Here is a 72089-nt window from a genome sequence, read left to right on the forward strand (position 1 = left end):
AGAAATCTGGAATTGATGGTTGGCTATAAGGCTGGATTGATTCTTTTGGAAAGTATCCTTTGGATGTATCACTGTCGAGCTTCCAGAGCACCAGCACTGAGTTGCCGTTTCTGAACTATTTCCGCTGAGAGTCCTTCAACATCAAGGAAGAAGACGACACTGTTAAAGATTTATATGTTTCCTAAGTTAGGAAACCGAATTAAATCCGGGTTGAGTGCTTGCCGAGCAACCCAGACCCAGCGAGCCAGCGACCTAGACTCTTTCTATCCGCTCCGGTTAATGCAGCAGGTCGGACCAACTTGAACCGGGTCAACTCAGTGAATCAACTTAGACATGGCCCACTTATATTTCTACCTCAGTATACGTGTCCAGCTTTTATACATATTTCTACCACGACTCGGCTATATTGGTCTACTATTTGACTGGGTGCGACTCGGCCCAAACCCATTTCATCTATTGCTATGGTGTCTCTTTGGATGAGACATTATTATTGAAGAAGAGGTGGCCTCAGTATCTGTTACGGTCCCAGATCTGACACAAGGATTCTTTGGGAGGATCTGGGATCTGCCACGGGTTACGGGTCTTCCATGCATTACTATAGGGATAGTAGGAAGACATGGGGAAGGCGAAGATCAATGGAGGATGAGAGAATACGTGGGTTTTTGAGGAAAACCCTGACCTCGAGATCAAGAAGGTGATCTCAAGCCTCTTTACGCTAGATTTAACCTAATTTTTAATACTTCAATCTTTTTCTTTCTCATTACTCATACCCCTTAAATAGGGTTCCCCCTGTTAGGGTTTAAGACAAAATATTACAAAAATACCCCTATAAATAAAATATTCCAAAAATACCCATGTGGCCTAAAACAGAAATAAATAAAGTAAATTAAAGAAAACAACTAAAATAATAATGTTATTGTGTGCATAACATTACACCCCCTTGGAAGACGAGCTTGTCCTCAAGCTCAGAAGTAGTGTCTGTTTGCCGACGTGTCCATCGGTGCCAAAGTAGCATCCACAATAGCTATGACCCCCCCTCTAGATACCCAAATTTTTTGATTTTTTGATTTATTTTTTATTTTTATTTTTTTGGGTCGGTCTGAGTTAACCTGGGTTGACTCAGTTCAGGAACCCCGGTCCGGCACGTGACTCAACTTCGTGCGCTGATTAAATTTTTCTAACTTATGAAAATTTGAATCGGCACCATCTTCTTCCTTCGGTGAAAATTTTGCCTACGGTTCTTTGGAAATCGAAATCCTGCCGAATCCTCCTGCCGATCCCGAACATAGCGGCCGTCGATAAGTGCGGAAACCTTGTCGTTAGCTGCTCCTTCCCTCAGGGCATCGATGAAGACGGGCGACGGTCGTCTTCCGTCCACACGGCTTCAATCAGGGTGGAAATTTCGTCGACGGGTCTTCAAAAATCGGAACCCTACTGTATCCTCTTGCTGATCCCGAGCTTAGGGGCCGTCGGTAAGTGCGGGAACCTTGTTGACAGCTGCTCCTTCCCTCAGGCCACCGACGAAGGCGGGTGACAGTCATCTTCCGTCCACACGGCCCCGAACAAGGCTGGAATTTCGCCGAAGGGTCTTCGGAATTGAGGTCGCCCCCAAATCGTCCAGTGCCGACGATTTTGGAATTTCCCCTGTTCGGATTTGTATTACCTCCCCGCTATTTGGCTTTGGATTTCCCTGCGTCTTCAGTTTGGAAAGACGTATGGCGTCCCTTGGCAAAGGATTTGATGCCGAACCCCATTTTGGATTGTCCGACGAAGGGTGTGCTGATACCCTTCCATTTTCGGAATTTTTGAATCTCAAAATTCGGAGGTCACCGCAACCGGAGATACAAAGAGGTCTGTGATTGCTTGCTTGTCCTGCCTGTCCGAGCCAACGTTGATTGTGGCAGCCCTCTTAATTGTAGAAACTTCAATTGCAGCAATTTCAATGGGAATTGTAGAAACTTCAATTGCAGCAATTTCAATGGAAGATTCATACGATGCACGTTTTCTCCCATATATTTGCATAATTTTTTCATTAAATCATATACCTCGTCCAGAATAATCCATCCTTTTGGGGAAAATTAATAGCCCATTGTGTTCGTGCTCTGATAGCAGTTGTTACAGTCCCGGATCTGACACAAGGATTCTTTGGGAGGATCTGGGATCTGCCACGGGTTATGGGTCTTCCATGCGTCACTGTAGGGATAGTCGGAAGACATGGGGAAGGCGAAGATCAATGGAGGATGAGAGAATACGTGGGTTTTTTAGGAAAACCCTAACCTCGAGATCAAGAAGGTGATCTCAAGCCTCTTTACGCTAGATTTAACCTAATTCTTAATACTTCAATCCTTCCCTTTCTCATTACTCGTACCCCTTAAATAGGGTTCACCCTGTTAGGGTTTAAGACAAAATATTACAAAAATACCCCTATAAATAAAATATTCCAACAATACTCCTGGGGCCTAAAACTGAAATAAATAAAGTAAATTAAAGAAAACAACTAAAATAATAATGTTATTGCATGCATAACAGTATCAATGGACCCACTACCCCCATAAATTGAAATTTATTACTCCTACCACTTGAGGGTCGTTGTCCTATGGAGGGACACGGTGATGGAGGAGTTTTTTATTACACTTCCGAACACCGTATAGATGCACTACCTACATTAATAGGAGTGACACTACCTACAGAAGATAGGAGTGTGTCGAACATCCAACATGATTTATTTGACTGGAATAAAGTGCAATGTCATACTACATGAAGTGATTTTACTCTCACTTTTCTTATGCCAGTTGGGCCTCATGAACAAAAGCACCACCGTGAGGAGTGTTGGAAGATGTGCCACATTATACAAAAAAATATTTTATACATCATTTTCAGAAAACTAGGAGTTCATCTTGTTCTCTCACCCCCAGCTCGAGGGGGAGTATTGGAAGATAGGCCCCAAGCCCACACGACCATGGAAGGCCTAGATATCCAAGTGTGTTGGAAGATGGGCCCAATCTCATAAGAGCAAGGAAGACCCACACATCCAAGAGAGGTGGAAAATAGGCTCAAGGCCCATAGATCACGGAGAAGGCCCGCAGGCCCATACAATGATGGCAGGATGGTAAATAAAAGGTCATCTCATAGAGATGGCATTGATATAATTAGGTTAAAGTTCTAGGGTTAAAATCCTAAACCCTAAACCCTAAGTTCAGGGGTATTATTATACTACAGTAGTTTGATTAATCTATAAATTGAACTTCAGGGAAAGGTTAGGAGAACAATTCCATAACCTCTTCTTCCTCTGGTTTTCTCCCAATAGGTCTCTCTCGCTTTTTATCCATGACCTAAATTCCATGGAATCTTGAAAATCAACAAACACTTTCCAAGCTGAAAATTCTTGCGTTGAAAATTATTTGTTAACGCAATTTTTGTTGTAACAAGTTACTTTCTAAAACTATAAGGCCTTGTTAGTGCCTTTTTTTTTAGAAAACTTCAAAATACATTTCTAGTAAAAATACTTCTCAAGGGACCATTAGTACCTCATGTTTCCTGGAACCACTTTTTTCAGTGAAAATTCTTACCTGGAAAATTTTATGCTAAGGCAATTTTTCCTGAACAAATTACTTTCTATAACTTTAAGGCCATGTTTGTGCTTTTCTTTATGAAACGTTGGAAAAGTATTTCTAGTAAAAAAATATCTCCGAGGACCATTACAACCTCATGTTTCCTAGAAGAACTTTTCTAACTGAAAATTCTTTCCAAGAATTTTTTTTTTATGAGGCAATTTTTGCTGAACCAAAGTACTTTCCACAACTATCAGGCCTTGTTAGTGTAAATTTCAGAAAAGATCGAAAAAATATCTCTAGTAAAAATACGTTTCCAGGGACCCTTAGTGCCTCATGTTTCCTGGAATCACTTTTCTAGCTAAAACTTCTTACCAAGAAAATTTTGTGGTAAGGCAATTTTTGGTGAAACAAATTACTTACTACAACTATAAGGCCATTTAAATGTTTTTTTTAGGAAATGTTGGAAAATTATTTCTAGCCAAAATAAGTCTCGAGGGACCATTAGTGCCTCAAGTTTCCTAGAAGCACTTTACACGCTAAAAATTATTTCTAGTAAAATTTTGGGTTATGGTAATTTTTGTTGAAACAAATTACTTTCTACAACTATAAGGCCTTGTTAGAGCATTTTTTTAGGAAACGTTGGAAAATTAATTTTTATCAAAATATGTCTCCAGGGACCTTTAGTGCCTCTATTTCCTGCAAACATTTTTATTCAATTTATAGAAAAGAGAAATACTTCATTGACTTCATTAAGTTATTATAATCAGAGTACATGAACCTCTATTTATAACAAAGGAAGGTAGTAGAGTCCAATTACAATAAAATTACCTTTGTCCCATTTACACCCACACTCTAATACTTAAAGATAAGTCCTAACATAATTAAATAACTCAATATAGATAAAAGACGAACATAACTCAAACTAGAACTCTGCTAGGACGTGAACATATGATAAAGATGCCTTTGTGAGTCCTTGATTTTCCAACTTATGTGATAAGGATGCCAACTTATGGTAATCATGGTGGGTACTACTTCTTATGTTCTTGGGCTCATATTGTGGGCCTTCCTTTGTCATGTGGCCCATCTTATAATACTCTAAGATATGTGGGCCATCCTTGGTTGTGTGGGTTTGGGCCTATCTTCCAACAACTTTTCAAACTAAAAATTCTTACCATGAAAATTTTGTAGAAAAGCAATTTTTTTATAAACAAATTACTTTCCACAAATATGAGGCATTGTTAATGCATTTTTTCAGGAAACTTTGGAAAGTATTTCTAATAAAAATGTGTCTTTGAAGCCCGTTAGTGCCTCATGTTTCCTGGAAACACTTTTCTAGCTGAAAATTCTTACCAGGCAAATTTTGAGGTAAGGCAATGTTAATGTTTTTTTATGGAAATATTGAAGACGTTTATCTCGGAAAAATACGCCTCCAAGGACCGTTAGTGCCTTATGTTTCATGGAAACACTTTGCTAGCAGAAAATTCTAACCAATTTTTTTTTGGTAACACAATTATTGCTGAAACAAATAACTCTTTAAAACTATAAGGCCTTGTTAGCCCCTTTTTTCAAGAAACGTTGAAAAAATATTTCTTGTAAAAATACGTCTCCAGGAACCATTAGTGGCTCATGTTTCCTTAAAATACTTTTCTAGCTCAAAATTCTTACTAGGAAAATTTTGAGGACCGTTGATTTTTGCTGAAGCAAATTACATTCTACAAGTATAATGCCTATTAGTGCATTTTTTTTTTAAACATTGGAAAGGTATCTGTTGTAAAAATATGTCTACAAGGACCATTAGTGCCTCATGTTTCAGGGAAACACTTTTCTAGCTGAAAAATCTTACCAGGAAATTTTTGTGGTAAAGCAATTTTTACTTAAACAAATTACTTCATAAAATTATAAGGCAATGTTATTGCATTTTTTCAGGAAAATTTGGAAAACTATTTCTAGTAAAAATCTGCCTCTAGGGGCCATTAGTGCCTCATGTTTCCTAAAACCACTTTTTCTGTTGAAAATTCTTACTATAAAAATTTTGTGGCAAGGCAATTTTTCGTAAAACAAATTAATTTCTTCAACTTTAAGGCCGTGTTAGTGCCTTTCTTCAGGAAATGTAGTGAAATATTTTTCGTAAAAATGCGTCTCCAGGGACCATTAGTGCCTCATGTTTCTTGGAAATACTTTTCTTATAAAAAATACGTCTCCACGGACCATTAGTGCATTTTTTTTCAGGAAATGGTGGAAAAATATTTCTTGTAAAATACATCTTCGTGGACCATTAGTATCTCATGTTTCTTTGTAACACTTTTCTTTTTGAAAATTCTTACCCAAAAAATTTTGTGCTAACACAATTATTACTGAAACAAATTACTTTCCACATCTATATGGCCTTGTTAGTGCACTTTTTTCAAAAAACTTTGGAAAAAGTATCTTTAGTAAAAATATGTATCCATCGACCATTAGTTCCTCATGTTTCTTGGAAACACTTTTCTAGTTGAAAATTCTTTCTAGGAAAATTTTGTCGTAAGTCAATTTTTGGTAATACAAATTACTTTGTACAACTATAAGGCCATGTAAATGCATTTTTTTAGGAAATGTTAGAAAATTATTTCTAGTCAAAATAAGTTCGTAGGGGCCATTAGTGCCTCATGTTTCCTGGAAACACTTTTCTAGCTGAAAATTCTTAGCCGAATTTTTTTTTGTGAACGCAATTATTGATGAAACAAATTACTTTAAAAACCTAAAAAACCTTGTTATTTTCTTTTTTCAGAAAAAATGGAAATGTATTTCTATTAAAAATATGACCATTAGTGCCTCATGCTTCCTAGAACAACTTTTCTAAGAGAATTCATACCACAAAAATATTGTTCCTGAACCAAATTACTTTCTCCAATAATAAGGCCTTGTTAGTGCATTTTCTCAGAAAATGGTAATAAAAAAAATTGTTCTAAAAACGTGTCTTTGTTGACCATTAATACACCATGTTTGCTGGAAAACACTTTTGTAGATAAAAATTCTTACCAAGAAAATTTTGTGGCAATACAATTTTTACTAAAACAAATAACTTTCTACAACTATAAGCCTATGTTAGTGATTTTTTTAGGAAAGATTGGAATAGTATCTCTAGTAAAAAAGGTCTCCAGAGACCATTGGTGCCTCATATTTCCTGGAAACACTTTTCTATCTTTAAAATTCTTACCAAGAATATTTTGTGGTAAGGCAATTTTATGTGAAATAATTTATTTGTCAACAATAAGACCTTGTAAGTGCATCTTTTAGGAAACATTGGAAAACTATTTCTAATCAAAATAAGTCTCCCGGGACCATTAGTGCCTCACGTTTCCTACAAACACTTTTCACGCTGAAAGTTCTTTCCAAGAAAATTTTGAGGTAAGGTAATTTTTGTTGATACAAATTACATTCTAAAACTATAAGGCCTTGTTAGTACATCTTTTCTAGAAACGTTGGACAAGCATTTCTTGTAAAAATATGTCTCCGGGGACCTTTAGTGCCTCAAGTTTCTTGGAAACATTTGTTTAGCTAAAAATTCTTACTAGGAAAATTTTTTGGTAAGGCATTTTTTGCTAAAATAAATTACTTTCTACAATTATAAGGCTTTGTTAGTGCATTTTTTAAGGAAATGTTGGCAAAGTATTTCTACTAAAAATACATTCAGGGAACCATTAGTGCCACAAGTTTCCAAGAAATACTTTTCTAGCACAAAATTTTTACCAGGAAAATTTTCTCTGAAAGATATTTTTGTTGAATCAAATTACTTTCTACAACTATAAGACCTTGGTAGTGCATTTTTTTTCAGGAAATTTTGGAAAAACTTTCTAGTAAAAATACGTCTTTAGGGTTCATTAGTACCTCATGTTTCCTAGAAACACTTTTTTACCTGAAAATTGTTACTAGGTATATTTTATGGTAAAGCATTTTTTTTAGAAACAAATTATTGTCTACAACTATTAGACGCCTTGTTAGATCATTTTTCAGGAAATGTTGGAAATGTATTTCTCATAAAAATATGTCTCTAAGGTCAATTAGTACCTCTTGTTTCCAGGAAACACATTTCTAGCTAAAACTTCTTACTAGGAAATTTTTTTGGTAACGCAGGATTTGATGAAACAAAGTACTCTCTCCACCTATAAGGCATTGTTAGTGCATTTTTTATAGGAAACATTGAAAATCTATTTCTTGTAAAAATACATCTCTAGCTGAAAATTCTTAAAAGGGAAATTTTGTATTAAGACAACTTTTACTGAACAAATTACTTTATAAAACTATAAGTTCTAGTTAATGAATATTTTCAGAAAACGTTGGAAAATTAATTCTTTTAAAAAATACATCCCAAGAGACCATTAATGCTTTACCACATTTTCAAGCTAAAAATTCAAACGAAGAAAATTTTGAGCGAAGATATTTTTTTCTGAAACAAATTACTTTCTACATATTTCACTCCTCATTTGTTCTTTTTTCATGAATCGTTGGAAAAGTATTTCTAGTAAAAATACTACTCCACGAACCATTGTTGACCATGTTTCCTATAAGTACTCTTCTTACCGAAAATTCTTTCTAGGATAATTATGTGGTAAGGCAAATTTTGATTAAACATATTACTTTCTACAACTATAAGATCTAATTAGTGCATTTTTTCGGATATGGTAGAAAAATATTTCAAGTAAAAATATGTCCATGGACCATTTGTACCTCATTTTTCATGGAAAAACTTTTCTAGCTGAAAATTCTCTGCATGTATTTTTTTTTTTTTTTTTGGTAAAGCAAGTTTTCCTAAAACAAATTACATTCTACAACTATAAAACCTTGTTAGAGCATATTTTTTGGAAAACTATTCCTAGTAAAATTTAGTCTTCAGGTTCCATTAGTGCCTCAAGTTTCCTAGAAAAAAACTTTGTAGCAAAAAATTCTTAAAAGGAAAATTTTGTGGTCAGGAAATTTTAACTAAAACAATTTACTTTCTACAACTTAAATGCCTTGTCAGTACATTTTTTTATTGAAAATGTTTACAAAAATTTCTCATATAAATACGTCTCCGGGGACCATTAGTGCCACATGTTTCCTAGAAACACTTTTCTAGCTAAAAACTCTTACAAGGAAATTTTTTGGTAATGTAATTATTGTTGAAGCAAATTACTTTCAACAACTATAAGGCCTTGTTAGTGCCTTTTTTGAGGAAAAGTTGAAAATGTATTTCTTGTAAAAATACGTCTCTAGGGACCATTCAGCCTCATGTTTCTTGGAACCACTTTTCGAAGAGAAAATTCTTACCAGGAAAATTTTGTGTTAAGACAACTTTTCCTGAAATAAATTACTTCCTACAACTTTGAGGCCATGTTTTTTTTTTTTTAGGAAATGTTGGAAACGAAATTCTAGTAAAATTATGTCTCCAATGACCATTATTATCTCGTGTTTCTCAGATGTACTTTTCTAATTGAGTATTCTTTCTAAAAAATTTTCTTGCTAGGCATTTTTTGTTGAACCAAATTACTTTCTACAACTATAAGGCCTTGTTAGTGCATTTTCTCAAGAAACAGTGGAAAAAAAAATATCTTGTAAAAATATGTCTTTGTGGACCAATAGTACATCATGTTTTCTAGAAGCACTTTTCTAGATGAAAAGTCTTAACAACAAAATTTTGTGGTAACACAATTTTTACTCAAACAAATTACTTTCTACAACTATAAGCCATGTTAGTGCATTTTTCAAGAAATATTGGAAAGTAACTGCAGTAAAAATTCTTCTTCAAGGCCCATTAGTGCCTCATGTTTCCTGAAAAAAACTTTTCTAGTTAAAAATTCTTACCAAGAAAATTTTGTGGTAAGGCAATTTTTTGTAGAACAAATTACTTTCTACAACAATAAGGCATTGCAAATGCATTTTTTTAGCAAACAATAGGAAAGAATTTCTAATGTAAATAAGTCTCCAGGGACCATTAGTGCCTCACATTTCCTAGAAGCACTTTCACGTTGAAAATTCTTTCCTGGAAAATTTTGAGGTTAGGTAATTTTTGCTAAAACAAATCTCTATCTACAACTATAAGGCCTTGTTAGTGATTTTTTTTTGGAAACATTAAAAAGGAATTTTTTCTAAAAATATTTTTTCAGGGACCTTTAGTGCCTCATGTTTCCTGGAAATTCTTTTCTACTTGAAAATTCTTACTAGGTAATTTTATGGTAAAGAATTTTTTCAGAAACAAATTAATGTCTACAACTATTAGGTGCCTCATTATATCATTTTTTCAGGAAATGTTGGAAAAGTATTTCTACTAAAAATACATCTCTATGGACTATTAGTGCCACATGTTTCCATAAAATAATTTTCTAGCATAAAATTCTTACCGGGAAAATTTTCTTTTTAGGCATTTTTTGTTGAAACAAACTACTTACGACTATAGGACCTTGTTAGCGAATTTTTTCAGGCAATGTTGGAAAAGTATTTCTAGTAAAAATACGTCTCTAGGGTCCATAAGGGCCCCATGTTTCCTAGAAACACTTTTATACTTGAAAATTCTTTCCAGGAAAATTTTATGCTAAGACAATTTTTGCAAAAACAAAACTGTCAACAACTATTCGGTGCCTTGTTCGATCATTTTTTTTCAAGAAATGTTAGAAAAGTATTTCTTGTAAAAATACATCTCCGAGGATGATTAGTGCCTCTTGTTTCCAGGAAACACATTTCTAGCTAAAAATTCTTACTAAAAAAATTTTGTGCTAAGGCAATTTTTTATGAAAACATTACTCTCTCCACCTATAAGGCCTTGTTAGTGCTTTTTTGTAGGAAATGTTGGAAATGTATTTGAAGTAAAAATTCATCTCCAGGGACCAATAATGCCTCATTTTTCCAAGAAATACTTTTCTAGTTGTTACAATGTGGGACCCACCATGAGGACATGGGACACCCAAGCTAGCACGAGTTAAGGAGTTAAGAAGCACAAACTGAAATGAGTTATAAGACTTGAAGATCAAGTGGGGCCCACAAAGATACCATGAGCTGGCAACCTTATCAATATGAGCTGGAAGATCATGTGGGACCCAGAAGGATAAGGCCACGAGCCGGCCTTCTCCCTTATATTCACGTGATTGAAGAAAGAGTGCTAGTTCAACTCATATTAGTCTTCTAGTAGATTGGTTTGAATAGACTTATCTTAAAGAGTTAGAGTTGGAATGTAATTAGGAGATTGAAAGGCTAATTGTGTGAAGGACTCTATCTCTTCCTCTACTATAAATAGAGGTTTTTTAATTTGGAATTAATCAAGTTACACATCTCATTCTCGAGTTACTTTTTCCCTCTCTCTCTCTTTTCTTGGCGCTACCTCTCTTTTCTCTTTTATTTTTTCTTCTCTCTATCCGAGAGTTCTTCTTCCCTTTTCTTCTTTTTCTTTCTTCTTTATCTTGCTTGGAATTATGGAAAAGGGATCCTAATTTCAATATGGTATCACAGCATTATATTTAGGATCTCTCGTCAAAGAAATGCTCTAGAGAAGTGATGATCAACACCACTCAAAGAAGGCTCTTTTATGAAGGAAGAACACAATCCGAGAGATAAGTGTTCAAAATTATTTTTTGAACATCATGTTACTGGTTTCCGAATTTAGAAGATGATTCAAGGATGAATATGTGAATGCCTTGATCTTATTATATTATGGATATGCATGTCTCTCTATCTAGAAGGAGCTATCAAAACAGTTTTGTCGGTTTGGAAATTCTGTTTATCGAGACCAGTCCATGATCAGATTATTGGAATTTTTTTTTCGTCGGATAAGAGTTCCATGATAGAGAAGATTATTATTGAGTCTCTTATGAGAAGTATTAGAGGGAAAAAATCAGAATAATAATTTAGCATCAATGATAAAATTCCCCATACATCGAGTTGATTGAAGTACTACTTGGTGTTATTATTAGAAGTTTTTTTTTAAGAAGGGCCTATCATGGTTGAAGAAAATATGAATATCAAAGGTGATATACTGAGAATCACCACCATACCCTTATGTAGGGTATCAAATTTTATGAGTTGGTCCACATCGGTTTGGAGGTTCCTTATAACAAAAGATCTACTTGGTCACGTCACCACCCGAGGACCACCTATTGATGAAGATGATATTTTTTATATGAACTGGCTGAAAATTGATACTTTGGTAATTAGTTGGCTAATAAATAGCATGGAAGAACATGTCTCCAATAATTTTATTCATCTTGACACTGCTAAACAAATTTTGGAGACATGTGCTAAATTGTACTCATACCCGGATACTCTACATAGACCCTATGATATTCTCCAAAGAATGGTGAATACTAAAGAATGAGAAAATATCCATGACTACTTGGCCCGCTTTAGAGGCTTTCTTCAAGAGTGGAAGTTAGCTCAGCCTTAATTACTGCTATTTTTCTTGCAAATGTTAAACCTCATCTTGAGATTGCCAACAGTCAACTTTTGAGTGCTTCTGTTGTCCCAAAGTTTGATGATGTGTGTGCAACACTACTTCGTATTCCAGACACTTCTTCCTCCACAAATGACGTATCATCCACTATGTATTCCGATCATAGAGGATCATCATCTAACCGCGGCCGAGGCCGAGGTAGAGGTTATAGATGAGGCAGAGGAAGAGGTGGAAGGTCTGGTGTTGGTAGAACAGATGAGAAAGAATGTACTCATTGTAAAAATTTTGGACACACTATAGATCAGTGCCGCCACAGGGCATGCACTTACTATGGACAATATGGCCATTATAAAGAAATATGCTATAAAGCCAATGGACAGTCATAATCGACAAGGGCTAATCAAGCCTTTCTAAGTGATACAAAAAAAGAACATCCCACAAAATCAGCAACACATAAAAATATTACTAACGAAGAGTATGAGCTATTTTAGAAAATGAAGACAATGCTTGGTTCTTCTCCTAGTTCCTCCGCCACTACTGCTGCTACTACCGCTTCAGGTATGCTATCTGCCTCATCTTCATCCTGGATAATTGACTTAGGAGCCTCCGAGCATCTTACAGGTAACAAAAATTTATTACATTCTCTATCTCCTAGTCTTTCACACAAGTTTGTTACCATAGCTAACAGTTCTCAAACCAAAGTCCAAGGGAAGGGTTCCACTTTTGTCACCCCATCACTTCCGCTCATTGATATTCTTTATGTTCCTACTTTCCCTTTGAATCTATTATCTGTTAGTCCGCTGACAAAATATTTTAATTGCTCGGTTACCTTCTCACCCATTTCATGTGTCTTTTAGAATCTTATAACGAAGCAGGTGAATGGTGGAGGCCATGAACAAGGGGGGCTTTACTACTTGGACTTGCCGAAAATAAATATGGTTTCTACTACTAAAAATGAGACAAGGTTATGACACAATCGGTTGGGACATCCATCTACACAGTCATTGCATTATATGTTTCCATCTCTTTTCATTGTGAGGTTTGTCAATTGAGTAAACATCAAAGGAGTACATACTCTCCTCGTCCAGTGGTCAAAAGTGTCACTCCATTTTCGTTAATTCATACTGATGTTTGGGGGCCCTTTAGTGTTTCAATATTTCTCAAGCAAAATATTTTATACTTTTATTGATGATTTCACTCGCATAACTTGGTTGTTTATCATTATGGAGCATTCTGAGATACTATTCATTTTTAAGTCATTTCATGCTATGGTACTTACACAATTTGGTAAGAAAATAAAAATTCTCCAGTCTAATAATGCCAAAGAATATGTTTCCAAAGACCTTGACACATTTTGTCAAGAAAATGGCATTATCCATCAAACATCATGCGCCTACACTCCTCAACAAAATGGTGTAGTTGAAAGGAAAAATCATCATATTCTTGAGGTAGCTCGAGGTTTATTATATGCCATGAAAGTTTCATACTTTTATTGGCCTCATACCGTCCTTACGGTTGTTTTCTTATAAATCATCTACCATCTACAGTTCTTGGTAATAAATCTCCTTACTCAAGATTATTACCGAATGATGATCCATTTTCATTACATTTGAAAGTCTTTGGATGTCAATGTTTTGTTCATAATTCATTACCTAGACACAACAAACTTGATCCTACATCTATCAAGTGTATCTTTTTGGGATACTCTCGCACAGAAAGGGCTATGTTTGTTATAGTCCTACTCTTCAATGTTTATTTGTGTCCAGGGATGTAACACTTTTTGAAGACTCCTCATTTTATTCTGATAGAGCTCCTCCTGGTCTGTCCTCGGTACCAGGTTCCCCTCAACCGGTTGTGCCTCGTGATACAGAGATTATTCAACCCCCAGAGCAAGTGGCCGACACCACACCTGCTGAGTTAACAAATCCACCAGAGGTAAGTCCTTCATCACCAGTTATTTTTGGTCCTCAATTTGATACTCGTCCTATTTCTATATGGAAAAAACCTCGATCATGCACTAGACCTTCTACTTCTCATCCCATTTCAAATTTTGTGTCTCATCATCGCCTCCCACCTTTATTTTGTCAATTTCTTTCTTCTATTTCCTCCATATTCGTTCCACAGTTATATCAAGAGGCTCTACAACATCCAGGGTGGAAGGTAGCAATTGATGAAGAAATAAAGGCTCTTAATGACAATCATACATGGTCACTGGTTCCTCTTCCCACAGGTAAAAAACCCCGTTGGTTGCAAGTGGGTTTATACTATCAAACATAATCTGGATGGGTCAATTGCACAACTGAATGCTCAACTGGTTGCCAAAGGTTATACTCAGTTCTATGGAATTGATTATGAAGAAACCTTCTCTCCAGTGGCAAAAATGAACTCGATACGTATATTATTATCTCTGGAGGCCAATTCAATATGGCCAATATATCAACTTGATGTGAAAAATGCATTTTTTAATGGTGATATTAAAGAAGAAATTTACATGCAACAACCACCTGGGTATGTGGTTGTGGGGGAGTCTGTATGCCGCCTTAAAAAATCTCTATATGGTCAAAAGTAGTCCCCTTGGGCATGGTTTGAGAAATTTAGTCAAGCCATCATATGGGCGGCTTGCACAAATGCTCTATAGATCACTCAGTATTTATTGAAAATACACCGAGAGGTAAGGTTATTATGGATGTATATGTTGATGATATTATTTTAACTGGGAGTGATTCCAAGGGCGTTCAGAAAACAAAGGAGAAAATATGTGTTGAATTCAAGAAGAAGGATCTTGGAATACTCAAATATTTTTTGGGTATTGAAGTATTACAATCTAGACATGGGATTGTGCTATCCCAAAGGAACCTTGATCTACTAGAAGAGACATGAATGATGGGATGCAAACCAGCAGACACTCCAATGGATGCAAATACAAAATTATGTGGAGGCATTGGAGAAGATGTAGATATTGGGAAATATCAAAGACTAGTGGGACGACTTATTTACCTGTGTGTAACAAGGCCGGATATTTCATAGGCAGTAAGTGTGGTAAGTCAATACATGCACAAGCCACAACTTAGTCATTGGAAAGCACTTGAAAGAATACTACGATATCTGAAAGGAGCTCCAGGAAGGGCACTTCTCTATAAAAACCATGGTCACTTCAACATCGAAGGATTTCAAATGCAGATTGGTTGGATTCCTGAATGACAAAAAATCTACTTCGAGATTTTGCACTATGGTTGGAGGGAATTTGGTTACATGGAAAAGCAAAAAGAAAAATGTAGTAGCACAGTCGAGTGCAGAAGCTGAATACAGAGCCATGACACACACTATTAGCGAACTCATATGGATAAGATCTCTTCTCACTGAATTGGGATTCTACAAAGAAGCACCAATCGATCTATACTGTGACAATCAAGCAGCAATACACATTCCATCGAATCCAGTCTTCCATGAAAGGACAAAGTATATTGAAGTGGATTGCCATTTTATACGAGAAAAGTTCCAAGCTAGTTTCTTATCTATGAAGCATATATTATCACAAAGTCAAGTTGCAAATATTCTCACCAAGCCGGTTACTCACAAGATTATGTCTACCATATGCAGCAAGCTGGGCATTTATGATGTTTTCTCAACCCCAGCTTGAGGGGGAGTGTTCCAATGTGGGATCCACCATGGTGCACAAGCTGGTGGGACCCACCATGAGGACGTGGGACACCAAGAAGAGTCCTCACCCAAGCTAGCACGAGATAAGGAGTTAAGATGCACAAGCTGAAATGAGTTAGAAGACTTGAAGATCAAGTGGAACCCACAAAGATACCACGTACTGGCAACCTTATCAATATGAACATGAAGATCATGTGGGACCCACAAGGATAAGGCCACGAGTTGGCCTCCTCCCTTATATTCACGTGATTGAAGAAAGAGTTCTAGTTCAACTCATATTAGTCTTCTAGTAGATTGGTTTCAATAGACTTATCTTAGAGAGTTAGAGTTGGAATGTAATTAGGAGATTGAAAGGCTAATTGTATATGGACTCTATCTCTTCCTCTACTATAAATAGAGGTATTATAATTCAGAATTAATCAAGTTCACATCTCATTCTTGACTTACTTTCTCCCTCTCTCTCTCTTTGCTTGGCGCAACCTCTCTTTGTTCTTTTTTTTTTCTTCTCTCTATCCGAGAGCTCTTCTTCCCTTTTCTTCTTTTTCTTTCTTCTTTCTCTTGCTCAGAATTATTGAAAAGGAATCCTAAATTCAACACAAGCTGAAAATTCTTATCAGGTAAATTTTATTATAAGACAATTTTTGCTGAAGAAATTACTTTATAATGACAAACGGAGGCTGATGGAACAACCAAGACCAGAGCTTCTAGCTCTGGGTTTTTGTGGACAAAACCACCATAACTGAGGCTGACGCCACAACCTACACCAAGAGCTCCAAGCTTTGAGTTCGGTGGACAGAACCACCAATGCCAGAAGCCAACGGAACAGCCTGAGAGAAGAGCTTCAAGCTCTGGTTTCACCTTGAGGAAGAAGACACCAAGGAGGCTGGAAAAATGGGAGTGCTGCTCCCCTCCTCTCCTTTTCCATTTAAAGTTATGATTAGGTTAATTACATTACAGCCCATGGGCTCAATACAATGCAACCCAGCCCAACTAAACCCTTTCTAATTACCCTATGTACAAGACATAAATTCTACAAAAAATATTAACATAAAGCCTATCTAATATAAATTTCAACATATGGTAACATCCCCCCTCAGATTGATGTTGGGAAGCCAACCGGCTACAATTTGCCAACCAGAAAATTATGTCGGGGTTGAGACAATGCTTTGGTGAAGACATCAGCCAGTTGAAGATCTGAAGAGATGTACGGAAGAGATATTACCCGGCGCTCTAAAGTGTCGTGAATAGAGTGACAATCAACCTCAATGTGCTTGGTGCGCTAATGGAAAACAGGGTTGGCAGCAATCTGAATAGCACTTGTATTATCCGCATGGAGTGGTGCAGGGTAGTATGATGAAACTGGAGTTCAGCAAGAAGATCGCGTAGCCATATAACTTTAGAACACGCAGTCGACATGGCATGATACCCGGCCTCAGTAAAGGACTTGGACACCCAGTCTTGTTTTTTAAATTTCAAAGAAATCAATGCATCCCCTAAAAACATACACCAACCTGTAGTCGAGCGATGGGTATCGGGGCACCCAGCCCAATCAGCATCATTGTAGGCAACCAGTCCAATCACGGAGCCTATAGGAAAGAATATTCCACGAGTAGGAGAACCTCACTGATAGCGGATGATGCGCTGAAATGCTACAAGATGAAAGTGCCGATGAGAAGACCTAAACTGACTGACCTGATGAATGACATAGAAGATGTCTGGATGAGTAGTGGCCAAGTATATGAGACTTTCAACCAGGCATCGATAGATAGTAGGATCATGAAGAAGAGCCCCTTCATCTTTCCTATATTTGACATTGATCTCCATAGGAGTAGCAACAGAAGAAGTGTCCTCCAACCCAACTAGAGTAATAATATCTTGAATATACTTAAGCTGGTTTAAGAAAATATCATTCGGTCGATGATGTACTTCCATCCCTAAGATGTACATGAGCTGGCCAAGATCCTTCATATGAAAAGTTGCATGTAACACCTGTTGAAGCTTAGTAATCAGGCCAGAGTCAGTGCCAGTAATGATGATGTCATCCACATAAACCAAGAGAATGACCATGCCCGCAGTAGACTTCTGATAGAAGAGAGGAATCATACTGACTCTGTGTAAACTTGTGGAGAATAAGTGTACAGCAAAACTTCTCTAACCAAGATCGGGGAGCTTGCTTAAGCCCATACAGAGGACGGCGTAGCTTGTAGACATCATTAGGAGAAGAATTAGTCATACCAGAGGGGAGCTTCATGTAGATATCCTCCTGTAGATCACCATGTAGAAAAGCATTCTTCACATCCATCTGATGCAGTGGCCAGGACTATGAGGCTACAATGGCTAATATAGTGCAAACTATGGTCATCTTGGTAACTGAAGTAAATGTATCATTATAATCAATCTCATATTCCTGCTTGTTCCCCGGGGCTACGAGGCAGGCTTTGTACCGATCCAAAGATCCATTTGAATAACTTGACAGAGAAAACCCATTTACTCCCAAGAGGCCGAATAGAAGGGGGGCAAGTAACAATGTCCCAAGTGTGATTCTCCTCTAGAGTTTGTAGTTCTGTTTGCATTGCCTGTTGCCAACACTCATGTGACATTGCATATTTGTACCAAGAGGGAATGAAAATAGATGATAAAGTCACCGCAAGAGATACAGGGGAGGAGAAACCATACCTATCAGGGGGCAAGAAGGGCAAGTAGACTGGCAAAGAGTGGTGGAGGCTGAGCAGAGGGATGATCAGGAGCTGGAGGGGGCACATATGAAGTGGGGTGAGACTCATCAAAGCTAGGCAGAATAGACAAAGATGCAGATGGCAGTGCAACATGAGATGGAAAGAGATATTGATTTTTAAAGAAAACTACATTCTAAGAAACACGGATTCGACAAGCATGTGGATCATAGCAAACATAGCCTTTTTGAGAAATGGCATAACCAAGAAAAGCACACATAATTGATTGGGATGTAAGTTTGTGTCGTTCATGATCGAGTAGATGCTCAAAACAAACACAGCTGAATGTTCGAAGATCAGTATATGACAGAAAATAACTAAATAACTTAAAGAATGGAGAAACATGATACAAGGTAGGAGATGACAGGCAGTTGATTAAATGAACTAAGGTAGAAAGTGCTTGACAGGAAAAACGGGGAGGAACAAATGATTCAAGTAGAAGGGTTCGGACCATATCAAGAAGGTGAAGTTTTTCAGCTATGCAATCCCATTTTGTTGCGGTGTCAAGGGACAAGAACGCTGAGAGATAATGTCTTTTCTTTGAATAAAATCCTAGAACTCAATAGACATGTACTCACCTCCAGAGCTAGAGCGCAGTACCTTAATGTGAGCAGAGAATTGAGTTTGAAGAAGCACAAGAAACCGCTTAAACACTACGAAAACTTCAAACTTAGCCCATCAGAAGTAGACCCAAGTAAAACGAGTGAAGTCATGAATAAAGGTAACAAAGTACTTGTATTGCTCATGCGAGACAACAGGCGCAATTCCCCAAACATCACTATGAATAAGATCAAAACAGTGGGAGGCATGCAAGGGATGATGAGGAAAAGGTAGATCATTACTTTTTCCAAGTTTGCATGATGAACAATCAAAAGAAAGATCAAGAGAAGAGCATGTAGGACAGCCTAATAAACCAGATTTAATCATTGTACGAAGAACATCGGAGTTTGGGTGGCCTAGACGTCTATGCCACATCTTAGTGCCAGGGCCAACAAAATTACATGCAAACGAAAGTACAAGAGCACATGGATTAATGGTGGAGAGAAAGACTTTAAGTGGAAATAGGTGTCTCACTTTAGGCCCCTTCGCGATCACCTTCCTTGATGCTTGATCCTGCACAACACAACCAGAGCGAGAAAACTGAACATTAAAATTTTTATCAACCACTTGACCAACAGAAAGAAGATTTGTAGAGAGGTTAGGGGACACAAAAACATCAGCTAAGGTGGGAGAGTGATCACCAATAGCAACAGTGTTGATTCTCAGGTTTCCATCATACTTTTGGACATTAGAAAGAGACACGACATTGTTGGTCATATGGTTAGAACCACCGGAATCAAAATACCATGGCTGAGCAGAGACTTTATGCTTACCTAAGAGACCAAAAGTAGAAAAAGCAGATATGATAATTTGTTGTACCATTTCAGGGGTGAGTGTGTTCGGATTTACGGGTGATTGAGGAACAGGAATTGTAGTAACTAGGATAGCAGTCGGCAATGCTGTAGAACTAGAAGTACCAGTGGGGGCATGATAAGCAGTATTCTTCTTCTTTTTAGGGCGAGTAAGACAAGTTGTGATGAGATGACCCGGCTTCTTGTAGCAGTTACATGACTTCTTGGGGCATTCCCGAGCAAAGTGACCATAATCCTTGTTGTGAAAGCACTGGACAGAACTCTTGTCCCGACCTTATTTTCCCTTGTGTTGCATAGGCCACAGTAGCAGAGGTATCAGCCTAGACCCAATGTTCCATGCCAACCTAAGTAGCAATGCACTCCTCCTCCCTAAGAAGTTCACTAAAACAGCCATCCAGAGACGACACTGGATGATGATTCATCAGATGTGAACGAGCAATCTCAATCTCGGGATGGATCTTCATCAAGAATTGATCTCTCTTACTGGTTTCATGTACGACTTGCATAGCAGAGAGAGCTGCAACTAGGACGTTCTCATACACTATATCAGTATAGTCAACCGTAAGGTTTTGAAAACCTGAAAAATATTCTTCAATGGAATGGCTTCCTTGCGTGAAGTTAGCCATCTCATATTCTACTTGAAACCGCTGAGCCGTTTTGTTTTGATGATAAACCTTGTAGAGGTAATTCCACATATCCACTGCAGTTTTATAGGGCCTCAGATTAAGAACTAGGTGCGGCTCAACATATCCAAGAATCCAGGCCATGACCCTAGTATCAATGGTGGTCCATTTTGACAAAGCTTCAGCCTCGCGAGGTGTTGTATCACACCCATCAATATGACCATAATTCTTTTCCCATGACAAATAACCGAAACTGAAATGCCCAGGCACTATAGTTCTTTCCCGTGAACTAAATAGGAGAAAAATCTAACTTGTCCGTTGACATGATGAGAGCTAGAGTGACTGAATACAATCCTCACAAAAATGTTTTCCAAAGGCCACAAATGGACTGAAACCCTTATTGAAATTTTCAGAAATACGACCCTGCTGAAAATTCAAGATCTACCCCAGTGTAGTGACTAGACCAATACGACCCCGATGAAAATTTCAGATCGTACCTCACTGCGGTGACGAGACCAATACCACACCGTTGAAAATTCCAGATCTACCCCACTACAGTGACCAGACCAAAGGTCACCTTACTACTGAACAGCAGTGTAGCCAAGCATCTTTAACCCAGAACACAGTGTAGCCAAGCACTTTCAGCCCAAAAACTCTGAGCTGGGACAGAAACACCAGCAGCCACCAGGAACCTTCAGCCAAGAAACTCTGATCTCAAAAAGAAATCTTCGAACAAGGAAGATTCAGCCCACTCCTCATAGCTCGGACAGAAACACCAGTAGCCACACCAAGAACCGTCAGCCTAGAAACTCTGAGCTCGGACTGAAACTTCAGACCTGAGACCTTTCAGCTTCCTCTGACAGAAACTGTGAGCTCGAACAGAGCTCTAACTCGTCGGACAGAGAGCTTGAGCTCCAAGCTCACGTCCACCACTCCCATAAAATCTTTCAAGAATAGGTCCAAGCTCTGATACCATAACAAACGGAGGCTAACAAAACAGCCAAGACTAGAGCTTCCAACTCTCGGTTTTCGTGGACAGAACCACCACGAACTGAGGCTGACGGCACAACCTACACCAAGAGCTCGAAGCTCTGAGTTCGGTGAACAGAACCACCACGACCAGAGGTCGACGGAATAGCCTAAGAGAAGAGCTTCAAGCTCTGGTTCCACCATGAGAAAGAAGACACCAAGGAGGCTGGAAAAATGGGAGTGCTGCTCCCCTCTTCTTCTTCTCTATTTAAGCTTAGGGTTAGGTTAATTACATTACAGCCCATGGGCTAAATACAATGCAACCCAGCCCAACTAAACCCTTCCTAATTACCCTATGTACATGACATAAATTATACAACAAATATTAACATAAAGACTATCTAATATACATTCCAACCTATGGTAATATATAAAACTTTAAGTCTTTGTTAGTGATTTTTTTCAAGAAATGTTGGAAAATTATTTCTAGTAAAAATATATCTCATGGGACCATTAGTGCCTTAGCACATTTTATAGCTAATATTTCTTACCAGGAAAATTTTGTGCGAAGATAATTGTTTTGAAACAAATTACTTACTACAACTTTAACGACTTGTTTGTGTTTTTTTAGGAAACATTGGAAAAGTGTTTCTTGTAAAATATGACTCCAGGGGACCATTAGTGTCAAATGTTTCCTAGAAGTAGTTTTCTTACTAAAAATTCTTTCCTGGACAATTTTGTGGTTAGACAATTGTTACTGAAAAAAATTACTTTCTACAACAAAAACGCCTTGTTAGTGCATTTTTTTAGGAAACGGTGGGAAAATATTTCTAGTAAAAATACGTCTTTGTGGACCATTAGTACCTCATTTTTCCTGGAAACACTTTTCTAGCTGATAATTTTCTCCAGAGAATTTTTTTTGGTAATGCAAATTTTTCAAAAAAACAAATTTCTTTCTACAACTATAAGGCCTTGTTAGTGCCTTTTTTAGGAAATATTGGAAAATTATTCCTAGTAAAAATTTGCCTCCAAGTAACATTATTGCCTCGTGTTTCCTAGAAAGAATTTCTTGGTAAAAATTCTTACATGGAAAGTTTTGTGGGAAGATAATTTTAGCTGAAACAAATTAGTTTCTACAACTTGAAGGACTTGATAGTACTTTTTTCCTGAAAACGTTGGAAAAATATATCTATTAAAAATATGTCTCCAGGGACCATTAGTGCCTCATGTTTCCTTGAAACACTTTTCTATCTGAAAAATACGAAGAAAATTTTTTGTACAATATTTTTTTATAAAAACAATTACTTTGTCCAACTATAAAGCCTTAGTAATGCCTTTCTCGGGAAAAGTTGAAAATTTATTTCATTTAAAAATACGTCTCTGGGGACCATTAATGCCTCATGTTTTCTGGAAACACTTTTCTAAGTGAAAATTCTTACTAGGAAAATTTTGTGCTATGGAAATTTTACATGAGACCAATTTCTTTCAACAGCTCTCAAACCATATTTGTGTTTGTTTTTTTTCAGAAATATTGGAAAAGAATTTCTAATAAAAATATGTCTCCAGAAACCATTAGTGCCTCATGTTTCCAACACGTACTTTTCTAACTGAAAATTCTTTCCAGGAAAATTTTGTGGTTGGGCAATTTTTTCTAAACCAATTTACTTTGTACAACTAAAAAGCCTTGTTAGTGCATTTTTTTTCAAGAAATGGTGGAATAATATTTCTTGTAAAAATACATCTTCGTGGACCATTTGTACATTGTGTTTTTTGGAAACACTTTTCCAACTAAAAATTCTTACCAAGAAAATTTTGTGGAAACACAATTTTTTCTGATACAAATTGCTTTCTACAATTATAAGGCCTTGTCAGTGCTTTTTTTCTAGAAATATTGGAAAAGTATCTCTACTAAAAATACATCTCCAGGGACCATTAGTGCCTCATGTTTACTGGAAACACTTTTCAAGTTGAAAATTCATTCCAGGAAAATTGTGGTAAGTTAATTTTTAGGAAACATTGGAAAATTATTTCTAGTCAAAATAAATTTCCAGGTAGAGCCTCTCCTAGAAGCATTTTTCATGCTGAAAATTTTTTCCTGGAAAATTTTGATGTAAGGTAACTTTTGCTGAAACAAATTACTTTCTACAAGTATTAGGCCTTGTTTGTGCATTTTTTTTGTGGAAATGTTGGAAAAATATTTCTTGTAAAAATATGTCACTGAGGACCTTTAGTGCCTCATGTTTCCTTGAAACACTTTTCTAGCTGAAAATTCTTACCAGGAAAATTTTGTGGGAAGATAATTTTTGCTAAAACAAATTATTGTCTACAACTATTAGGCACCTTGTTAGATTTTTTTTTTCAAGAATGTTGGAAAAATATTTCTCATAAAAATGCATCTCTAAGCATGATTAGTGCCTCTTGTTTCCAGGAAACACATTTCTAACTAAAAATTTGGACTATGAAATTTTTTTGTAGATGAAACAAATTGCTCTATCCTCGTATAAGGCCTTGTTAGTGCATTTGAAATTTTAGGAAATGATGGAAATGTATTTCTAGTAAATATATGTCTCCAGAGACCAACAGTGCCTCATGTGTCTTGGAAATACTTTTCTAGCTGAAAATTCTTACCAGGAAAATTTTGTGGTAAAATCATTTTCGTGGAACAAAGAGAGAGAGAGAGACTAAATTACTAGCTAAAAATTCTTACCAGGAAAATTTTGTGTTGAATTTAGGATCCCTTTTCCAATATTCTAAGCAAGATAAAGGAGAAAGAAAAAGAAGAAAAAGGAAGACGGGCTCTTGGGTAGAGAGAAGAAAAACAGAAAAAAGAGATGTGCACCAACCAAAGAGAGAGAGAGAGATTTACTCAAGAAGGAGATGTGTAACTTGATTAATTCCAAATTACAACACCTCTATTTATAGTAGAGGAAGAGCTAGAGTCCTTATACAATTACCCGTTCAATCTCCTAATTACATTCCAACTCTAACTCTCTAAAATAAGTCTATCAACACAATCTACTAAAAGTCTAATATGAGTTGAACTAGAACTCTTCTTCAATAACGTGAAAATAAGGGAGGAGGCCAGCTCGTGGCATTATCCTTGTGGGTCCCACATGATCTTCCAACTCATATTTATAAGGTTGCCAGCTCGTGGTATCTTTGCAGATCCCACTTGATCTTCAAGTCTTCTAACTCATTTCAGCTTGTGCTTCTTATCTTCTTAACTAGTTCTAGCTTGGGTGAGGACTCTTCTTGGTGTCCCACGTCCTCATGGTGGGTCCCACGAGCTCGTGCACCATGGTGGGTCCCACATCGTAACACTCCCCCTAAACTAGGGGTGATGGTGGACATAATCTTGTGAGTGACCGGCTTGGTGAGAATATCTGCAACTTGACTTTGTGATGATATATGCCTTAGAGATAAAAAAACCTGCTTGGAACTTTTCTCGTATAAAACGGTAGCCCACTTCAATAGGTTTTGTTCTTTCATGGAAGACTGGATTTGATGTAATATGTATTACTGCTTGATTATCACAATATAGATCCATCAGAGCTTCTTTGTAGAATCCCAATTCAATGAGAATAGATCATAGCTATAGAAGTTCACTAACCGTGTGTGGCATGACTCTGTATTTTGCTTCTGCACTAGACGGCATGCTCTGTATTCTGCTTCTGCACTAGACCGTGCTACTACATTTTGCTTCTTCCTTTTCCATGTAACCAAATTCCCTCCAAACATCGTAAAAAATCCAGAAGTAGATTTTCTGTCCTTCGGGGATCCGGCCCAGTCTGCATTTGAGAATCCATCAATGTTGAAGTGACCATGGTTTTTATGGAGAAGCCTTCTTCCTGAAACTCCTTTCAGATATAGTAGTATTCTTTCAAGTGCTTTCCAATGACTAAGTTGTGGCTTGTGCACGTATTGACTTACCACACTTACTACATATGATATATCCGGCCTTGTTACACACAAGTAAATAAGTCTTCCGACTAGTCTTTGATATTTTCCAATATCTACATCTTCTCCACTGCCTCCACATAATGCTGTACTTGAATCTATTGGAGTTTCTACTGGTTTGAATCCCATCATTCTTGTCTCTTCTAGTAGATCAAGGGCATACTTCCTTTGGGATTGCACAATCCCATGTCTAGATTCTATTACATCAATACTCAAAAAATATTTTAGTCCAAGATCCTTCGTCTTGAATTCAGCACATATTTTTTCCTTTGTTTTCTGGATGCCCTCAGAATCACTCTTAGTTAAAATGATAACATCCACATATATAGCCAGAATTACCTTACCTCTCGGTGTGTTTTCAATAAAAACTGAGTGATCTCCAGAGCATTTTTAAAAGCCAGCCCGTATGAGGGCTTGAATAAATTTCTCAAACCATGTCTGATGGGTCTGCTTTAGACCATACAAAGATTTTTGAGGTAGCATACTGACTCTCCCTCAACCACATACCCAGGTGGTTGTTACATATAATCTTCTTCTTTAATATCCCCATTAGAAATGCATTTTTCACATCAAGTTGATATATTGGCATTGATGAATTGGATGCCAGAGATAATAATATATGTACCGAGTTCATTTTTTGCCACTAAAGAGAAGGTTTCTTCATAATCCTTTCCCTAACACTGAGTATAACCTTTGGAAACCAGTCAAGCCTTCAGTCGTGCAATTGACCCATCTGGATAATGTTTTACAGTATAAACCCATTTGCAACCAACGAGTTTTTTATCTGGTGGAAGAGGAACTAGTGACCATGTCCGATTGTCATTAAGTGCCTTCATTTCTTCATCCATTGCTGCCTTCTACCCTAGATGTTGTAGAGCCTCCTGATAGGACTGTAGAATAGATATGGAGGAAATAGAAGAAATAAACTAACAACATAAAGTGAGAGGCGGTGATGAGACACAAAATATGAAATGGGATAAGACGTAGAAGGTCTAGTGCATGATCTAGGTTCTTTCCTTATAGCAATAGGACAAGTATCATATTAATGGCCAAAAATAACTGGGGATGAAGGACTTACCTCTGTTGGATCTGTTAACTCGACGGGTGTGGTATCGGCCACTTGCTTTGGGGGTTGAATAATCTCTGTATCACGGGGCACAACTGGTCAAGGGGAACCTGATACTGAGGACACACCAGGAGGAGCACTATCAGAATAAAATGTGGAGTCTTCAAAAAATGTTACATCCCTGGACACAAATAAACGTTGAAGAGTGGGACTATAACAAACCTAACCCTTTTGTGTACGAGAGTATCCCAAGAAGATTCACTTGATAGATTTAGGATCGAGTTTGTTGTGTCTACGAAATGAATTATGAACAAAGCACAGACATCCGAAGACTTTCAAAGGTAGTGAAAACGGATCATCATTTGGTAATAATCTAGAGTAAGGAGATTTATTACCAAGAACAGAAGTTGGTAGACGATTTATAAGAAAGCCGTAAGGACTGCATGAGGCCAATAAAAGTAAGGAAATTTCATGGAATATAATAAACCTGCTTTGTTGTAAGATCCTGAAATACACATGAACTGGGTCAGAATGTAATAGAGCTATTAAAATATTTTGTCAGCTGACTAACAAATAAAAGATTCAAAGGGAAAGTAGGAAATAAAAGAATATCAGTGAACGTAAGTGATGGTGTGACAGAAGTGGATCCTTTCCCCTGGACTTTGGTTTGAGAACCGTCAGCTATGGTAACAAACTTGTGTGAAAGACTCATGGATAGAGAATGTAATAAATTTTTGAGTGCATTTTTTTCATGAAACGTTGGAAAAGTTTTTCTCATAAAAATACGACTCAAGGGACCATTAGTGTTGCATGTTTCCTTGAAACACTTTTCTTAATCAATATTCTTAACAAAAAATTTGTGGCAAGGCAATTTTTTTTGCAGCAAATTACTTTGTACAACTTTAAGGCCATGTAAATTTTTTTTTTTTAGGAAACATTGGAAAAGTATTACTAGTAAAAATAAGTTTGCTAGGATCATTAGTGCTGCATGTTTCCTTGAAACATTTTTCTTGATCAAAATTCTTAACAAAAAATTTGTGGGAAGACAATTTTTTTTGCAGCAAATTACTTATTACAACTATAAGGCCATGTAAATGTTTTTGGTTAGGAAACATTGGAAAAGTATTTCTAGTAAAAATAAGTTTGTTTGGACCATTAGTGCCTCACATTTCCAAGAATCACTTTTCAAGCTTAAAAATCATACATGGAAAATTTACTGGTAAGGTAATTTTTGTTGAAATAATTATTTTCTATAATTATAAAGCCTTGTTACTGTATTTTTTTAGAAAATGTTGGAAAATTACTGCGAGTAAAAATACATCTTCGGGGACCTTTTGTGTCGCATATTTCATGGAAACACTTTTCTAGCTAAAATTTCTTACCCAAAAAATTTTGTGGTAAGGCATTTTTTCTTAAAGAAATTAATTTCTACAACTAGAAGGCCATGCTAGTGCTTTAAAAAAAATATTGGAAAAATATTTCTAGTAAAAATACGTCTCCAGGGATAATTAGTGCGTCACGTTTCCTGGAAGTACTTTACTAGCTGAAAATGCTTACCATAAAATTTTTGTGTTAACACAGTTGTTTTTTAAACCAATTATTATGTACAACTATTCGGCCTTTTTAGTGAATTTTTCAGGAAATGTGTTATGGACTCGATAGCCGAACGAGTCATCCAAAGACGACGCGGATGAATTAGTGACTCAGAGAAGATCACTCAAGTAACTTAGGATTTATATGTTTGATTTATTTCAGCACATAGTAGCGTGTAAGCCAGCAATGGCAATATTCTAAAAACTCATAATTGGTCCTTGGTGTGATTAGCCTTAAGAGGACTGACGAAAAGAGGAAAGACAAGTCGAAATTCACCACAAACAGGATCAGTGTTCTCCTCTAAGGAACCTAGGATCAGCATTCTCCTTGATGAACCCAAGGTTCCGGTCTCCCTTTGATGAGCTTGGCTTCTCCTCTTCACTTCACGAATTCACCCTTTATTAACAATTCTCGGTAAAGATAGGTCGGCCAGGGAAATCTGTTCGAACAAGTCCTATTCTGAATCCCCTTGACGATCCTTCCTTTCGTCGTGTGATGAGGTCTATGGTCAAGGACCATAGCACTTTGGTATCACAACATATAAATATGGGGGAGTCTTCAAACCCTGAAGATTTGATGGCAAGGGTCACGGAAATGATGAACACTAGACAGAGGAGACGGAGGGCTGACTGGCAGCATTGTTGGATAGCCAACTCTCTCAAGTATATGAGATGATTTCCAGTAGAACACCAACCCCAAGAGATTGGGAAAGGGCACCTTCGAATGGGCAAGACGCACACCACGCTGGACAAACAGAGCACCCTGGATATGGGGGAAATTTTAGTCCAGGTAACGGGGTAGTTCCAAGGTACACTAAACTTGATTTTCCGGTCTTTAATAGGTCAGAGGACCCTTTAATTTGGCTATATTATTGTGAGAAAAAAAATTGAATCAAAGAACTGATTCAATAGATAGAGTTGGGTTGGCTGCCTTCCACATGCTCGATGAAGCGCAACAATGGGGCCACCAACTTGAATTGTAACATCCGGGGATAGACTGGGAGGAATTTAAGGAATTATGCACCATTTGGTTTGGCCCACCGACCCAAAGCAACCCTTTGGACTATTTAGTTCTCTTACGCCAGACTGGAAGTGTAGCCGAATACCAAAAACAATTTCAAGAAAAGTTAGCCCGAGCCAGTAAGATGGTCAGAGTTGATCAACATGTCAGTTTATTCATGGCAAGATTAAATGAGGCCTTGAGGTTGGAAGTGGAACTTCTTGCACCACAGGATTTGGCACGAGCAATGAATTTAGCCAGAGCATTGGAGGAAAAAAAATTCCAAACACGCAACCAATGTGGCAAAGTGGGAAAACCAGCTCGGGAGGGTCCTCCACAGCATCCCAGTGGCGAACTAATGCTACTGCTCCTACGACTTCTACCCATAAAAATTCCCCAACCACTCTAGCATTCATCCGAAAATTAAATAGAGCAGAAATGGAAGCACATAGAGAAAAAGGGTTATGCTACAATTGTGATGAACAATACACATTCGGGCATCAATGTAAGAAACTCTTCTGGTTAGAACTTGAGGATGAGGAACTGGAAGAACCAAAGATAGAACAGTTAGACAATGAAGAGCCTGATGTTTCCTTACAGCTATCACAGGACTCCATACCACCAATACAATGCAGGTTTGTGCCTTAGTTGGCAACCAGCCCCTAGTAGGTCTTGTAGACTCTGGCAGCCCTCATAATTTTGTGATCTTCACTGCAGCAAAGTATTTACAACTTCCAGTTCAATCCCAGCCAACCGCTTCCATCTCCGTGGCCAACGGGGACAAAGTTCCTAGTTACAGGGTCAGCAAGTCCGTCTTGTTTACTATTGCTGGTCACACATTTTCAGCAGAATTTTTTTATCATTCCACTAGCTGGTTTTGATATGGTTTGGGGCATTAAGTGGTTCCAGACATTAGGGCCAATACTGTGGGATTTCACCGCATTGACAATGAGCTTTCAAGTTGCCAACGATAGAATTACACTACAGGGCCATCACATAGAGGTTCCAGCCCATCTTCATGGACTGCACCAACAGTAGCACACAGAGAACAATTTGGACATATTGCTGGAAGTGTTTACAGACCTCTTTCAGGAACCTATCAGTCTCCTGCCATTGAGACACTGTGACCATCGGATTCGTTTGAAGGCTGGCTCCGAAGTGGTGGTTGTGAGACCATATAGATATCCCCACCTTCAAAAGGATGAAATTGAAAGGCAATGCACATTGATGTTAGAACAAGGCCTCATTAGACCGGGTACCTCCCCTTTCTCTTCTCCAGTTCTTTTGGTGAAAAAACATGACCACACATGGAGGTTTTGCGTCGATTATCGGGAATTAAAAACAAAGACTGTTAAGGACAAATTCCCTATACCAGTGGTTGATGAGTTATTAGATGAACTGCACGTGGCAAAAAATTTCACCAAGTTAGACTTGCAGTCCGACTATCATCAAGTCCGAATGTACCCTCCAGATATAGAGAAGACAGCCTTTCGCACTCATCATGATCATTTTGAGTTCATTGTCATGCCCTTCGGTCTCTCCAACGCGCCATCAACATTTCAAGCCTTAATGAATGAGGTATTTCGTGACTACCTCAGAAAAAATTTTCTAGTTTTCTTTGATGATATCTTGATTTTCAGCAAGTCATGGCTTCAACATTTAAAAGACCTGTGTCTGGTATTCCAACTACTTCGGACTCATCATCTATATTTAAAATGATCCAAGTGCTCATTTGGTCATACTCAGGTGGCCTATTTGGGTCAAGTTATTACAACAACAGGGGTCACCATGGATCCGGAAAAAATTGCAGCTATACATCAGTGGCCACCACCGAGAAACATTGCAGCCTTAAGGGGATTTTTGGGCTTGGTAGGTTATTATTGAAAGTTTATCCACAACTATGCCCCCCTGGCAGCTCCCTTATCCAACCTGTTGGGCCGTAATGCCTTCCACTGGACTGCCACAATCGAGACATCCTTCCAGACTCTCAATCAAGCTTTAGCCTCTGCACCGGTACTTCAGTTACTGGTACCGAATTTCAAATATGTCTTTGTGATAAAATGTGATGCATCTGGCAGCGGTGCTTCAACAATCCCAGCATCCCATAACCTACTTCAGCCATCAGCTAGCGCTACACCATCACAAGTTACCAGTCTATGAAAGAGAACTAATTGGCTTAGCGAAGGCCATCACGCATTGGAGACCCTACTTGTGGGGCCGATTTTTTGTCATCCGCACTGACCACTCTAGTTTGAAGTTTTTTGTTGGACCAATGTATATCAACTTCGCCACAACAGCACTGGATTAGCAAGTTAATGGGATTCGATTTTATAGTGGAACACAAACCGGGTCCATTGAACAAAGTTGTTGATGCTCTCTCACGTCACTCAGACGAAGAACTCCAAATTGCCATTAGCCAGCCCCTGTTATGGACTCCATAGCATCACGAGTTATCCATAGGCATAGGAATTAAATTATGTCAATTTACTTTTCATGTAATTTCAATTCGGTTTGGTTTACTTTATTTGGTTTCGTTCACTTTGGGTTGATTCAGTGTAATGTGGCATGAACCACTTGACCTATGGGTCATCTTTGTATTTTCATCCTCAACCCTATTTAGGGGGATGTGAATGAGAAGAGAGGCAAGTATTGAGAAAATTATATTTTACAGGTCAGATTCTCCCTCAGAGGTCTAGGTCGGATTTCTCCCTTTGAGGTCCAAGGTTGAGCTTCCTCCAAAGCTCCTTCGTTCTATTTGAGTTCCACCATTACTCGTTCAAGAAACAAGAATTCTCTTCCAACGTCAAGATCATCCATGGAGGGAAGAGAGGAAAGAAGGGTGACTCGATCCATGGCAAGGGAAGAACCTAACAACCCCTCCCTCTTTTACTGAAGTCCATACGCAAAGAGAACCAGAACATTCCAGAATTACAGCAGCTCTCCCAACAAATTCAAGAGGGCCAGATGGCGTCCCAGTGGTCAATACATGACAACATCATTCTGTACAAACAGGGCATATATTTAGCTGATACTTCTCCCTTGGTGGCGATTGCATTATCAGCTTATCATGATAGCACTCATGAGGGCCAACAGAAAACTTTACAGCGGATTCGCGCGGATTTTTATTGGGCAGGTATGAGATCCACAATTGCCAAGTATGTCGCTGCTTGTCCAATGTGCCAACACAACAAAGCCGACCATTTATCTCCCACTGGGGTACTACAGCCACTCGATCTTCACACTTAGGTAAAGTCGGACATCTCTATGGATTTTATTGAGGGCCTCCCTAAGGCAGCGGGGCAGTCTATTCTTTTTGTGGTAGTTGTCCGCTTTTCAAGGTATGCCCACTTCATTCCCATGGCACATCCTTATACAACAGCCACAGTAGCCCAAGCCTTCTTTGAGAATTTTGTTCGTCTCCACAGCATCCCGGAATCCATAGTCAGTGATCGAGATGTAGACTTTACCAGTAACTTTTGGAAAGACCTATTCAGATTATGTGGCACGAAAGTGAAATACTCTTCTGCGTATCACCCTCAAATCTATGGCCAGACCGAGGTGGTGGATATAACAATTGAGATGTATTACAGCCCAAAAAAGTGGGTTCAATGCATTATAGGGGTGGAGTATTGCTACAACACATCATTTCACACGGCCTTACAGGAAACACTCTTCAAAATACTCTATGGTCGGGATCCCCCTCATTTGCTTTCTTATGCTAAGGGGTCCACCAGAGTGGATGCAGTTGATCAAGTCTGATGAATCAAGACCAATTGTTGGATTATGCTATCCAATGCCTTCAGAAAGCTCAAGCCCACATGAAGCTACATTATGATCAGGGTCTCCGCGATGTTCAATACACTCCGAGAGAATTTGTATGGCCATTTTATGCCCCGGATCTAACACACGAGGAAGACAATGAATATGGAGGATTGCTGTGATGTTTTGAGCCTTTGAAGGGAGCTCAACCCTGGACCTCAAAGGGAGAATCTGACCTAGACCTCAGAAGGGAGAATCTGACCTAGACCTCAGAAGGGAGATCCGACCTTGCTAACAACTATTTGATTCAATGCTTACTTTATTCATTCATCTCATGTCCCTATATAGCGAGTTAGGGAAAACATGCCAAAGGCTTTAAGTTCAACAAATTACAAATAAACCCCTAATGAATAGAAATTGCAAATAAACCCCTAATGAGCCCATAACATTACTCCCCTCCTGGAGAACGAGCTTGCCCTCAAGCTTGAATGTAGGATGGTGTGCCCGTGCCGAAAGCTAGGTCCATGTAAATTGCCAACCGTAGTATCAGCGTCAGCGCGCTGGACTACAAAAGCAGAGCAACCAAAGAGTTTTTTTTTTTTTTTTTTTTTTTTGTAATCTCGTCTCTACAATTCTCTCTTATGTTAGTATCATGCAATGCAGCGGTTCCAAAACCAGGTTTGATAACTGGTGCTAAACAGAGTCTACTGCCTTTGCAATTTCATTATTCAGGCCAGCACTGGATCTAATAACAGCCCACAGAACCTGGGGAGGGTGCTGGTCATCTTTGGCAAGGCTCACAAACCGGCATGGGGCTCCTGTCTGGATCTGACCTGTTGACAAACCGACACCATATCAGCGATAAAGGGATCCTCGATTCCACCACTCCAGTGACCTGTCATCACACCCCAGCCAGCATGTTTGGACATCTGAACAGCCTCAATGCTCTCTGTCACTGAGCCAATATGGTTGACCCTCAACAGAAGAGCATTGCACACCTTGTCCTGGATTGCTTTCTCCACACGCTTTAGGTTAGTAAGAAGAAAATGATCTCCAACACTCTGTAGTTGCTCCCCAATCTCCTTTATTAGCTTGTTGTAATGTTCCCAATCAGCCTTAGCAAATGGATCCGCAATAGACACAAGTGAATAGTAGGCCACAAAGGACTTGTAGACAGTCTTCAATCTGTCTCCCGGAATTTTCTGGGAGCTATCGTGGTTTGCCTCTTTGAAATTCAAATCATATGACTTATCCTTATGGTCAAAGAACTAGATGCAGCGACATCCAGGCCAATCACCACCTGGCTAGGATATCCGGTTATGGCTCCATGAAGAGCACTATGTGCAAGAAGAGTACAGTAGATGTTGTCTGATGCATTACTAGGAATTACACGGATCATGTAAGTTGGATCAATATACTACAGGTTTATTGCTGTCTTCTGGCTTTTTGAGAAATGATCCTTGACTTTTTGAGACAGCCAGAGGCCAACATAAAGGAGTAAATGATTCCCTGATGCATCTTTTGTATCCATATGACTCATGTTGTGAGCAACATACTCCTGCCCAGCACTTTCGGTTAACACAATGACAATATGCCCATTTTCTCTAATTCGTTGCTCGACAAATTCAAAAAGTCCACCTTCCCCTTCTAAGTAAAATGGAGACTCCGGAATTAAGCAACAATCCACATCTCGGCTTGCCAAAGTAGCATACATAGCTATAAACCCACTATAAAAACCCATAAGTTTCACAATTCCCACACCATTCTCAACAATTTCAACTGCAACGTGTGCAACATTAATAGGCCTCTGAGCCTCTTCTATAGTTGTGTCAAAACCGAAGGATTTGTCGATCACTGCAATGCCATTATCAATAGTTTTAGGGATTCCAGCAACAACGACCGGGAGCCTATGTTTCTCAATTTCCTCATATATGGCATATACTCCTTTTTGGGCTCCATGACCTCCAATTATGTAAACCGGATTAATGTCCCGGTCTTGATGCCATCAACTATTTTCATTGTATCGTGACCTCCCCGTGAGGTACAAAGGAAGGTCCCACCACGTTTGTGAATATCATTCACAACCTTTGGTGTCAATGGAATGGTATTTTTGGAGTAAAATCCTCTATATCCTCCCTGAATACCAAGGATGTCATTCACTCCATACATAATATTCAAATCACATACTATCTCTCGAATAACAATATGAATACCAGGGCATAAGCCACCACATGTGACAATGCAAGCCTTGACGTCATGTGGGTTGAAATAGACCTTCTCCTGAGGACCTGCACGTCGAAAATGTACTCCTCTTTGACTATTTTTTTGGACAACTATCTTCTGGGAAACCACACCTTCTAGATTGAAAAAGTTCTGCTTAAGGCTTTGAAAGGTAGGGGTCTTTTCCTCTGAAAACCGGTTTCCAATTGAGAAACCAGAAGGACAGCATGAATTCCATCCTTTGATAAAGCAAGGTATCTGACAAGCTCTGTTACTATGTCCATATGAATCAACACCGTATAAAATAGCCCAGGAGTGTCAATAACATTCACAACATGGCCATCTCCAAGAACAGTTTTATGCAATTCATAGTTAGTTGGAACACCAGAAGCCTTAGTCTTTGAAACAAAGACCTTCTGTCCAAGCTTCAACTTCAAATTGACTACCCAAAAGAATTCTATCTCCCTGGGATCCAGAAAAGGAAACCCTCCCTCTGCAATTTGACAATTCACCTCCGCACAGGTACTGTACGCATCCACAGAAAAACAAACCCACCAAAAAAAAATTTCCCTACTTGCATAGACCCAAGCCAAAATTCCTGCATTTGGGCTCTAGTTCGTGGCTTCTCGAAATAGAGAGCTTTCGTTCCCAATTTCTGAGCAGCGTTGCTGCTGCTCAGCACCTTGGAGACCCTTCAACCGCATGGAACCACCGATTAGAACTAAAAATAGATGGTGTTTCAAAATCTTACCCCAAATTTCGTTGGATATGGTTCCCCGTTGGGCTTCCAAGGGCAAGGTTGAGGTTGAGAATGAGAATCCGGAAGCCAGAGCCCACCGGATTTGTTTCCGATGGCGCCGACGGAGCCTCCTCCATGTCTGGTGGTGAAAGGCAAACCTGTGCTGATGTGGAGAATATGGCAGGCGCTCGTTGGCCCGTTCTAGCGGAATTTGTGCCCCATAAACTGCCTATTCAGCCAGTGTCGTGGTTTGCGTCGCCGGTGGAAGATGTATGGCTTCGTGGGAGACAGGGGTAGGGAAAAAACCCTCCAATGTGCACGATTTGGGGTTGCTGCCATCTGATGTCCCGGTCAAAATAGTCGTCGAAAGATATTCCTTTTGCAGATTGGGATGGGGTTCCGCTCACCGTGAGTCATGTTGGTGTGCTTCCAGATTTGAGGTCTCCCTCAATCTGACCAACACTGAGAATATGGCAGGCGCTCGTTGGCCCGTTCTGGCAGAATTTGTGCCCCATAAACTGCCTATTCAGCCAGTGTCGTGGTTTGCGTCACCGGTGGAAGATGTATGGCTTCGTGGGAGACAGGGGTAGGGAAAAAACCCTCTGATGTGCACGATTTGGGGTTGCTGCCATTTGATGTCCCGGTCAAAATAGTCGTCGAAAGATATTCCTTTTGCAGATCGGGATGGGGTTCCGCTCACCGTGAGTCATGTTGGTGTGCTTCCAGATTTGAGGTCTCCCTCAATCTGACCAACACTGACGATGTGGTAGCCAAAAACCCCTCTGATTTTCCCAAATCATCGTAGATGTTCGGCTTTGAAATTCTGTGCGCGGAAATCTTAATTTGTGATGACACAAAGCCTCTCTGCCCTTCCAGATCTGAGATTGACCCCAAATCCTCCGCAGAGGCTTCAGCTGGTAGAAGGGACGAAGTGGTTACTTTGTCACCCATTTTCCCATTGGAGACAGCTTCTCCAGTGAATGCCTCTCGATACTCCGTTGTTAGCCAATACTTTACCCAGGCATCACGCCATTTTTGTATCTCTTCCGTTGCAAAACCATCTGCAGCCATTTCATAGACTTGTCTGTGCATCGCCAACCATGGGTCTTCGTGGTCCATCGTGCTCCCGCTCTGATAACAAGATGTTATGCCCCGGATCTAACACACGAGGAAGACGATGAATAGGGAGGATTGTTGTGATGTTTTGAGCCTTCGAAGATAGCTCAATCCTGGACCTCAAAGGGAGAATCCGACCTTGCTAACAACTATTTGATTCAATGCTTACTTTCTTTATTCATCTCAGTCCCTATATAGAGAGTTAGGGAAAACATGCCAAAGGCCATAAGTTCAACAAATTACAAATAAACCCCTAATGAATAAAAATTGAAAATAAACCCCTAATGAATAGAAATTGCAAATAAAACCCTAATGAGTCCATAACAGGCCTCCAGCCTCCAACCTTACTATCAAAACTCACTTGCGGGGAATCGGCTTTCGCCGAAGTATTTTGGACCCTTCAAAATTACTCAACGGGTGGGACAAGTCGCCTATCAGCTCCAACTGCCACCGAAGTCCAAACTTCACGATGTTTTTCATGTATCTCTACTCAAGCTCCTCAAAGGACCAGCACCTCATTCAATTCCGGTGTTGCCACCAATCGAAGATGGTAAAGTCTCTCTCACTCCCATCAAAGTTCTGCATGCTCGTCAGATTGAGGACAAGACTGAAATACTTGTTCAATGGTCACATACAAATGTTACCGAAGCAACTTGGGAAGACCTACAAGTATTCCAGCACGTCTACCCTTCATTCGAGCTTGAGGACAAGCTCTTTTCCCAAGGGGGAGTGATGTTATGGACTCAATAGCCGAACGAGTCATCCAAAGACGACGCGGATGAGTTGGTGACTCAGAGAGCATCACTCAAGTAATGTAGGATTTATATGTTTGATTTATTTCAGCACATAGTGGGATGTAAGCCAGCAATGGCAATATTGTAAAAACTCATAATTGGTCTTTGGCGTGATTAGCCTTAAAGAGGACTGACGGAAAGAGGAAAGACAAGTCGAAATTCACCACAAACAGGATCAGCGTTCTCCTCTAAGGAACCTAGGATCGGTGTTCTCCTTGATGAACCCAAGGTTCAGGTCTCCCTTTTAAGAGCCTGGCTTCTCGTCTTCACTTCACGAATTCACCCTTTTTTAACTATTCTCGGTCAAGATAGGTCGGCTAGGGAAATCTGTCCGAACAGGTCCCTTCCCGAATCCCCTGAACAATCCTTCCTCTCGTCGTGTGACGAGGTCTATGGTCAAGGCCATAACAAAATGTGGGAAAAGTATTTCTGGTAAAAATATGTATCGAGGGACATTTAGTGCTTCATGTATCCTGGAAATACTTTTTTAGCTCAAAATTCTTTTCAGGAAAATTTTGCGTAAGGCAGTTTTTGCTGATAAACATTACGTTCTAAAACTATAAGACCATGTTACCACATTTTCTGATGAAAATTTTGAAAATATTTCTAGTAAAATTACATCTGTGGGGACCATTAGTGGCTTATATTTCCAGGAAACACTTTTCTAATAAAACACTCTTACCAGGAAAATTTTGTGGTACGGCAATTTTACCTTAAATAAATTACTTTCAACAACTAGAATGCCTTGTTTGGGCCTTTTTTAGGAAATGTTGGAAAATTATTTCTAGTAAAAATTCATCTCAAGGGACCATTAAGGCCTCATGTTTCCTGTAAATACTTTTCTAGCACAAAATTCTTTCCTAGAAAATTTTCTAGTCATGATATATTTGCCGAAAGAAATAACTTTATACTACTTTAAGGCCTCGTTAGTGCATTTTTTAAGGAAACATTGGAACAATATTTCTATGAAAAATACATCTATAGGGTCCATGTGTGCCTCATGTTTCTTAGAAGAACTTTTCTACCTGAAAATTCTTACAAAGAAAATTTTGTGGTAAGACATTTTTTTACTGAAACAAATTACTATCAACATCTACAAGGCCATGTAAGATCCTTTTTTAGGAAAAGTATGAAAAATGTTTCTAATAAAAATACTGCTCCTGGGATCTTAGTTCCTCATGTTTCCTAAATACAATTTTCTAGCTGAAAATTATTACCAAGAAATTTTTGTGGTAAGGCAATTTTGCTGAAATAATTATCTACAACTATAAGGCATTGTTAGTGCATTTTTTTAAGGAAACGTTGGAAAAGTATTTCTCGTAAAATTACATCTCCAGGGACCATTAGTGCCACATGTTTCCAAGAGACACATTTCTAGCTAAAAATTCAGACGAGGAAAATTTAGTGGTAAGGCATTTTTTGGTGAAACAAATTACTGTCTACAACTATAAGGCATTATTAGTGCATTTTTTAAGGAAACATGGGAAAAAAATTTCAACATTAAATATGTCTTCATGGACCATTAGTGCCTCATGTTTCCTAGAAGCATTTTTCTGACTAAAAATTCTTACCTGGAAAATTTTGTGGCAAAGCAATTTTTTCTTGAACAGATTACTTTCTACAACTATAAGGCCTTGTTAGTGTCTTTTTCCAGAAAACAATGGCAATATATTGCTAGTAAAAATACGTCTCCAGGGACCATTAGCGCCTCATGTTTCCTGGAAATACTTTTCTAGCTCAAGATTCTTACCTAGAAAATTTTTGGTAAGGCAATTTTTGCTAAAACAAATTACTTTCCAAAACTATAAGACCGTGTTGGTGAATTTTTTCCAGGAAACGTCAAAAAAGTATTTCTTGTAAAAATACGTCTGCAAGGACCCTTAGTGCTTCATGTTTCATGGACACACTTTTCTAACTGAAAATTCTTACCAAGAATTTTTTTTGGTAAGGCAATTTTTGTTAAAACAAATTTCTTTCATTAACTATAAGCCCTTGTTAGAGAATTTTTTTCATGAAATGTTGGAAAATAATTTCTAGTAAAAATACGTCTCCAGTGACCATTAGTGCCTCATGTTTCTTGGAAATACTTTTCTAGTTGAATATTCTTACATTGAAAATTTTGTGGTATGACAATTTTTGCTAAAAGAAAATACTTTCTACAACTATATGGACTTGTTAGTGCATTTTTTAGGAAATGATGGAAAACTATTTCCACTAAAAATACATCTCCAGAGTGTTAAGTTGTGGAGCCTAATTAACGCCTTACATTGAGTTGGCCGTTTTTAGGGTTTTATGATCTTAATCCGAGGAGCATCTCGTGTTGCAGCCCGAGAGGTTACAGAGAAACACTTGTAAGTGAGTGATTTCTCTTGTAAACTATTTCATCTTCATAGTGGATTATTGTAGCGGCGGAAGAAAGGGCGTAGTCTCACCTTGAGGCAAACCTGTATAAATCTTATTGTACTTTTTTGTGCTTGATTTTTCCTTCTTCCGCATTTATTATTATTGCTCTCGTTAGTTTGGAATTAGGGCGTCTAATTCCTAAGAAGTGGTATCTGAGCTTTGGTTTGTGATTTAAAGAAATGGCTGGTGGAGAAAGATCAACACTTGTAATCAATAAGTTCGATGGTATGGCTGGGATCAACACTTGTAATCAATAAGTTCGATGGTATGGATTTTTGCATTCTGGAAGATGCAGATCAAAAATTATCTTTACAATTAAAAAGGTGCATGCACACTTCTAGATATGAAACCAGATGGTATGAAAGATGATGAGTGGAATATCCTTGATAGATAGGTGTTGGGAGTAGTCTGGTTAACACTGTTGAGGAACGTTCCTCACAACGTGGCATCGGAGAAGACCACTACGGGGATGATGAAGATTCTATCCTACATGTATGAGAAGTCTTCCGCAAATAATAAGGTACATCTCGAGAAAAAACTCTTCAATTTAAAGATAACAAAAAATACATCAATGGCATTACATTTGACTGAGTTTAGCATGATTGTCAATCAATTGACATTCGTTCAAATTAAATTTGATGATCAGCTTCATGCTTTAATTCTTATGGTGTCTATGCCAAATTTTTGGGAGCCTATGAGGGTTGCGGTCAACAACTTTGTAGGCAATGGGAAGTTGATTTTTAATGATGTTCGAGATACCATTCTTGCAAAGGAAGTTTGTAGAAAGGACTCCAGAGAATCATCGCATTCTAATTCTGCCCTTAAGTGTCGATACTAGGGGAAAGAACTTCGAGAGGAATTCCAACAAGGGCAATGGTAGAGGGAAGTTAAGGAATTGGATGAAGCAAGTCCAAATTCGGAAGGAATGTGGAGTGCTGAAATTGTGCAAAGTCTGGTCACATAAAAAAGAATTGCACAATACCAAAGAAGGATGAAAAGAAAAGTGATGCTGCAAATGTTGTGACTAAAGAGGAACAAGATGCTTTACTCTTGTCGGTTGATAGCCCTATTGCCTCTTTGCTGTTAGATTCAAGAGCTTCTTTTCACACCACCGCATATTGTGGGATCATGGAGAGCTATGTTGCTAGAGATCATGGGAAGGTGTATCTTGCTGATGGAGAACCTTTGAATATTGTTGGTATTAGTGATGTTAGTTTGAGGATGTAAAAAAGGGGCAATGTGGAAAACTGGAATTCTTTACATGGTTGTGTTACCATATGTTGGAATGTATATAAGATAGGCTTTATGTTAAATATTATTTTTATAATTTATGTCATGTAGATAGGGTAATTAGAAAGGGATTAGTTGGGTTGGGTTGCATTGTATTTAGCCCATGGGCTGTAATGTAATTAACCTAACCCTAAGTTTAAATAGAAAACGAAGAGGAGGGGAGCAGCACTCCCGTTTTTCCAGCCTCTTTGGTGTCTTCTTCCTCACGATGAAACCAGAGTTTGAAGCTCTTCTCCCTGGCTATTCCGTCAGCCCCTGGTGGTGGTGGTTCTGTCCACCGAACTCAGAGCTTGGAGCTCTTGGTCTAGGCTGAGCCGTCAGCCTCATTTCGTTGTTTGTTCCGTTAGCCTCCATTGGTGGAGGTTGGGTATTCTCTTTAGCCATCAAGCTTCTAGAAATATTTGTCATGGTATCAGATCTTGGAGCTGCTCTTGAAATATTTTTTGGGAGTGGTGGTTCAGCTTCTCTATGCTGAACGTGAGCTTGGAGCTCAAGCTCTCTGTCCGACGTGTCAAAGCTCTATTTGAGCTCACGATTTCTGTCCAAGGAGTCTCAAGGGTTCTGTCCGAGCTCAGAGGGGTGGGCTGATGGGTCTCTGTTCGAAAGTTTCTGTCCAAGCTCAAGGTTTCTGAGCTGAAGGTTCTTGGTGTGGCTGCTGGTGTTTCTACTTGAGGAGTTAAAACTGGAATTCTTTACATCACTTACAGTTGCACTTGCAAATGTTGTAACTGATTTTGACTTGTAGTATTATAGGTTCAGTCACATGAGATGAGAAGGGAATGAAAGTGATTCGGTCCAAAGGGAAGCTACCAGGGTTGAAAATTTTAAATAATAGTTTGTGTGAAGGTTGTAGTTTTGGCAAGCAAAAAATGGTTAGATTTTATAAGGCTGGAAAGGAACAAACGACAACAAAATTGGAATTAGTTCACACAGATGTGTGGGTGCCTTCAATCGTTACTTCTCTTGGTGGTTCTAACTACTATGTGCAATTTATTGATGATGCAAGCAGAAAGGTATGGGTTTATTTCCTATAAAAGAAATCTGATGTTTTTGATACCTTCAAGAGATGGAGAAAAATGTTTGAGAATGAGATAGATTTGAAGATGAAGTGCTTGCAGTCAGATAATGGGGGAGAAAACATAGATGATGATTTCAAGTGGTACTGTGCCGATAATGAAATAAAGATGAAGAAGATCATTCTTTGAAAATCTCAACATAATGGTGTGGCAGAGAGAATCAATAGGACTTTGAATGAGTGTGCTAGGAGCATGAGATTGCATGCGGGATTGCTAAAGATGTTCTGGTTTGAGGCTATTAGCACCACTGCCTATTGATAAACATAGGTCCCTCAACACCATTGGATTTCAAAATACTAGAAGAGCTCTCGAGCGGGAAAGAGGTAAACCATTCTTCCTTGAAAGGTTTTGGTTGTGTTTCTTATATTCATATTGATTCTACTTCTAGAAATAAACTTGATGCTATATCTAAGATATGTTTCTTTATTGGCTATGGTGGTACCGATTTTGGTTATGGCTTCTGGGATAACCAAAGTCTTAAGGTTATCAAGAGCAAGGACGTGATGTTCAATGAAGGTGTAATATATAAGGACAAGTTGAGAACAGAGAGTCTGAAAGCACAAGTTGTTGGAATATGGGCTCAAGCCCACACGACCAAGGAAGGCCCACATATCCAAGTGTGTTGGAATATAGGCCCATCCTCCAACACACTTGGATATGTGGGCCTTCCTTGGTTGTGTGAGCTTCATCCCATCTTCCAACACTCCCCCTCAAGTTGGTGGTGAGAGAACATCATGAACTCCCAACTAATTTTCAGGGCACCATGGATTTATCTCATGGAGAAAAAGATAGAGACACCCATTGGGAGAAAACAGGAGGAATAAGAGGTTATGAATTTATTATCCTACCCCTTCCCCTGAAGCTCAATTTATAGATTAATCAAACTACTGTATTATAATAATACCCCTAGAACTTAAACTAATTACATTTATACCATCTCTATGGGATGAATCTTTATTTACCATGTTGCCATCATTGTATGGGCTTATGGGCCTTCTCCTTGGTCAATGGGCCTTGAGCCCATCTTCTTGGTCTTATGGGTTCTGGGCCCATCTTCCAACACACTTGAATGTGTGGGTCTTCCTTAGTTGTGTGGGCTTGAGTCCATCTTCCAACACTCCCCCTCAAGCTGGGGGTGAGAGAACATCATGAACTCCAAACTTGTTGGAAATGGTGTATAAGACCTTCTCGTATAAAATGGCAATCCTCCATATTTTCTAACACTCCCCTGACACTAGTGATCTCTTTCATGAGGCCCAGCTAGCATAAGATAAGTGAGAGTAAAATCGCTTCAAGCCGTATGACATCTCTCCATACTCCAGTCATAACTCAAACTGGATGTAGGGCACACTCCAATCTTCTGTAGGTAGTGGGTCTATACGCAGTGCTAAGAAGTGTAATAAAACTCTTCCATCACCGTGTCCCTCCACAGGATACCGACTCTCAAATGGTACGAATAATAAATACCAATTAAGGGGGGTAACGGATGATTAACTGGAAGATTATATTCTGGGGCCACCATATGCTTTCTTCTTCATTAGAATAGCCAATGTTGATAACAGTCAACATCTGAGAAGTCCTTCAATAATAATGTCTCAGCCAAAGAGGCAATAGCAGCAACTGAAATGGGCATGGGCCCATTAACACGTACGAAATAAATAAAACCTTTATAAAGGACCCATGGAATAATCCGATAAAAATGATCCATGAAATAATCTGATGTGAGTATCTACACCAAATAATAAGTTGACCAAGAAATATGTTGCCAATACTTCAAAATAATAATCCAATCAGATAAAAAAAGGACCAAGTCAAGCCAAGTCAGGTATCAAATCAATATAGTCGAGTCACAAAAGAAATAGGTATATAACTTGGGACCCAGACCCGTATAACTGTTGCAATAAGCAGGCTAGCTGGGCAGAGTCAGGCTGACCTAGACCGAGTTGACTATGTGATGTGAAATTTTTATTACATCGGCTTTTATACCTCGCAAGCGTACGAATCGTTCATGTAATCTAGCAGTAAGCGAGGGTCATATCCACAGGGAGGACTGAATTTTGTGTATTCTTCAGTCAACTAGCCTAACCAATTATGATGAATTAATCTGAACTAAACACTAATTATATCCTAAATTATTAAGCAATAATCTAATTAACTACTTGCACAACAAGAAACGTCAACTCAAGATTTTATCGTGATTCGTGCCTCTCTCGAGCGCTACGTAACCACGAATCCAGATTCTCAATCCTTGCGTTTAGCCCCTCTCGGGTGCCTAAAGTTAATGACAGAGATCGGATTACAATAGAATGCAGAGAATCAATTTCCTATTGTGATGATGCTAAAATTATCAACTCTGGATTTTACCGTGATTCGTGCCTCTCTCGAGCGCCACGTAATCACGAATCCGATTTCTCAATCCTTGCGTCTAGCCCCTCTCGGGCGCATAGAGTTAAAGACAGAAATCGGATTAAAATAACAGAATCCAACCTAAATTACAATCCTACCCTAACTAGCTAATTTAATCAAATATTCGGAAAAAAAATATTCAATAAACATTAATTCTCAAATCAAATTTAATAAACATTCCAAAACCTAAATTCAAACTATAGGAAAATTAAATTACAAAATGACGGATTACTCCCCTTCTCCTTCCTCTCGCTCGGGCAGCAAAGACTCGTTCTCACGGGTGCTGCAATTTCCAAAAATTGATGGCTTCGGGTTGCAAGAGCAAGTGGCCGAAGGTAGAGATGATGCCGATGAAGAAGGATAGAAGCCCATGGATGGAGGTGATGAGGCAGATGACGGAATGGAGCCGAAGTCCTCTGACCGGCTCTCTCGAGTCTTGGTCGGAGTCGGAATAGCTTCAGAAATGGTCGGAAATGGGTAATCGACGCCGGAGGATGGTTGGAATGCGGAATCGGCGCCGGAGGAGCCCTCTCGGGTCACCTCTCAGCCTGGCGAGCAGAAAATGGCAGTGTCGAACTCGCCGCGACAGAGACACTCTCGAGCTCTCCTCGGGTCTGTTCTCGGTTGCATGATGGTGGTGGACGACGATGACGAACGGCGTTCGGAGGGACCCCTCTCAGGTCTCCCTTCCTTCAGTCAGCGGCCCTTCCCTGGTTCCCCCCTTGAGCTCCCTTTTCTTTCAAAACGTTGTTACCCTAAAAATCTCCCTCTTTCACTAATGGCATTTTGGTAAATATCTCCTTCTCACCAAAATTGTCCTGAAATTCCATAATTGAATCCATAAAAATCATTTCAGGAAGAAATAAACCCTAAAAGCAATGAAATATAATTCAGGAGAGAAAAATATGCAATATAGACAGTGATTAATGCCAAATTCAATAAATGCACGTTTAATTTGAAAACCGATAAATAACCACCTATAACACAATTATAAGGGTTATTCTATTATAATTAACCTAGTTCTCATGTCAGAATCTGGCATCTATCACACCCCCAAACCTAAATCTTTGCTAGTCCCTAGCAAAACAACAATAAAACCAAAATTAAGCCTAGGAAAACAAAATACCACTTTCGTAGGGAACACGATTGCATTTAGCGTATGCAACAAGCCGTTAAACCCCTACTTGACGGTAGTGGACGAGTTGTGTCTCATGAGGGTTTGCATGGAATTTACCCACAAAATTCATCTAAATCAATAATATAAAAAGAAAACTGAAGAAAATTTACTCCTCATTAGCATATGACTAACACTTAGTATCGTAAAATATATAAAAATCATTTGAAACCCTGCTCAATTTGAAAACCTGTGTAAAATATAGCACATTATCAATCCAAATACACTCATTGTTACTCCACTTGAACCAATGTGACCCATAAGCAATTACTTTAACAGAACAAAGAGGCAACAAATAACCATAAAATCCTAGTCACATCACAATTAAGAGAAAATAGTAGAGTAAGCTTGTTGTCTGACAATCTCACAAAAGGAGTATACAAATTTCTATCTTGACCTACAACTTCTTTCAACTTACAATTCATGATCAAAGTTAAGGAAACTCACTGCTTCCAAATTTAAACCCATTCTTCGCTATTACCAGCGCATTTTCGCTATTACCAGCGTAATTTTTGTTTCACTGAATACTTTTGGTATTACCACCATTTTGTATTCGTCTTCACTGCACATGCACTTATTTTTAAGTAACCGACTGTTCCGGTGCATGTCCCTGGGTTTGTCCAGGCTGTTTCTGAGGTTATCTGTCTTTTGCAAGCAAGAGCATTTCTATTTGCATTCATACATTACAACAAGGAATTTCACTGAGATATAAAAAAGAATAAGATCAAATAGGCATACAAGACTATTCAGACTAACATAGATCAACACTAGATTTACATGTTCTCTTTTGCAACTAAGTTCCAAGTCAAATGCAATAGTAAGTTATCCCACTGAATTCTCATGGATCACAACAAATAATATCAGATTTCTAATAGGCATATTCTACACAGTTTTACGAAAAATTTTGAAACACATTTGAGCAACTTATTTTAACTCTACTAAAGTTAACCACATACTAAGAGGAGTAATTTGAAAACCACAAACAAAAATCAAAGAAAATCATTGCTAAGACATAAAAGAGTCGGTTCTGGTGCCAGTCTTCTCGTCTAGTAGCTACTACTCCAGTTGACTCACAACTTAGCTAGTTATACTCCAGCAGAGTAAGGGTTAAGCTCCCTCAAGGCTCCTAAATCCATAAGTAGGACCATATGTGTTTGGTCATCAACAATAATACCGAAGAGTCAATAAAGACCCCTAGGAATGATACATAGTCTCCCTCGAAGAAGATTTACTCGTATCAGTCGTACCCGTAGGTAATCATTCGTAGATGAAACCGCTATCCCACATCACACTTTGAAGAAATATGTGTGCAACTGGCCACTGAAGGTAGCAGGAATCACTCGATGAACACAAGTCCTTGAGTTACTCACCATAAGGTTTTCATTCAATACTTCAAGATCGAACTGGTCAATCCCAGAACGGTTGTTTGAGTACAGACCTCTCAAACTAGGGACCAAAAGTCTGGTCATCGACTACCGGAACCATTTATGCTCTCAACCGGCAAGAGAGTACCCCGAGTCCATGACGGGGCCGGCATCATCGGGGGACCTCCAATCAATCAAGACCAGAGTACACCAAAGGTTATCCCAATAAGAATTAATAAACTAAAAATAAAAACTGTAATGTACAAAGGGATAGAAATGTGGGGATTGCCCACAATGTGCTACGTTTATAGTCATAAGCAAGACTCTGACGCAGTCAAGATGAAAGGACAGGTTCCTCCAAGAAAATCACCATCACCTCCTCCGGTGTGGGGACATTCTCACGATACGGTTTGAGCCTCTGACCGTTAACTATGAAGACCGACCTGTCTCAGTGATTGCGGATCTCAACAGCGCCATGAGGAAACACCTGTGTAACCTCAAATGGATCGGACCACCTAGATCTCAGATTCCCTGGAAACAAATGCAATCGTGAGTTATAAAGTAAAACATTCTACCCAACAGTTAAAGACTTGCGAAAAATAGATTTATCATGTAAAAGCTTTGTTCGCTCCTTGTACTGTTTGGCATTCTCATAAGCATCATGACGTATCTCCTCCAACTCATTCAATTGCAATTTCCTCTCCTCACCCGCTTGAGCCAAATCAAAATTCAAAGCCTTAATGGCCCAATAAGCTCTATGCTCAAGCTCAACAGGTAAACGACATGCTTTGTCGAACACTAAGCGAAATGGAGACATCCCAATAGGAGTCTTATAGGCGGTTCGATAGGCCCATAAAGCATCGTCCAATTGAGTGGACCAATCTTTCCTATCAAAGCGAACCGACTTCTCCAAAATCTGTTTGATCTCCCTATTAGAGATTTCCACTTGACCACAAGTTTGCGGGTGATACGGATTGGACATCCAATGAGTGATGGAGTATTTCTTCAACAAGGTCTCAAATGCTCTGTTACAAAAATGAGATCCCCCATCACTGATGATCGCTCTCGGGGTACCAAACCGATTAAAGATGTTTTCTTTTAAAAACTTTACCACCACTTTGTGATCATTTGTCTTACATGCAATAGCTTCTATCCATCTAGAGACATATTCAATGGCAACAAGGATGTATTGATAGCCGAACGAGACAGGAAAAGGACCCATGAATTCAATACCCCACACATCAAACAATTCAACAATAAGAATGGGGTTAAAAGGCATCATGTTCTTCCTAGACAAACAACCAGTACGTTGGCATCTATCACACACACGACAAAACTCATGGGAAATCAAAAATGGTCGGAATGCGGAATCGGCGCCGGAGGAGCCCTCTCAGGTTACCTCTTGGCCTGGCAAGCAGAAAATGGCAGCGTCGAACTCATCGCGACGAAGACTCTCTCGAGCTCTCCTTGGGTCTGTTCTCGATTGCCGGATGGTGGTGGATGACGGTGACGAACGGCGTTCGGAGGGAGCCCTCTCGGGTCTCCCTTCCTTCGGTCGGCGGCCCTTCCCTGGTTCCCCACTCGAGCTCCCTTTTCTTTCAAAACGCTATTACCCTAAAAATCTCCCTCTTTCACTAATGACATTTTGGTAAATATCTCCTTCTCCACCAAAATTCTCCTGAAATTCCATAATTGAATCCATAAAAATCATTTCAGGAAGAAATAAACCCTAAAAGCAATGAAATATAATTCAGGAGAGAAAAATGCAATATAGACAGTGATTAATACCAAATTAATAAATGCACGTTTAATTTGAAAACCGATAAATAACCACCTATAACACAATTATAAGGGTTATTCTATTATAATTAACCTAGTTCTCATGTCAAAATTTGGCATATATCACTATGCTGAGTTGACTCGGACAGGGTTGATTCGGTCCGAGTTGGTCCGAGTTGACTTTGTCGGAATAGAACCAATAGTCGCTGGTTCACTAGCTTGACTCGGGCGAGTCCAGTCCGACTCTTGGTAGCTGCTCGATTAAACCAAGCTACCTAACTAGGCAAATTTTAATTTGGCTATAGTGTATCTTCTTGGCTCTTTTGAACAGCTGGACAACAGCGAACCAGAGAAGGAAAACTCTAGTGAAGGATGAACTGTTCCAGTAGAATGATCTCTGCTGTGATATTTCCAAAGATCTTTGAAAAATCCCGGAGAGGCAGCAGCAGCAGTAAGTTCCCAAAATGGAAGAAAATCACGAGGATTCAGCAGGTTGCTGGCTGAGTTTCCTCGGAAGTCCAATAATGTTGATTCGGCCGAGAACAATTCAGGCAACTGCTCAGCCTCTTCTAGTAACTCCGCGCAACGTTGCTATAGGGTGGCCAACAAGAGAAGGCCAGTTAAGCATAGCAATAAATTTCTGAAGATTGATGCAGAGAGATTCCTTGAAGTTTCGGACTGGATGACAGCAGAGCAAACTTCCAGAAATAAAAGAAATGCCAATGAGGTTAGTGCCAGCAATCGCGTGAAGTTTGGAATATTATTATGGTTCCTTGAGCAACGTCGGCAACATCGAAGGTAAGATTCTGGAATATGTAGTCCAACCACTCTGGAAGGTAACTTCAGTAGGCAACATTCAGTAACGTCGACAACTTTCAGTAGAAGGTAACTGCTGTAATCAGGCGAGTCACAGAAAATATGAAATCTGCTGAGATTGACTAGATATCAAGAGGCAATCAACTAGCTGAGGCTCAAGACGACTTTCCAAGATTAAAAAAAAAAACAGCTGCTGCATCCAATTTCTGTAATCACGTAGCAACCTTGCAGTAATCTTCTAAAATGAAACTGATATCATGATATGCCCATTAATAAGTAAGGTGCTGGTTCATCGTCCTCCCGAAGCGGCAACCAGAAACTCCATCCAGTAAACAGATGACAAGGCAGCTCAGAGATGGAAAGTTAATTCAGGATAGACAGGATAGACAGCCGGAAGTAGGCCGAACAAATTCAGGTACTCAATACGACTCCCGATGGCAGCAATAGCAGCCAGCAAGCCAGCCGAATAGAGTAAGTTACAGAGCATTGAAGATGATTCTTTCAACATGTTCTTCAATGAGACAGGAGCTGGGAAACAAAATCAGACCTCAGGCCATGGGTGGATACTGCAGCGGATGCTGATCTCCTCTCTCCAAATCTAAACCTACTGTCTCGATCAGCCAAAGTTGTGAATAGAAGAAATCAAGAATAACTGAGAAATGTTCAAACAATACCAGAGGAAGCTTTCTACATTCTGTCAGAAGCGCTTGAGCCTAGAAATCTTGTGTCTCTTCTACATCGCCCTTCCGAAGCTCTGAGAGGAAGCCGTCTACCAGTCAATGAAAATATTTTGAAGAGTTTATGTTGATTCGGGCCGTTCTCGTAACAGGAGGCAACAAGCAAGAGAGAGAGAGAGAGAGAGAGAGAGAGAGAGAGAGAGAAAATAACAGTAATATGACGAACAAATAAGTAATAATATGTGCCAAAAAATGATGGGTTTTTTAATCTTGAAAAATCATAGATGTGAGCCCTGAAAATCATTGTTTTGATACCAAGTTGATTTAGGACTCCATGGATTTATCTCATGAAGAAAGAGATAGAGACACCAATTGGGAGAAAACAGGAGGAAGAAGAGATTAAGGAATTATTGTCCTAACCCTTCCACTAAAGCTCAATTTATATATTAATCAAATTACTGTATTACAATAATACCCATGGAACTTAAACTAATTACATTTATACCATCTCTATGAGAGGACTCTTTATTTACCATCATGTCGTCATTGTATGGGCTTATGGGCATTGAGCCCATCGTCTACATCTGTTGGATGTGTGGGTTGTTGGATCTAGGACCTCTTTTCTAATATCCTTAGCAAGGGAAGATAGAAAGAAAAAGAAGAAAAGGGGAAGAAGGTTCTCGAGTAGAGAGAAGAGGAGAAGAAAAACAAGGTATGCATCAAGCAAAAAGAGAGATTTACTCAAGAAAGAATCGTAGAACTTGATTAATTCCAAGTTACAACAACTCTATTTATAGTAGAGGAAGTGATAGAATCCTTATACAATTAAACTTTACGTCTCCTAATTACATTCCAACTCTTAACTCTCTAAGATAAGCCTATAATGAAAAAATAACACAATCTACTAGAGGTCTAATATAACTTGAACTCTAACTCTTCTTTAATCACATGAACATAAGAGAGGAGACTGGCTTGTGGCCTTATCTTTGTGGGCACCACATGATCTTTCAGCTCATGTTGATAAGATTACCATCTCGTTGTATCTTTGTGGGTCCTTCATGATCTTCAAAAATCTTCTAACTTATTCTAGCTTGTGCATGTTATCTCTTAACTCGTGCTAGCTTGGGTGAGGACTCTTCTTGGCATCCCAATTCCACATGGTGGGTCCCATTAGCTTGTGCAACCATGGTGGGTCCCACATTGTAACACTCCCCCTCAAGCTGGGGGTGAGCAAACATTATAGATACCCAGTTCGCTACAGATGGTAGATATAATCTTGTGAGTGACCAGCATGGTGAGAATATCTACAACTTGATTTTGCGATGATATATGCTTTAGAGATAAAAGGCATGTTTTGAACTTTTCTCGTATAAAGTCGTAGTCCACTTCAAAATATTTTTTCTTTCATGGAAGACTTGATTCGATGTAATGTGTATTGCTGCTTGATTATCACAATATAGATCCATCGAAGCTTCTTTGTAGAATCCCAATTCAATGAGAAGAGATCTGATCTGTAGGAGTTCACTAACAGTGTGTACCACGGCTCTGTATTCTGCTTCTGCACTAGACCGTGCTACTACATTTTGCTTCTTGCTTTTCCATTAAACCAAATTCCCTCCAACCATCATACAAAATCCTGAAGTAGATTTCCTGTCATCCGAGGATTTGGCCCAGTCTGAATCTTAGAATCCATCGATGTTGAAGTGAACATGATTTTTATAGAGAAGCCCTCTTCCTGGAGCTCCTTTCAGATATCATAATATCCTTTCTAGTGCTTGCCAATGAATAAGTTGTGGTTTGTATATATATTGACTCACCACACTTACTGCATATGATATATCTGGCCATGTTACGCACAGGTAAATAAGTCTTCCCACTAGTCTTTGATATTTCCCGAGATCTACATCTTCTCTGGTACCTAGACATAATTTTGTATTTGAGTCCATAGGAGTTTCTGCAGGTTTGCATCCCATCATTCCTGTCTCCTCCAATAGATCAAGGGCATACTTCCTTTGGGATAGCACAATCCCATCTCTCAATTGTAATACTTCAATACCCAAAAAATATTTGAGTAGTCCAAGATCCTTTGTCTTGAATTCAGCACATATTTTTTCTTTTGTTTCTTGGATGCCCCTGGTATCACTACCAGTTAAAATGATATCATCAACATATACGACAAAAATTACCTTGACTCTAGGTGTGTTTTTAATAAATACTGAGTAATCTCATGAGCATATGTAAAATCCAGCCCGTATGAGGGCTTGACTAAAATTTTCAAACCAAGCATGAGGGGACTATTTTAAACCATACAGAGATTTTTTTACTCGACATACAGACTCCCCCTCAACTACATACCCAAGTGGTTGCTGCATATAAATTTTTTCTTTAATATCCTCATTCAAAAGGCATTTTTCACATTAAGTTGAGATATCTGCCATGAAGAATTGGCTACCAGATATAATAATACACGTACAGAGTTCATTTTTGCCTCTGGAGAGAAGGTTTCTTCATAATCAATACGATAACACTAAGTACAACCTTTAGCAACAAGTCGAGCCTTTAGCCATGCAATTGACCCATCCGGATTATGTTTAACAATAAAAACCCATTTGCAATAGACGGGTTTCTTATCTGACGGAAGAGGAACCAGTGACCATGTCTGATTTTCATGATAGATTTTGGTCTATGTCTTCTGGCCGAACTTAGTACTATTTCTCCTTTTTTTCCAGAATGACCATTGAGTCTTCCAAGATCAATATCTCCTTATAAAGAAATCATACAGAGATTGGTTAAATATTTAAGAACATAGACTTACATATCTTTCTTTTGATATATAATTCTCCATATAAAGTCTCTTTCTTGATACAATAAAATACCTCGGAAGTTGAATCTTTCTGCTGCTGCTCAAACCTCTTTTGCAATCTCACCTTTGTTGCTTCAAATATCGATTTATCTTTGTAGATAAATCAGATAAAAGAGTGCTTAAGTAGGTAAAATAATAGACTTACAGGTCTTTCTTTTAATATATATTTGTCCATATAAAGTCTAGTTCTTGATAGCATAAAATACCTAGGAAGCAGTAGTTTCCTGCTGCTGCTCAAACCTTTTTGCAATCCGACCTTCTCTCATTCAAATATTGATATCTCTCTGTAGATGACTTTGACCGGAAAAAAATCTATTTTTTATGGAAATTAGACTCAAATATCTTTCCGTCAATATATAATTTGCAATATGAAAAGCTCCGTATAGAGGTGAAAACCACAAAGAAAACTACTGGTGTAGAGACTGAAAAAAATAACTACGAACCAAGACTTTGGGTTTAGGGTTTCGAGAAAAGAATCTCATTATCTCTGTGGGTTGACCAAGTGAACTAACATAACCTGCTCTGATACCATGTTACATTTATGGAAAAGAGAAATACTTCATAGATTTCATTAACTTATTATAATCAAAATACATGAACCTCTATTTATAATAGAGGAAGGTAGTAGAGTCCAATTATAATAAAACTAACCTTGTCCCAATTACACCCAAACTCTAACACTTAAAGATAAGTCCTAGCATAATTAAATAATTCAATATAGATAAAAGACAAACATAACTCAAACTAGAACTCTTCTAGGATGTGACCATAAGATAAAGATGCCTTTGTGAGTCCTTCTTGATCTTCCAACTTATGTGATAAGGATGCCAACTCGTGGTAATCATGGTGTGTCCTACATTTTATGTTCTTGGGCCCATCTTGTGGGTCTTCCTTGGTAGTGTGGCCCATCTTATAATACTCTTAGATATGTGGGCCTTCCTTGGTCGTGTAGGCTTGGGCCAATCTTCCAACACTTGTAAAAATACGTCTTCAAGGACCATTAGTGCCTCATGTTTCTCGGAAAGACTTTTCTAGCAAAAAATTCTCACCAGGAAAAGTTTTTGGTAACACAATTTTTGTTGAAATAAAGTACTTTCTATAACTACAAGGTCTGGTTAGCGTAGTTTTATAGAAAATGTTGGAAAAGTATTTCTTGTAAAAATACGTCTCTAGGGACCATAGTGCCTCATGTTTCCTGGAAACACTTTTCTAGTAGAAAATTCTTACCTAGAATTATTTTTGGTAAGGCAATTTTTGCATAAATTAATTACTTTCTACAACTACTACACCTTGTTAGTGCATTTTTTCAGGAAACAGTGGAAAATATTTTACTAAAATACGTCTTTGAGGACTATTCATGCTTCATATTTCATGGCATCACTTTTCTAGGTAAATATGTTTACGAGGAAAATTTTGTGCTAACACAATTTTTACTGAAACGAATTACTTTCTACATCTATAAGGCCATATTTGTGCTTTTTTTTTCGGGAAATGTCGGAAAAGAATTTCTAGTAAAAATACATCTCAAGGAACCATTATTGCCTCACGTTTCCTAGAAGTACTTTTCTATTTGAAAATTCTTTCTAGGAAAATTTTGTGGTTAGGCAAGTTTTCCTGAACCAAATTACTTTCTACAACTCTAAGGTGTGGTTTGTGATTTTTTCAGAAAACGGTGGAAAAATATTTCTTGTAAAAATACGTCTTCATGGACCATTAGTACATCATATATCCTGGATACACTTTTCAAGCTAAAAATAATTACCAAGAAAATTTTGTGGTAACGCAATTTTTACTAAAACAAATTACTTTCTACAACTATTAAGGGTTTGTTAGTGCATTTTTTTCAGGAAACAATGGAAAATTTTATCTTGTAAAAATACATCTACATGGACCATTAGTGTCTCATGTTGCTTGGAAACACTTTTCAGGTTGAAAATTCTAACCAGGAAGATTTTGTGGTAAGGCAATTTTTTGTGAAGCAAATTTCTTTCTACAACTATATTGCCTTGTTAATGTATTTTTTTAAGAAAAATTAATAAAGTATGTCTATTGAAATAAGTCTTCAATGAACATTAGTTCCTCATGTTTCCAAGAAGCACTTTTCACGCTGAAAATTCTTTCCAAAAAACTTTTGAGGTAAGGTAATTTTTTCTACAACAAATTACTTTCTACAACTATAGTCTTGTTAGTGTTTTTTTTTTTTTTTTGGCAACGTTGGAAATGTATTTCTTGTAAGAATAAGTCTCTTGGGACCTTTAGTGCCTAATGTTTCCATAAAACTCTTTTCTAGATGAAAATTTTTGTGGTATGGCAATTTTTGCCGAAACAAATTACTTACTACAACTATAAGGCCTTGTGACTGTTTTTTTTTCATGGAAATGTTGGAAACGTATTTCTAGTAGAAATACATCACCAGGGACCATTAGTGCATCATGTTTCTTGGAGACACTTTTCAAGTTGAAAATTCTTACCAGGAAAATTTTGTGGTAATGCAGTTTTCGCTGTAACAAATTACTTTGTAAATCTATAAGGCCTTGTTAGAGCATTTTTTCAGGAAACATTGGAAAAGTATTGATATTAAAAATACATCTCCAAGGACCTTTGGTGCCTCATGTTTCCTAGAAACACTTTTCTTATAAAAAATTCTTATAAAGAATATTGTGGTAACACATTTTTTGTTGAAATACATAACATTCTAAAACTATTAGGCCTTGTTAGTGCCTTTTGCAATAAACATTAAAAATTATTTATTGTAAAAATATGTCTCTAGAGACCCTTAGTGATTTATGTTTCCTGGAAAAACTTTTTTAGCTCAAAATTCTTACCAAGAAAATTTTGTGGTACGACAATTTTTTCTATAAAAAACTTACTTTCTACAATTACAAGGCCTTGTTAGTGCATTTTTTCATTAAACGTTGGAAAAATATTTCTAGTTAAAAAACATCTCCATGGACCATTAGTGCCTCATGTTTCTTGAAAACAATTTTCTAGCTGAAAATTCATACTAGGAAAATTTTGGGGTAAGGCAATTTTTTATGAAACAAATTACTCTCTCCAACTATAAGGCATTGTTTGAGCATTTTTTTTAGGAAACGTTGGAAATGTATTTCTTGTAAAAATACGCCTCCAAGGACCATTAGTGCCTCATGTTTCTTGGAAATATTTTTCCAACAAAAAAATCTTTCTTGGAATATTTTGTGGTTAAGCAATTTTTGTTAAAACAAATTACTTTATAAAACTATTTGACCTTTTTAGTGCATTTTTTCAGGAAACGTGTGGAAAGTATTTCAAGTAAAAATACATCTGTAGGGACCTTTAGTGCTTGTTGTTTCTTGGAACCACATTTCTTGTTGAAAATTCTTACCATGAAAATTTAGTGCGATGGCAATTTTTCCTGAAATAAATTACTTTCTACAACTTTAAGGCCTTGTTTATGCTTTTTATTAGGAAACTTTAGAAAAGTATTTCTAGTAAAAATACATCTCCACGAAATATTAGTGCCTCATGTTTCCTAGAAACACTTTTCTACCTTAAAATTCTTTCCTGGAAAATTTTGTGGTAAGGCAATTTTTGTTGAAAAAATTACTTTCTACAACTACAACGTCTTGTTAGTGTATTTTTAAGGAAAGTTTGGAAAATTATTTCTAGTAAAAATATGTCTATATCCACCATTAGTACCTCATATTTCCTGGAAACAGTTTTCTAGCTAAAAATTCTTACCAAGGAAATTTTGTGGTAACGTAATTTGTATTGAAACAAATTACTTTATACAACTCTAAGGCCATGTAAATGCATTTTCTAAGGAAACACTGGAAAATTATTTCTAGCAAAAATAGGTCTCCAAGGACCAATAGAGCCTCACATTTCCTAGAAGCACTTTTCAAGCTGAAAATTCTTGCCTGGAAAATTTTGTGGTAAGGTCAGTTTTTGTTGAAACAAATTACTTTCAACAATTATAAGGCCTTTTTAAAGCATTTTTTCAGAAAATATTGGAATAGTATTTCCAGTAAAAATACCTCTTAGGGGACCTTTAGTGCCGCATGTTTCCTGGAATCACTTTTCTAGCAGAAATTTCTTACCCGAATTGTTTTGTGGTAAGGTATTTTTTTTCTAAAACAAATAACTTTCTACAACTAGAATGCCATGCTAGTGAATTTTTTAAGGAAATTTTGGAAAAGTATTTCTAGTAAAAATACATCTCCAAGGACCATTAGTGGCTCTTGTTTCCTAGAAATACTTTTGTAGCTGAAAATTTTTACCAAGAAAATTTGGTGTTAATGCAGTTTTTGTTGAAACAAATTACAATGTACATCTATTAGGCCTTGTTAGCGAATTTATTTAGGAAACATTGGAAACATATTTCTCGTAAATATACATCTTTAGGGATCTTTAGTGCCTCACGTTTCCTGGAAATACTTTTCTAGCTAAAAATTATTTCTAGGGAAATTTTGTGCAATTTGTCGAAACAAATTACATTATTAAACAATAAGTCCTCCTTAGTGCATTTTTAGAAGAAATGATGGAAAATTATTTCTAGTAAAAATGCATCTAAAGGAACCATTAGTGCCTTACTACATTTTCTAGCAAAAAATTCTTACCAAGAAAATATTGTGTTTAGATTTTTTTTCTAAAACAAATTACGTTCTACAACTTTTAACTTGTTTGTGCTTTTTTTTTTTTTCAGGAAACGTTGGAAAAGTATTTCTAGTAAAAATACGACTCTAGAGACCATTAGTGCCACATGTTTCTTAGAAGTACTTTTCTTACTCAAACATCTTTCCATGACAATTTTGTGGTAAGGAAATTTTTGTTGCAACAAATTACTTTTGACAACTATTAAGGCCTTGTTAGTGCTTTTTTTTTAGGAACCAGTGAAAAAATATTTCTAGTAAAAAAACATCTCTGATGATCATTATTCTTTTTCCTGGAAACACTTTTCTAGTTGAAATTTCCCTCCAGCAAAATTTGTTTGGTAATGCAATTTTTTAAGAGACAAATTACTTTCTACAACTATTGGAAAAGTATTTCCATTAAAATTTGCCTCCAAAAACAATTAGTGCCACATGTTTCCTAGAAAAAATTTCCTTTCATAAAATTCTTACAAGGAAAATTTTGTGGTATGACAATTTTACCTAAAACAAATTACTTTCTACAAGTAGATGGCCTTCTTAGTACATATTTTTTGTAAACATTGAAAAAGTATTTCTAATAATAATATGTCTCTAGGGACCATCAGTGCCTCATGTTTCCTGGAAACACTTTTCTAGCAGAAAATTCTTAGCAAAATTTTTTTTATGAACACAACTATTGATGATACAAATTACTTTCTAAAACTTTAAGGCCTTGTTATTTCCTTTTTTCAAAAAAAGTTGGAAATGTATTTCTAGTAAAAATACGTCTTCAGGGACCATTAGTGTCTCATGTTTCCTGGAACCACTTTTCTAAGAGAAAATTCATACCATAGAAATTGTGCTAAGCCAAATTTTCCTGTACCAAATTACTTTCTCCAACAATAAGGCCTCATTAGTGCATTTTTTTTAGGAAATGGTGGGAAAATATTTGTTCTAAAAATATGTCTTTGTTGACCATTAGTACACCATGTTTCCTTAAAACACTTTTCTAGCTAAAAATTCTTACCAAGAAAATTTTGTGCAAACACAATTTGTATTGAATTAAATTACTTTCTACAACTATAAGCCCATGTTAGTGAATTTTTTAGGAAACATTGGAAAAGTATCTCTAGTAAAAATACGTCTCTAGGGACCATTGGTGCCTCATGTTTCCTAGAAACACTTTTTTATCTGAAAAATTCTTTCCAGGAAAATTTTGTGTTAAGGCAATTTTATGTGAAACAATTTACTTTATCAACAATAAGGCCTTGTAAGTGCATTTTTTTATTACACATTGGAAAAATATTTCTAATCAAAATAAGTCTCTAGGGACCATTAGTAACTCACATTTCTTCAAGAAATTTTCACGCTGAAAATTCTTTCCAGGAAAATTTTGGGGTAAGGTAATTTTTTTTAAAGTAAAGACCTTGTTAGTGATTTTTTAAATTAATTACTACAACTATAAGACCTTGTTAGTGATTTTTTTCAGGAAATGTTGGAAAAATATTGCTAGTAAAAATACGTCTCTTGGGTCCATTAGGGCCTCAAGTTTTGAGAAACACTTTTAAACCTGAAAATTCTTACCAGGAAAATTTTATGGTAAGACAATTTTTTCAGAAACAAATTATTGTCAACAACTATTAGGCTTCAATTATTTTTTTTCAAGAAATGTACAAAAAGGATTTCTTGTAAAAATACATCTCCGAGGATGATTAGTGCCTCTTGTTTCAACGAAACACTTTTCTAGCTAAAATTTCTTACTAAAACAATTTTGTGGTAAGGCATTTTTTTATGAAACAAATTATTCTCTCAACCTATAAGACCTTGTTAGTGACTTTTTTTAGGAAATGTTGGAAATGTATTTCATGTAAAAATTCATCTCCAGGGACCAACAGTGCCTCATTTTTCCAAGATATACTTTTCGAGTTGAAAGTTTTTATTAGGTAATTTTTATTGTAAGACAATTTTTTCTGAAGAAATTACTTTACAAAACTTGTTAGTCATTTTTTTCAAGAAATGTTGAAAAATTATTTCTAGTAAAAATATATCTCATGGGACCATTAGTGTCTTATAACCTTTTATAGCTAAATATTATTACCATGAAAAGTTTTTGCGAAGATAATTTTTCTCAAACAAATTACTTACTACAACTTTAACGCCTGCTTTATGTTTTTTTAGGAAACTTTGGAAAAGTGTTTCTAGTAAAAATATGACTCCAAGGACCATTAGTGTCAAAGGTTTCCAAGAAGTATTTTTCTTACTAAAAGTTCTTTCTTGGACAATTTTGTGGTCAGACAATTGTGACTGAAAAAAATTACTTTCTACAACTATAAGGCCTTGTTAGAGCATTTTTTTCAGGAAACGGTGGGAAAAATATTTCTAGTAAAAATACGACTTTGTGGACCATTAGTACCTCATTTTTCCTGAAAACACTTTTCTAGCTGAAAATTTTCTCCAGAGAAATTTGTTTGGTAATGCATTTTTTTCTAAAACAAATTACTTTCTATAACTATAAGGCCTTGTTAGTGCCTTTTTTAGAAAATATTGGAAAAGTATTCCTAGTAAAAAATTGCCTCCAAGTACCATTAGTGCCTCGTGTCTTCTAGAAAAAAAATCTTTGTAAAAATTCTTAGGTGGAAAGTTTTGAGGTAAGGCAACTTTAGCTGAAACAAATTAGTTTCTACAACTTAAAGGCCATGTTAGTACTTTCTTTTCCTGAAACATTGGAAAAAATATATCTATTACAAATATGTCTCCAGGGACCACTATTGCCTCATGTTTCCTTGAAACACTTTTCTATCTAAAAATTACTATGAAATTTTTTTATAACGTAATTTTTTATAAAGAAAATTACTTTGTACAACTATAAGGCCTTAGTAATGCCTTTTTTAGGCAAATTTGAAATTTTATTTTATTTAAAAATACGTCTCTAGGGACCATTAATGCCTCATATTTTTTGGAAACACTTTTCTAAGTGAAAATTCTTACTAGGAAATTTTTGTATTATAGAAATTTTTCCTGAAACCAATTAATTTTGACAACTCTCAGGCCATGTTTGTGTTTTTCTTCAAGAAATATTGGAAAATAATTTCGAGTAAAAATATGTCTCCAGAAACCATTAGTGCCTCATGTTTCCTACAAGTACTTTTCTAACTTAAAATTCTTTCCAGGAAAATTTTGTGGTTATACAATTTTTACTGAACCAAATTACTTTGTACAACTATAAGGCCTTGTTAGTGCAATATTTCAAGAAATGGTGGAAAATATTTCTTGTAAAAATACATCTTCGTGGACCAACAGTACTTCATGTTTTCCGGAAACACTTTTCTAGCTGAAAATTCTTACCAAGAAAATTTTGTGCTAACACAATTTGTTTTTATACATATTACTTTCTACAACTATAAGACGTTGTCAGTGCTTTTTTTTCTAGAAATATTGGAAAAGTATCTCTACTAAAAATACATCTCCAGGGACCATTAGTGCCTCATGTTTACTGGAAACACTTTTCAAGTTGAAATTTCTTACAAGGAAAATTGTGGTAGGTTAATTATTGGTTAAACATATTACTTTCTACCACTATAAGGCCTTGTAAATGCATTTTTTGGAAACATTGGAAAAGTATTTCTAGTTAAAATAAGTCTCCAGGGACCATTAGTGCCTCATGTTTACTGGAAACACTTTTCAAGTTGAAATTTCTTACAAGGAAAATTGTGGTAGGTTAATTATTGGTTAAACATATTACTTTCTACAACTATAAGGCCTTGTAAATGCATTTTTTGGAAACATTGGAAAAGTATTTCTAGTTAAAATAAGTCTCCAGTGACCATTAGTGCCTCACTTTTCCTAGAAGCATTTTTCATGCTGAAAATTCTTTCTTGGAAAATTTTGATGGAAGATAATTTTTGAAAAAACAAATTAGGTATATAAGTATAAGGCCTTGTTAGTGCATATTTTTTTTGTGGAAACATTGGAAAAATATTTCTTCTAAAAATATGTCTCTGAGGACCTTTAGTGCCTCATGTTTCCTTGAAACACCTTTCTAGCTGAAAATTCTTACCAGGAAAATTTTGTGCGAAGACAATTTTTGCTAAAACAAATTATTGTCTACAACTATTAGGCACCTTGTTAGATCTTTTTTTTTAAGAAATGTTGGAAAATATTTCTCATAAAAATGCATCTCTAAGGATGATTAGTGCCTCTTGTTTCCAGGAAACACATTTCTAACTAAAAATGCAAACTATGAAAAAAATTTGGTAAGGCAATTTTAGATGAAACAAATTACTTTGTCCATGTATAAGGCCTTGTTAGTGCATTTGAAATTTCAGGAAACGTTGGAAATTTCAATGCTCTACCTCTTAGCCAATGCCTTTATTTATAGTCTTTACAATGCCCATAGGGCTACAACTTGATGAAATAAAAAAAATAAAAAGAACACATATTTACACCGCTATGCCATCTTTAAGTGAAGTATCGAATTTCACACATATGCAACTCCTTTGACGTGTGAGTTTCTTGCCTTGAGCTTGTGGGCTTGAGCCCATCTTCCAACACTCCCCCTCAAGCTGGAGGAGAAAAGACATCATAAATACCCAGGTTGCCACATATAAACGATAGGATTTTAGATGTAATGGGTTTAGTGAGAATATCAACTACTTGCTCTTGAGATGGCACATGTTTGAGAGAGATTATTCCAGCTTTAAACTTCTCCCGTATAAAATGACAACCGACCTCAATATGTTTAGTTCTTTCATGAAAAATTGGATTTGAAGTAATTTGAATGGCTGCATGATTATCACAATGCAAACCCATGGACCCTTTTTAATAAAAACCTGATTCGGAAAGAAGGGTCCTAACCCATAAGAGTTCACTAACGGTATGGGCCATAGCTTTGTATTATGCTTCGGTGCTAGATCTTGCAACCACATTTTGCTTCTTACTTTTTCATGTAACCAAGTTTCTTCCAACCAGAGTACAATATCCTGATGTAGATTTTCTATCATCAGGTGATCCAGCCCAATCTGCATCTGAGAAGCCTTCTATGTTGAAGTGCCCATGTTTTTTATACATCAATCCTCTTCCTAGAGCTCCTTTTAGGTATCGTAATATTGTCTCTAAAGCCTGCCAGTGGGTAATTTGTGTTTTTGAATGAATTGATTCACCATACTTACAACATATGATATGTCTGGCCTAGTTACCGTGAGATAAATCAGTTTTCCCACAAGTCTTTGATATTTTCCAATATCAATTTCTTCTTCATTTGTGGCACATAATTTTACATTTGTATTCATAGGTGTGTATACTGGTCAACAACCCTTCATTCATGCTTTCCAAGGAGATTCAAGACACATTTTCTCTGAGACAATATTATCCCATGTTTGGATTGAAGAACTTCTATACCCAAAAAATATTTAAGCATACCAAGATCTTTAGTCTTGAATTCCTGAAATATCATTTTCTTCACCTCTTGTATGCTTAGAGCATCATCACCGGTTAAGATAATATCATCAATATATACGGTCAATAATATTTTCCCTTTGAGAGTATCTTTATAATATACGAAATGATCAACCGAGCACCAATGAAAACCAAACCGTTGAAGTGTTTGACCAAATTTATCAAACCAAGCCCGAGGGGACTACTTAAGCCCATATAAAGATTTTTTTAACCGGCATACTGACTTCCCCTCAACCACATAGCCAGGTGGCTGAACCATATAAATTTGCTCACTTATATCACCATTTAAAAAGGCATTTTTAACATCCAATTGATAGACGGGCCATGATGAGTTAGCAACAATAGATAAGATGATGTGTACTGAATTCAATTTTTAAACAGAAGAGAAGGTCTCCTCATAATCTATCCCCTAGCACTAAGTATAGCCCTTGGCAACGATTTGAGCTTTAAGACGAGCAATCGATCCATCCAGATTATGTTTTACCAAAAAAACCCATCTACAACCAACCGGTCTTTTACCTTTTGGGAGTGATGTTAAGGACCAAGTTTGATTTTCGTATAAGGCTTGTATTTCTTCATCCATAGCGCCCTTCCATCCTGGATGCCTGAGAGCCTCCTGATACGACTGTGGAATGGAAGTAGAAGAAAGAGATGCAAGGAACTGAAAACACTCGGAAGACGAGATGGTAAGACATAAAATTTGAGATAAGATGCGAAGTAGTACAAGAACGACGTTCCTTTCTTCAAGCAATAGGCCGATTATCAAATTCAGGACCATAAATAGGAGGAGAAGGACTTACCTTTAGTGGATCCAACAACTCCACAGTGGAAGGTACTATCGATGCATCAAGGGTTGGGTTAACATCAAGATTGAAAGGCACAAGTGGACAAGGAGTGGTAGACGGAAAAGTTCATACTAGAGGAGTATCATGAGAGGAGTAGAAGGAGGTGTCCTCAAAGAAAGTCACATTCCTAGAGATAAGCATCCTCCGAAGGGTAAGATTGTAACAGACATAACCTTTCTGGGAGCGAGAGTACCCCAAAAAAATGCACCTCACAGACCAAGGATCAAGTTTATTTTTATGTGGGGATGTAACATGAACAAAACAACTATCCAAACACTTTCAAAGGAAGAGAAAAAGGATCTTCACCATTAAATAACACAGAGTAAGGAGTTTTATGATGAAGAACTGAAGAAGGTAACCTATTAATAAGAAAACATGCCGTAAGTATAGCATGAGGCCAATAGAAATAGGGTACCTTCATGAAGTAAAGGAGGCCCCAACCAACTTCAAGAAGATGATGATTCTTCCTTTCAGCAACACTATTTTGTTGAGGGGTATATGCACATGATGTTTAATGAATAAGCCCATTACTCTCACAAAATGATTTGAATTCATTAGACATGTATTCCTTAGCATTATCAGATCTAAGGATTTGAATTTTCTTCCCAAATTGCGTCAAGACCATAGCATGAAAATTTTTAAACAAATGAAGAATTTCTGAACTCTACGGTCCCCAACATCAGAATATATTAGCTCAAAAGGAGAAGTACTTGTAGTTGTAAGATGAGGAGAATATGTACTCCTAATATGTTTACTTAATTAACAAACCTCACAACTGAAAATAGAAAGTTCTTTTAAGGACGGAAGCAAAGACTGAAGTGAAGGGGTAGACGGATGACCAAGCCGATTGTGCCAAAGTTGGGCATCGGATGTAGTGACTGATAATGCAGCTAATGGTGGAAGAGTGAAGTAGTACAAGCCCCCATTTTCATGCCCACCACCAATCACCTGCTTCGTAGTGAGATCTTGAAATACACAAGAAGACAGTGAGAAGGTGATAGAGAAATTTAATTATTTGGTTAATTGACTAACCGAGAGAAAATTTAAAGGAAATTGAGGGACAAACAAAACATCATGAAGGGGAATAGGTGAGGTAAGAGAGGAGGAACCTTTGCTAAGGACCTTGGTTTGGGTACCATTAGCATTAGTAACGAATTTCTAAGGACGACAAGGAGATAAGGACTGCAACAAGTGTTTATTACCTGATAGATGTTCGGAGGCCCCGGAGTCGATGATCCAAGAGAAGAGGAAGAAGAGGAAGAAAGCATACCTGAGGCAATAGTAGTAGCAGAAGTAGATGATGGGGGAATAGAGGATTTCATGAAGGACTTCATTTTCTGAAATGCAATATAGTCTTCAGCAGTAAGACTCACATTTCCTGAGGATGATTCAGCCTTATCTTCATGTTTCTCAACGCTAATAGAGACTGGGTTAGTCATGGCCCAATCAGGTTTGCCATGAAGTTTACAGCATGTTGCCACAAAGTGGTTCTGACCACCACAGTAAGTGCAAAGTCGAGGCTTAGTAAGGGAATTATTCGGACCAGCTCAACCACCTCTATTTTCAGCCCCTCTCATAGTTCTACCCCTCTCATATTTCTGCCCCATCCTCGGTATGATGAAGATGTACCCCGATTGCCGAAGAACATCGCTAATGGCGGCATCAATAGGAGAAGGAGGGGATGGATCAGGTATCCGAAGTACTGTAGCACTAATGTCATCAAAGGATGGAAAAGCGGAAGAACTTAAAAGCTGATTTTTTGCAACCTCAAAGTAAGGTTTAATATTCGATAAGCAAATGGCAACTGCCAAGGCTTCTTGTTCTCGTTCTTGAATGACAATATCAGTGGAGTATGGCTGAGCTATTTTTCATTCTTGGAGAAGGCCCCGAAATTGGGCCAAAAATTCATGAATATTATCTCCATGTTTAGTATGCTGCATATTTTGTGAGACATCATATACTTTTTCTAATGAAGTAGTACTTGAGTAAAGCTTAGCACAAATGTCCCATATGTCCTTGGCGGTTTCCAAGTGGACCACATTGTTGGCCACATGCTCTTCCATGCTATTGATGAGTCAACTTATCACCATGTTATCATTTTTCCAATATTTCTTGAAAAAAAAAAGATCTAACAAGGTGCCTAATAGTTATAGACAGTAATTTGTTTTAGCAAAAATTGTCTTCCCAAAAAATTTTCCTTGTAATAATTTTCAGTTAGAAACATGTTTCAAAGAAACATGAGGCACTAAAGGTCCTAACAAGGCCTTAGAAAGTAATTTGTTTAAGCAAGAATAACCTTACATCAAAATTTTCCAGAAAAGAATTTTCAGCATGAAAAATGCCTTTAGGAAATGTAAGGCACTAATGGTCCCAGGATACATATTTTGACTAGAAATATTTTTCCAATATTTCCTAAAAATTGCTTTTTCAAGGCCTTATAGTTGTAAAAAGTAATATGTTTAACCAACAATTAACTTACCACAATTTTCCTCGTAAGAAATTTCAACTTGAAAAGTGTTTCCAGTAAACATGAGGCACTAATGGTCCCTGGCGACGTATTTTTAGTAGAGATACTTTTCCAATATTTCTAGAAAAAAAAACATTAACAACACCTTATAGTTTTAGAAAGTAATTTCTATCAGAAAAAATTGTGTTGCCACAAAATTTTCTTGGTAAGAATTTTCAGCTAGAAAAATGTTTTCGGAAAACATGATGTACTGTTGGTCCACGAAGATGTATTTTTACAAGAAATATTTTCCACCATTTTCTGAAAAATTGCACTAACTAGGCCTTATAGTTGTACAAAGTAATTTGGTTCAATAAAAATTGTATAACCACAAAATTTTCGTGGAAAGAATTTTAAGTCAGAAAAGTACTTGTAGGAAACATGAGGCACTAATGGTTTCTGGAGACATATTTTTACTAGAAATTCTTTACCAATATTTATTGAAGAAAAACACAAACATGGCCTGAGAGTTGTTGAAAGTAATTTGTTTCAGGGAAAAAATTTGTAACACAAATTTCCTAGTAAGAATTTTCACATAGAAAAGTGTTTCCAAAAAACTTGTGGCATTAAAGGTCTCTAGAGACGTATTTTTAAATGAAATAAAATTTTAAATTTACCTAAAAAGGCATTACTAAGGCCTTATATTTGTACAAAGTAATTTGCTTTATAAAAAATTACATTACAAAAAAATTTCATAGTAATTTTCAGATTGAAAAGTGTTTCAAGGAAACATGAGGCAATAATGGTCCATGAAGACATATTTTTAATAGATATATTTTTCCAAAGTTTCAGGAAAAGAAAGTACTAACATGGCCTTCTAGTTGTAGAAACTAATTTGTTTCAGCTAAAGTTTCCTTATCGCAAAACTTTCCACATAAGAATTTTTACAAAGAATTTTTTTCTAGGAAACACGAGGCACTAATGGTACTTGGAGGCAATTTTTTACTCGGAATACTTTTCCAATATTTCCTAAAAAAGGCAATAACAATGCCTTATATTTTTAAAAAGTAATTTGTTTAAGAAAAAAATTGCATTACCAAACAAATTTCTGTAGAGAAAATTTTCAGCTAGAAAAGTGTTTCTAGGAAAAATGAGGTACTAATGGTCCACAAAGACGTATTTTTACTAGAAATATTTTTCCCACCGTTTCCTGAAAAAAATGCACTAACAAGGCCTTATAGTTGTAGAAAGTAATTTTTTCAGCAACAATTATCAGACCACAAAATTGTCCAGGAATGAATTTTTAGTAAGAAAACAACTTCTAGGAAACATTTGACACTAATGGTCCCTGGAGTCATATTTTTACTAGAAACATTTTTCCAAATTTTCCTAAAAAAACACAAATAAGGAGTTAAAGTTATAGTAAGAAATTTGTTTTAGAAAAATTATCTTGGCACAAAATTTTCATTGTAAGAATTTTTAACTCTAAAATGTGGTAAGGCGCTAATGGTCCCATGAGATATATTTTTACTAGAAATAATTTTCCACCATTTCTTGAAAAAATTCACTAACTAGGACTTAAAGTTTTATAAAGTAATTTCGTCAGCAAAAATTGTCTTACAATAAAATTTATCTGATAAGAATTTTTAGCTAGAAAAGTATTTCTTGGTAAAATGAGGCACTATTGGACCCTGGAGATGAATTTTTACTTGAAATACATTTCCAACATTTCCTAAAAAAATGCGCTAACAAGGCCTTATAGGTGGAGAGAGTAATTTGTTTCATAAAAAATTGCCTTACCACAAAAACATTTTAGTAAGAATTTTTAGCTAGAAAAGTGGAAAGTAGGAAGATTGACAGAAGGCAATAAAACGGGACACAGGCAGAGAATAACTTTAATTCACTACTATTTATTCACAATATCATAAAAGTACTTACAGAAATCTCCAAAACTAGAAACCACACGGGTAGGCAACCTTGATGCCAAAGGGGAAGGTGTTTCAAGTGATGCCTTACTACAACATATTAACTCCTTATATAGGAGGATAAACTAATGTGGATTTGAAAACATTTGAAATTCACCACTACTAACAAGTATCCTTTATTATTGAGGCGGCTGGGAGTCAGCATCTCTATAATTGAGATTCTTGCATGATTCATCGTTATCTCCTTGAGTGAGATGAGGACAAGACAGGTGATGTGCTTTGTCCCATTGCAACTTTTGTTGTCGAAGAGCTTTCACTCTTATCCTGTGCAGGCGGCTACTGGCGGCATCCCATGAGTGTGACTTTATGGCAAATGGCCGACCAAAGATACTGTAGGTGCCTGGTGTCATGTGACAAATAGGCCAACTGTGGGCCGGAGGATAAGATTTCCTCTGCTGCTTTTGGACGGACTTGGCCGACGAATTTGGAACAGATGTATCTATCATAGTCATGTCCTGCAAAATTTATTTCTTTTTAGATGTTGCTTTGAATGCTTGCAACATAAGATTAATATATTCTTCCGGATCCTCCTCTGGTGGCTGGCTATCCGGTAGAAAGTCACTAGCATTATCATCATGCTCATTACTGGTCAAATCTTCATCATAATCATCATCTTCGGTCGCTGACGGATCCGAAACGGACATATTGTCATTAACCGGGTGAGAAGAAGATGTGCCTTCAGTGCACTTAGGACCCATAGAATCCTTCATTGATTCTAATAATATTTTCATAATGTCTTTGTCCGAGATATTCGGAATCAAACTCTTTAATTGAGTTTTGAAACTTGCAAATAAATTATCGGAGTCATAATGGACTTCCGGGATGCTATGCAATCCAAGATTATTCTCATTTTGTATGATAACAGACTTAATTTCTGCAACTTTGGTATCAATATTGGGGAAATTTTTCCACCAACGAACATGAAAAGTTCGTAATAACACTGGTAGGTTTTAAACAAGCCTTAATGGGCTCAGGTAATATTGAAATGGGTGGCCCAAATTTGATCCACCATGCAAATACCCAACTGGGTAGAGGTAATGACCTCTGAAAGACATTCTTTTCCCATTGGAAAAACCATGAATGCCTATGGGATGGATTTTGGTAATAAAAGGTATTATACCAAGAATCCATATAATCCCAATAATTAAATTCCTTATCATTAGGAAGATTAGCTGCTTTAGCTAAATCAAATTTACCCCAAGTTGAGGGATGCATGAATCTTTGTATTGTACATTTACTGTACGCTCTTGGGCTATCCCATTTAGCCACATTGGTCAGTGTATGATGCACTGATATGGAATTAAGATGAATCAAAATGGATTCAAAGGAATACCATCGTTTTCCTGCACGGATGGGACAGTAGGCTTCTCCAAGCCACTTCTGTAACATCTCCCAGGAATCCAATGTACCCTCAAGGTCCTCTTTATTGAGGAGTAGAATTGTCTCCGTATCCGGAAGAGTAATATACTCTGGTTCTACTTCAAGTGTCTCTTTATACGACACTGGGGCTTTGCCCTTCTTGTCGGAGGAATTTCCTCTTTCTGGATTCTTTCGGCCTCGGCCTCTTGATTGTTGATTGCCACGTCCTCTCATTGGGATTGGAGTGCCCCTTGCGGGGTTATACATGATTTTGACCCTGGAGAAATTCACGGGTTAGAAAATCTGGTAAGGAGTTCAATTCTCCTTTGATATGTTCTATATCAAAATCAAAGGCGCTTAATTCCGCCTGCCATCTGGCAAAGATTTGTTTGGAAGTAAGATTCTTCACGTCCTTCTTAAGAATCGATTTGGCTGCTGAACAATCAACCCTTAAAAGGAATTTTTGATTTAATAAATCATCCTGAAATTTATGAATACACTTAATTATTGCTAAAATTTCCTGTTTGACAGTAGAATAATTTAGCTGTGCATCATGCCAATTGCCAGAGGTAAATCGAACAAGTTCTTCTTTACCTGTTGGATTTCTTTGTTTCAAAATGCCACCATAGCCTATATGAGAGGCATCAGTCTCTACAACCTTCGGATAAGAAGGGTTAGTGAGGTTAAGACAAGGGAGTTGTTTAACCTTACTTTTGATTATTTGGACTGCCTGGGTATGTTTGGGAGTCCATGGCTCAGGATTCTTTCTGAGTCTTTTATGCAATATTGCGGAGTCTTGTGCAAGATGAGGATAATAATCCGCAATATAATTGAGACTTCCTAGAAATCTCTGAAGTTGAGTTTTCTCCAGTAGTTCATCTGGGAACTTAGAGGCAAACTCAATGCTTCTAGCAATGGGAACTATTTTGCCCTTGTGAATATTATGACCTAAAAATCTAACAGAGGTCTGAAAAAATTTCATTTTCGGTGCCGATATCACCAACCCATGTTTTCGAATGACTGTTTTGAAAACATGTAAATGCTTAAAATGAGCATCGATAGATTTTGAATAGACAAGAATATCATCAATATAAACAATTGTAAATTCAGAATAAGGAGCAAAAATATCATTCATGATATTTTAAAATTCAGATGGAGCATTTTTCAAACCGAAAGGCATAACATTCCATTCAAAGTGACCAAAAGGGACAGTGAATGCAGTTTTATATTTATCCTTTTCATGAATTTGAATTTGCCAATATCCAGATTTCAAATCAAATTTGGAAAAGATTTTGGCAGAAAACAATCTGTCTAATAAATCTTTTTTATTTGGGATAGGATAGCGAATCCATCTCAAACAGTCATTGAGGGGTTTATAATTAACCACTAATCTGGGAACACCTCGTTCCTTTTCTGCATTTTTATTGACATAAAAAGCAGTACAACTCCATGGGGAGTAAGATTTTCTAATTAATTTTTTATCCAACAGATTGTGGATTTCCTTTTTGCAAAGATCTAGCAAAGCATGTTTCATTTGACTAGGCCTTGCTTTAGTCGGAATGGTTCTTTCATTGAACCCATCAATATATGGTAAAGACACAATATATTTATGTCTATCCCAAAATGTTGTAGGAATGTCACTACAAATTTCTTGGGTTAATAATTTCTGAAGAGAACTAATTTTCTCTTTGATATCTAAAGTTTCCAGCTGTTGTTCAAGAGTTAAAAACTGAATTTCTTTATGCAGGAAACTAAGATGGTGTTCTTTTACATTTCTCAATTCAAAAATCTCATTGATAAAACTGATTTGAGGTGGAGTTTTGAAAGAGAAATAAATAGGTTTATTATTAACCTGTCCATGGATCCCATGGTTATCAATGCCTTTAATGGGCATAATTTTCTCTAGAAAAGGAGTACCTAATATGACTTGTTGCGTCATATTTTTGACTAATAA

General features: G+C 37.4%; 2 protein-coding genes and 1 pseudogene across 2 annotated transcripts; 1 reads left to right on the forward strand and 2 right to left on the reverse strand.

Annotated features, from left to right (window-relative positions):
* Nucleotides 1-16888: 16888 nt before the first annotated feature.
* On the reverse strand, nt 16889-17676 carry LOC137965251 (uncharacterized mitochondrial protein AtMg00810-like). The gene is made up of 3 exons (XM_068811596.1): nt 17298-17676; nt 17121-17195; nt 16889-16968 (listed from the first exon to the last, which is right to left on the reverse strand). Exons 1-3 carry the CDS (start codon nt 17674-17676, stop codon nt 16889-16891), a joined length of 534 nt encoding a protein of 177 aa, XP_068667697.1.
* Nucleotides 17677-29534: 11858 nt separating this feature from the next.
* LOC137965252 (uncharacterized) lies at nt 29535-32719 on the forward strand. The gene is made up of 6 exons (XM_068811597.1): nt 29535-29595; nt 29678-29760; nt 30053-30538; nt 30707-30829; nt 32022-32093; nt 32207-32719. The coding sequence occupies exons 1-6, from the start codon at nt 29535-29537 to the stop codon at nt 32717-32719; spliced, it is 1338 nt and encodes a 445-aa protein (XP_068667698.1).
* A 693-nt stretch (nt 32720-33412) lies between these two features.
* LOC137965253 (uncharacterized) lies at nt 33413-36797 on the reverse strand (annotated as a pseudogene).
* Between the last annotated feature and the right edge of the window lie 35292 nt (nt 36798-72089).

Source organism: Aristolochia californica, unplaced genomic scaffold (genome assembly GCF_029961685.1).
Source record: "Aristolochia californica isolate CCGP_79_NKW_82.1479 unplaced genomic scaffold, dmAriCali1.0.hap1 SCAF_5, whole genome shotgun sequence".
NCBI classification, from domain to species: Eukaryota; Viridiplantae; Streptophyta; class Magnoliopsida; order Piperales; family Aristolochiaceae; genus Aristolochia; species Aristolochia californica.

Bases quoted from the DNA above. Each gene is read 5' to 3' on its own strand.
- LOC137965251 (XM_068811596.1), bottom strand. From the start codon at position 17,676: ATGGTCATTCTCTTGGTTTATGTGGATGACATCATCATTACTGGCACT. The intron at 17,196-17,297 runs GTCAGTTTAGGT...TCTTTCCTATAG, and splicing joins CTATGTCATTCATCAGGTCA to GCTCCGTGATTGGACTGGTT. The intron at 16,969-17,120 runs GTTGGTGTATGT...GCTGAACTCCAG, and splicing joins TACCCATCGCTCGACTACAG to TTTCATCATACTACCCTGCA.
- LOC137965252 (XM_068811597.1), top strand. From the start codon at position 29,535: ATGAAGAGCCTGATGTTTCCTTACAGCTATCACAGGACTCCATACCAC. The intron at 29,761-30,052 runs GTCAGCAAGTCC...GACCTCTTTCAG, and splicing joins ACAAAGTTCCTAGTTACAGG to GAACCTATCAGTCTCCTGCC. The intron at 32,094-32,206 runs GTATGAGATCCA...CTTCACACTTAG, and splicing joins CGCGGATTTTTATTGGGCAG to GTAAAGTCGGACATCTCTAT.